The following is a 63,554-nucleotide window of genomic DNA, read 5'->3' on the forward strand; positions in this document are numbered from 1 at the left end:
TTAATATTTCTTATTCAGTACACAGAAATAGAAAAACAGGCAACGTAAAATTCAAGGAAATGTCTTAATTAAGCTGGAATTCAGTAAATAGGGATTTAAACTACTTGAGGTTCTGCAGTACAGGGTTCATACTCTATTTGGATGAAAAAATTCTATGACTTTTCCAAGACTTTTTCATGACTTCATAAAAATTTTCATGACCTTGTTACATGAAGAGAATAGTACAATTTAATACCAAGCCTGCTATTTTTTTTGGAAATGAGCATCAGCAAAACTTTTACGTGAATACCACTATTTCATTGAAGCACTTACTTACGATTGAAAAAACATCAGAGTTCACCAAAAAAACTAAGCCAAGCTATTCTTATTTGGCTTCATCACATACATGTAAGTAAAAAATACAGTGAATGGAATATAATGGTGTTTAATGTCTAACTTTTTTTTTTTTTTTAAACAGGCAGAATGATAATGAATGGGACAAAGGGTTGAATGACTCATTAATAAGTTTCAATAAATTTGCTTCCAAAGTTTCCTTTTAGTACCAACAATGCATTTAATCATCCACGTAACTTAACAGTACTTTGGTTCTTTAAAGTAAAGTCACATTCTGTAGTAAATTAATGTTTCTAAACCAGATATTTATTTTTAAAAAACATTTAGTAGTGAATAAGTCTTCTGATTTAAATGTACTTTTATTTGCACATATTCAAATGCATACTAATTAATAGGTATTAATGTTTCTAAGCCAGATATTTATTTTAAAAAAAAATTCAGTAGTGAGTAAATCTTCTGATTTAAATGTACCTTTATTTGCACATATATGCAAATGCATACTAATTAATAGGTTTAAAAATAATAGAACATAGTGTTTGATTCCTGACATTGAGTTTTGCGGGCCGTGTGTTGGGCACTAGTTTTAGAATATTAGAATTCCCCTATTTCTGTTTGCTATCCCCTGACTAAAGATCTTTATTTTCTAAAACCTTCAACAAAGTAAGATAAACTCTGATAAATTTAATAATAAAGTTTTTACAAGTGATGGAAACGAACTCGGATGCAATCGAATTGCATTTTTGAGTGGGCGTGGCAAAATCAAGAATGCAATTTCGTTCTACAGAATAAAAAATGCAAGAAGCATTGAAAATAATGGTAAATCCAAAATGAGTGATGTGCAAGCAATAAAATTACATTGCAAAAAATGACAAGTGGCTGCAACAGAAGTGGATGCAATGAGATTTCAAAATTCAGATTTGTTTTTGGAATCGTTCAATTTTCGCGTTTTAATAGCTTTAATGTGCAATACTGTTAAATCACTCAAGATTTTTAATGCTCTTTCAGATACAGTTACTTTCTCTTGCCCAGGACATTTTTCCATGACCTCTTAAATAAATTTCCATGACTTTGAATGAAAATTTAAATTTTCCATGACTTTTCCAGGTCTGAAATGTGCTTATTTTTTTTCCATGACTTTCCAGGATTTCCATGACCCGTACGAACCCTGGCAGTAGTTTTGCATAACAAAATGAAATACAATTAAGTAAAATGCAAAAAAAAAAAAATGTAGTAATTAAAAACGTACAATAGATTTCATCACTCGAGAAGTAACTTTGCCTTAAATGTTGGTAATCATGGAACCAAAAAAATCTGCAACTTCACCATTCTTGGGTTTCGTCATCTTTTATACTTTTCTTCAGAAAACGCTGAATTTTAACTAGTTTTCCAGCTTTTTTTACCCCAAGACAATTTTTGTGCTTTGTCCATGTACTTACTTTACAATGTGCTACAAGTATCCCGAATTTCTCCTAAAAAAAAGACAAAAAACCCACATTTCTTTTAAAAACCCAGCTTTAGTTGGGTTTTATTTAAAAAAACCCAAAAAACACTGGGTTCATGGGCTTTAAAAAAAAAAAACTCCGGCATTTGCCAACCCTGAATATTATTCTTTATTTTTAGCAGTAAATTTGTACAGTTAAAAAAGCAAAAAAATTTCATTTTTAAAACGCATGGGGTTAAGATATTTTCCATCAAAGGAATGAATAAATAATAATACAAACAAATACCTAAATATGTGAAAACAAATAAATGAATAAATGATGATACAAACATACAAATAAATTAATTTGTGAGAAAAATAAATGAGTGAAGGGATGCAAATTGATTAATTAATGAATGAATAAATAAGTGATTTAATAATCACATAAATAAATAAACAAAATTAACTATTTTACTTTGCCCTGCATACACTGGACAAATCGTATTGAATATTTAAAATCAAAACAAGCCTAGTAGAAACTGAATAAGTACTGCACTTGACCATCAATAGATCTCAATCAAAACTTAAAATGTTGATTACAAGAACTTTATCACTTTGTAATACAAAAAATATCTCTGACAAACCACAATATACTACAAAATACTATTGCCAGGGTTCGAAAATATCATGACATTTTCGAAAATATCGAAAATATTCGATATTTTGATTTATATAGGATATTTTGATATATATCCGATATTTTCAATCAGCCCAAACTCAAGTCTTCAACATAATAAATGCATCTTCAAAACACTCTTTTTTTTCTTGTATTGTTATTACAATATGTAGACTTAAAATTAAGGTATCTTTAATTAATTATATCTAATATATGCCGCTTTACATTTTTATTAATTTTAATGGAGTTCATTTTGCATTAGCCGTTTCACTCATTTTTCTTCAGTTAGCTACTTTTACACAGTTATATAATTCAGAAATAAAAAATATGCATAGGTCGGTGCACAGTCATAACACATTTTCTTATTTCTAACCAATGTTTAATATTTAATTAGGTACTTTTTAATTTGACACATGACATATAATTTGTTACATTACTAATAATAAAAAATATAAAAGAAAGAAGAAATATTATATCCCTTTGCTGCATTAATGATGAATTTATACATTATAAAAATATAGTGCATAACATTTTGGTTATTTTCAATAATAAATGAACACTATTACTATGATTAATATAATTTTTATATTGAAAATACTGTAGTTGAAAAAAAAATATATTGAAAATATCATGATATTTTGGAAAATATCAAAAATATCCAATATTTTGATATATATCGGATATTTTCAATCCACACAAACTAAAGTCAACTCTTTAATTTTTTTGTATTGTTATTACAATATGTAGACTTGAAAGTAAGGTTTTTTTCCTCATTATTTATATCTAATATTTCATTTTACATTTTTGTTAATATTAATGAATTTAATTTAGCATTAGCTGTTTCACTCATTTTTCATCTGTTAGCTATAGCTATTTTTACAAAGTTGTATAATTCAGAAATAAAAAATGTGCATAGGTCGGTGCACAGTCATAACACATTTTCTTATTTCTAACCAATGTTTAATATTTAATTAGGCACTTATAATATGAATTAAAATTGTTACGTTACAAATAATAAAAATTAATATGAATTAAAAAATGAATATTATATTACTTAGCTGTATTAAAGTTATTATTTTTATTTATTATTGTATGAATGCATCATAAAAATATGGTACATAATTTTTTGGTTATTTGTAATAATAAATGAACAATATATTACTATGATTAATATAATTTTATATTGAAAATACCATAGTTGAAAAAATAAATATTGAAAATATCAGAACATGATATTTTCAAAATAAATATCGGATATATATTGTGATATATATCATGATATGTATCGGCGAACATTGATTATTGCATATCAAATTTTGGAAATGAGTTATACTATTTTTTTTCCCTATCCTTAGAACTATTTAATTTTTAGACCGGAATCAATGATATGTTTAAGATCACAGTTAAACTATTGCCAGATAGGTGGCACAGCAAATGGAAATTATTTTTATTCACCATTTCATTTTGCCTCACATTTCCCTTCGCGGCAACTTGTGTGGCAAAGCATTCTGTATTAACTTTCTGTACAACTTCTTTTCTGTATCAGCAAAATACAGGGTGTTCTGAAAGACCTGCACCAATAAAGAAAATTTACTTTTAAAAAAAATATTTCAAATTTATACATGGCTGTTTTATTTTCTTTAATTATCATCTCATCATATTTTTTAAGCACTTTTATTATACTTTAGGCATTTATCCACGCGTAGTCGAGTCGAAAAAAAAAACTTCATTCGTTCAGGGGTGAGTAAAATGGAAATTGAGGTCAATTTTCGAGTGAAATTTTTTTCTAGAATACAATACTTCCTTTTTTGTAAAAGGAAGTAAAGAACTTGATGGGATAAGAATCAAAATATAAAAGAATTACATTGGCAGTTTTTTCTCTTTTTTCAAATTTATTTTCTTTAGCAATGAAAGATTGTATAGGCACCCTGTATTTTACTGTAGGGATTTTCAAAAGTGCCCTTTTATCAAACATAAAATGTACACAAGATGGGAAACTTGAACGATAAAAATGTACAAATATTTATTAAATAAAAATATAAATATGTACATATTGCCCGATAATTCATACAATTTCAACGTCAGAGACAAAGAAGAGAATTTGAGCATAAAATTTGACACACTTTGGCGAGAAACAAATCCAAAAATACTTATTTGGTTTTGAGAAGCATTTTCTTCAAATCCTCTTGCGAGACATTCTGCAACAAAAGTTTCATTCTCTGCACACATAACTCTGTCACCATTTTTAGGTCGTGCTGCAAAAGATATGATAAAAATGACTCTACTGGATTCATGAATTACATCAACAGGGTGGCGACAGATCAGGGAAATCAGGGAAAAGTCAGGGAACTTTATTAATCAGGGAAAAATCAGGGAATTTCGAAAAAATAATAAAAATTAAGGGATTTTTTTTTTTTTTTTTTGCTTTGCAAAATTAAATACAGTAGAAGACCGTTATAACGCACACTTTGGGACCAGAGCTTTTGCGTTATACAGGTTTTTGCGTTGTACAGATCAATTCACACATTTTGAAACTAAAATTCAGAATATATCTCTATATTAGCACTTCAGAATGAGTTTTATCTGCAATGAGTATTAAAGCACCAATATTACAATGAGTCATTCACAAATAAATATGTTTCACAATCAAAATCCTGCACTTCTGCTAGCTGCATGATTGCATAACAGCTGCAATTTCAAGAGCCATCTGGTACTTCTTTTACTATGAGTACTCATTTTCAATTTAAAAGCTTTGAAATAAGATGGAAAGATGAAAAACTGTTTCAAAATTTAATTTGCCTAACAATTTTTATGTTTGCAAGGTAAAATAGGAGGATTTTTTAAACTTCAAAACCTATTGTTCACTTCTGAAAAGTAGTGCGGTTTATAGAGAATTGAGTTATACAGGTCGGCGTTATAACGGTCTTCTACTGTACCCTTTTTTCCTATGCATTTTCCGCCAATTATTTGTTAAAAAAAGTAAAATTAGTGAGGTGCGATTATACGCTGACACATGTTTGTGCATTTTTTTCCCTAAGGTCAAAGTATTGAATCTTAAGTTATTAACCACAGGATGAACTTCCTAAGCTTCTGTAGCTGTAAAGTTGTTTATTTTACGTAGTTTGAATTTTTCTGCCATGCGTTCCATGCTACGTAAAATAAACCACCCTACAGGCAAAGAGGAAGCCGCCATTAAAGACTTTGCTCCATTGCATTTACTCATTGTCTTGAAGTAGCTAGCGTACTGTAATCACGATTTAAAGAAAAAATCTTTTTTAAAAAAATTGATATTGCTAAGAGCTTAAAAGGTATTTTACTTAGCGTTTTCGATTTAATTACTAAAATTGAATGTTAAATGAAAATCAACTTTGTTTTTGCCATCTTATTATTTGCTGTCACTGTATATTATATGAAGGTTTTTTTTTTTTCGACTTTAAAATTCTTTTATTTTAAAACCAAGTTATATACTAAGAAATTATTCTGCTTGAAAATTCATTTCAAAATTTTTTCCAAATAAACTTTTTTAGTTTTATGATTAGATATGTCTTTCAGAGTGGTTTTAATAATTTCTTATAATTCTTATGTTAACAGGTTACTGGAAGTAAAGTATTAGTTTTAGATTTCCTATAATATTTCTCCATAGATAATTTAATACACTATATTTACATAAAAAAAAGAACCTTCTTTTCAAAATATATTTTTTTAATTACCAGCTTAAAATGTTTTAAACACTGCATTTTATTTAATATGCAATGGTTTTCAGGTAGGGCAAAGGAAGAAAACCATTATCCATGGTAACGTAAATCAGGGAAATTCAGTGAACTTAATCAGGGAAATCAGGGAAAAGTCAGGGAATTTTTTTTCGCTGTTCCTGTCACCACCCTGATTAAGGAGCAAGAAAGAGACACTAAAAGAGCAAATGTCCAGTTGAAATAGAGTTTTACTAGCAAAAATACCTGGCATTGCCTGGGTCAGTAATAATTGTGAGAAACAATCGCTACTTTCTTTCGTTTTCTGTTTTAACTAAAAGAATTCAAAACATAGCGAATTGACGTGATTACAAAGAACGAACGAGTATTCATTTAGAAACGAAAGCACGAATTGAAGCATATAAAAATTTGAAGAATTTCCAAAATATGAGCTAACAAAAACAAAGATCACTAAAAAAACCGTGCGCTTTATTTAAATAGCACACACAGATAAAAAGAAAAAAAAAGCTATCTATTATGTTTCCCTAAGTGTGCAAAAAGTAGAGTTTCTGAATGTTTAAATGACTTTAAACAACTATTTCTTTTGTAAATTAAATACGTTAGAATCAGAAAATTATTTTGTTCAGGAAGCGGACTGATACAATAGAAAGAACAAGATAATTTTCTTTTCTTTTTTATCATATTTCATTTGCAAAGTATCTTTTTAAATGATTAATAAAAAACTATTTTTGACTTATAACAGTTGCAAAATCCCTATAAGTCGGTTGTCACGGCATTCACCATTCTTTATTTAAGAACGAGATTTTCTCGCTAACGACAAATAGTATTTCAGGCTCATTTTTTCACGCTTATCTGAAAGAACACCATCTAAAAGAAAGCCTATTTTTATTGGAAAACATATGTTCTTTCCCATGGTACCAACGAAAGGAAGATGCAAGGTGACAAACTTGAGCTACAGGGCATTAAAAACAGGCTATTTTTCATGTGAACTATTTTGATAGCCATTTTGGATGCCAATATCTCTTGGAAAATCAATATTTACGCTCTGCAACTATAACCCATTAGAAACATGCATATCGACAATAGAATTACAAAGTTCGAGCATTTGAATCATCATTTTTGTTCAGACATTCTAAAATCCAGGAAAAAGTTTCTTTGCCGTGTTTTGTCAAGACTTTGCATACGTGCTACACAAAAGTTAATGAACTTAAACTCACATAAATACTAGAACGTGTTGACAACCAAAAGTACTTTAAGCTCCTAAAATTTCAGGCTTCCTGTGTTATAAAATGTCCCGTAATCTGAGATTGAACGTGGCAATTCGTTACGACGGACATAATTTCACGCTCGTTTTTTTTTAATCCTTATTCGAAAGAACACCGTCGAAGAAAGAACTTATTTTGAAAGGAAAAAGTGTGTTCTTTCTAATGGTATAAACAAAAAGAAGGTGCGAGGTGACAAAATTGAGCTATAGCGCTTTGAAAGTAACTATTTTTCACTTGAAAGGTTTTGATAGCCACTTTGAATCACAATATCTTCTAGAAAATACATATTTAAGCTCTGTAACTGTAACCCATTAAAAACAAGCATTTTTGCAATGGAGTCACACAGTACGAGCTTTTGAATTATTTTTGCTCAGATTTTATGACAACCTAAAATCCAGGAAAAAAATTTCCCATTGCACTTTTTCACAAGTTCACGCGCATGCTACACAAAATCTAACGAGCTCAAATTCGCAAAAGTACTTGAATATACTAATGATCAACCATACTTTAAGTGCCTAAAATTTCAGGCTTCCAGCGTAATAAAATTTCCTGTAAAATTGGTGTAAACTTGGCACAAAAAGCTGATCCGCCATCTTGGATCACATTTTTCGGAGATTCTAGATCCTCAGGATTTGGATCTAGGGAGATGAAAATTTGCATTGATTAGTTTCAAAGGCATCTCTACTCCTCTGTAAAATTTCATCCAAATCGAGATAGTTGAGTGGCGACCCCTATACTCAATTCAGCGAGAGCTGATAGAGGAAGTAAACAAAGAGGGTTACTACTTTCATGACTTACTCGCCCGATTGGCAATGCTGTTCGCATTGAAAGCGCGGACATTTCGCTTATCTGATTGGCGCTGTTTTCAATCATCCCAGTGCCAAACAGACAGCGGTAACGCCAATTGTCACGTTGCTTTGTTTACGTCCGCTATCAGCTCTCGCTAAATGGACTATAGTTCACTTGATATGGAATGACTCAGAAATGAGTTGTGGAACTTTAATCATCCATTTCTCATTCTGAGCTCTACTTTAGATACCACATTTGTGCTTAGCATGGCAGTATATCAGGAGAGAAGAAGGGGGGTACCTGTAGGATGTGCAGCCCCCCAGAGGTGAGCACCAGAAGCTCCCTGAGGCCATCCCCGGTGACATCGACGTGGGCGGCGGCCAAGAGGGGGGCGGGGAAGGACCGCCGACCAATGGGGAGGTACTCCTGCGATTGCTCCGCCCACTTGTACGTCAGCAGCTCCTGGAAAGAGAAAACTGGCTCAGCGATCATCCCATAGAGATCGATCCAAAATATTAGAGACGTACCGAGTAGTACTTTGGCCGAGTACCCGAGTACCGAGTACTCAGCCTTTCATTACTCAGCCGAGTTACCAAGTACCAATTATGTTTTAAGAAGAACCACCGACACACTTGTGATGAATTTTGACTTATTGGAATAGTTGTATAGACCTCCATGTCCATATAATAGTTTTTAAAACTAAATTCCTGCTGAAATTTAACTATGCATTATTTAAAAAATTTTGTTAATATATATATATTTATTTGACAAAAATTTTACAAAAAAATTATTTTTAAAATTAAAAATAAATATAAAAGGTATGATTAATCAAGCTGGAATCAAAACAAATTATACCAATCTATTATAGTTCTTGTCCGCCAAAAATAAATAATTTTTAAAAGTAGATAAAACAAATGTGCAGGAACGTCTTTTTCAGTGCATAAAATGTGAGCTAAAGAATGTAAAGACATTCGACAAATGAATACGATTTTTGTCGGATGTCTTTAAACGAGCTCACATTTTATGCATTGAGAAAGGAATTATTTGTAATGCCAAAACACGTGTCTGCACTGTGCTTTTAACATTGTTTTATTTCCTTTTATTTTTTAAGCAAAGGCATTTTTATATTTCTTATAACTAATTTTTGTTTGTAGCAAAAATCCATTTTTAATATAAAAATTCCATTTTTTCTATACTTACTTTTTCGCACAATCTTTAATAAATAAGTTTTTAACTTTGGGGACATTAAAATAAAGATTTATTCCCATTGAAGCATTACAAACTTTATTCTTAAAATTTAAATTTAACTTGTAAATGATTGCAGAATATTATATGTGATTGCGCTTTTTTTATAAATTTTAATATCGGTCTTGGACAATATTCAATTTTTTGCAACTACTCGGTATTGGCCGAGTATCTGATCAAAATTTGGCCGAGTACCGAGTACTCGGCAAATTAGCCGAGTACCGAGTAGTTACCGAGTACTCGGTACGTCTCTACAAAATATGTTACAAGGTTTGGTTACAGGTTACAAGTGTTGGAACTGATTTAGCCCAGATATATCCTGAGATCCCCAAAGCAGAATACTACTAAATTTGCGATGTACGTTGCAGAACAGATGCCTGAGCTGCAGAACAATTCTGTTCAAATGAGAGAAAAACTCAAATTTTCTACAGAAATTCTACAGATTTGTGTGAATTTTGTGCGGAAAATCTGCAATTTCTGCAGATTTCTCTGCTAATATCTTCCAACTCAAGATAGAATTTTGCACAAATTCTGCTGATTTTATTAAATTAGAAGAAAATCTAAAATTCTCGAAAATTAGGATAATTCCGCGAAAAGATAGTGAAAAGTGTTGTATTCAATAAGTCAGCTGCAGGCAGGGTTGGTAAAAAAAACGGCTTTTTTTCAAAAAACCAAAAAAAAAACCCGTTTTTTTTTTGGTTTAAACCGGGGTTTTTTTTTGGTTTAAATACTATTTGCGAGAAAAACAATTAATTTTCGGAAGGTAATTAAGGTTCCATGTAATTAATAGTTATTTAATAGTCACATTATACCTAATTTCTTGATTAATTAAAGAGATAAGAACAAAATCTTGTAACAAAATTAAATAATTAAAATAGCTTTCTGCGGGGAAATATTGATTGAAATGTTTGACTTGATTAACATATTAGTATGCATGTATATATAGACCCTTTATGATACGAAATACTTCAAGAAGTGGTTGTGATGCGGGTTAAGATAAAATATAATGAAGATCCAAGAAAAAAAACTTTATAAAACCAACATAATATGAATAATTATCGAATAAAAGTAAAAGTTATATTTTTAAGCATAATCTTTTCAAAAGAACAATTTTCATATTTTACCAACGTGGTTTAAACCAAACAACCCTGGCAGCAGGAACTTTAGATTTTCTTTGAACTTAAAGGAATCTGCAGAATTGGTGCAAAATTCTATCTTAAGTTGGGAGATATTTGTAGAAAATGGCATTTTCTGCAAAAATTTCATATTCTAAATCTGAAAACTTTCTGATTTTTCTAGCATTTTTGGTTTTCCTTTTCCTTATTTTTCCCACCAGATCTTCATCCACTGCAATTTCCTCCATAAACATATGTTTTGGAAACATGCCAACATTGAAACACGTCCACCACTGAAAATTGCGTTGTCTTGTGTAAGATTTCAATCCTTTTCCATCCTGAAAATATTTCAATTATTTAGAAAGTTTTGAAGTGTTTTATTATATGCTTCCCTTACTCGACTCATTTTGTTTATTATTTTAATAATTTATTTATTTATTAACATTATTTTAATTGCTCTTTCATGCAATGTGAAATTAACTTAAAAAAACGTGGTTTGAAACCCTAGATTCGGATTTTTATAAAATTTTGTATCTTGGCTTTTTCTATGCATTTCATAAAGCATATGAATCATTTTTGGATAATCTCGATCGGTTTAGGTTCCACAGAAATGCATAGCAACAGTAAAGTTTTAAAAAGTGGAAAAAAAAAAAAAAACCTCCTGTGTGAAACGATTTTGATTTAATGCTCCCGATTTGTGCGAAAGGTCAAGTTGGTTGCTTGTGTATACAATGCTTGAAGTACTTGCAGAACAATTTTGGTTAAATGATTTTATGTTGCAGAACATTGTCAAGTATTCTGCTTTGGGGCCTGAGATTACTTTTGAAAAACTGTTATACACTATATGAACAAAAGTATTAAGACTTTCAATAATTCACATTGTTACGGATTTCTCAGGAAATAAAAGACCAAATTGCTTTGTAACTTTTGTCACATAAAACGTATGATCCAGCTGTCATTTTCCAATAAAAAATACATCACCCTCGTGTTGCGGGGATCAGTAACAAGTTGAGGTAAACAAAACAGTTTTTTGAACATCGTTCATCGTGAATAGTTGAGAAAAAGCTGTGAATCTCAGAACACAGTTCGTTTACTGTGTACAATTATTTTACGTACTTTCGAGATGGTATCACTGAGAAATGAGCATTTCTTTTAAAAGTACGAATTTTATTTGAAAGTTTTTGGCTCATAACACGCAATGTTTTTCATCAACTTCCAGAAAACATGACAGCATACAAGAGAAGCATAATACTAAAATTTGAAGATAAAATGTTGAAACTTTAATAAAGTATGGACATTTAAAGCAAGTAATATCTCATTGCACAATCGCAAAATTTAGCAATTTATACCTTTTACACTTTAAAACCCAACTAGATTCTACAGCTCATAAATGAAATTCTAGTTCAATGTCTTAAAAATTCAGAAAGTTCTCAGAGATCTAATGAGTCGAATTTAAACGATTCTTGGGTAGACGACTCATCGTGAGGGGTCGTTACCAAGTTTGCAACATTTGCTTGCAATCGTTCAGTGTGATTCATGATATAAACAGATTATTTGTTGCACATATTGTAGCAAAAAAGGAAAAATTTCTTTTCCTGAAAGGGGGGCAAATGTATCCTTTAGGCCTACATTAATGGAAAATTTCTCATCTCCATAACAGACCTTATCAATGTCATTATTAATGATGGAGGGAAAATGCATCCATTTTAGACAGTCTACCAAAATTATAAATTACCTGCGTATTCTCAAATTTATTCATTTGGAAAAACAGTCGGACCTCCATATATCGAATAGCAAATTGCCGGAAAAAAATTCGATACATAGAAATTTTGATATATAGAAACAATCTTATTTTATCGTACAAACCTCCTAAATCACTAAAATTAAAGCTAATTTTCGTGTATAAAACCCAATTTCTAATTTATACGAGCAACGGATTAAATGAAAGTTTAAAAATAAAAAATTAACAGAAATTACATTTTTGCGCCATCATACATCTTCATTCTTCTGCAATTAACTTGATTCGCAACATTAGGGGATTTTCGTTTTGAAATCGAGAGAAAAGTAAAAAATCAATCTACTTCACTTGAATGATTTTTACTGAAGCTAAAAAACCAGGAATGATAATCAACAGACAAAAGGCATAACTTGAAATGGATTTTACAGTGTTACTGGTTACAACTTAGATTTGAAATAAAATTGAGAGAAGTTAAGAACTCCAGAACGGAACACCGACCTATCTACACAGCCCTCAACCCCAGATTCCTTATGAGTTTCGTAGCAACCTTTAGCAAAACAAAATTTTCTCCCCTAACCTTCACTTTTCATGAGACAAGCAGTCTAAAGTGGAAAAAAAAATCTACGAATGTCTCGAAAATTTTTTCGATATATAGAGATTTTTTCGATATATAGAAACAATTTTTCTGTGTATTGAACATTGAAATTTGCTGGGATTTCGATATGTGGAAGTTCGATATATGGAGGGTCGACTGTATATTAATACTATAATATTTTTTAACACAAATTTGAACTGAAAGGTTAGCTAAAGTTTAAACAGTACTTTGATTAAGAGAGCTTAAAATTTGATTCACATTAAATTGGAGTCTATTTTCAAACACTAAAGGTTTTCTCTTTTTTTCAAATTTTGGTGAACAAGGTACTTATTTATTTATGAGTAAAATACTTAGAACTTAGCTGGGCCATTGTGTGAGGATGTGTTACTTCTAGTAGGTAACACTTTCATGTAAAAATAGAAAAAAAAAGGTTCTGAAATTGAAAAATATTTTTGTTCAAAAGCGACACATTCTGGAGAATGATTTAAATGTAAAAGGCGCAAATAATGTTTTACCATACAGTAAACTCCCGATTATCGGTGGTCGGATTATCCGCGGGTCTTTTCACAATTTATTTTATTCATTTTTTTAACAGTCATTAAATGTTTTTTAAACTTAAGATTGTGTTGTTTGTTTTTAGCTTTACATGTGTATAGTTTTTACATTCAATGTTAGTAGATGCAATGTAGCAATGGTTTTAGCTATAATTTAAATGTGTATGTGAGTTTTATTCATATTTTTTAGCTATTATATACAGTAGTATTGCTTTTTACCCATTGTCCCGATTAGCCGCGGTTTTCGCTTATCCGCGGTTACAGGGCCGGATTTCGAAGTGTGGAGGCCCCGGGGCAACGAAGGAGTGGATGCCCCTAATCAGGGTTCGAAAAGGTCATCCTATTTTTGAAAATACCCAAAAACTTTGATATATATCAGAATATTTTGATATGTGTGTATACATATATTATTATATATATGTATATCAGATATTTTCCATCAGCACTTTAATAGTAAATACATCCTGAAGTTACTGCTATTCATTTTTTTATATTATTATAGTTTATAGGGGAGAAAAAGTAAAATTTCCTGACTCGGGAAAGTTAGGATGTTTTGTAAAAATTTTATTGTGGGGGCCCCTTTGTTATGGAGGCCCCAGGGCAGTAGCCCCACCTGCCCTCTCCTAAATCCGGCCCTGGGAGTTTACACAAATGAGCGAGGGGAACGTATGTTAGACAAAAATGCTAGATTATGTTTCTCACTTCTTACGATTCAATCTGCATTATATTAATCGAGCATCAGTACTTTCCTAGATCGTATTTTTCACCCATTCCTGATCAGAAATATATCGGATGTTATCTTGCTCTCTTTTTGTCCGCACCCGAGAAGGTCATTGAAGGGGGGAGTGGCACGAGTGTGACGCTTAAGAAGGAGTGGCTTATCTCCTCATTGCTGACTCGAGCCAATTGCATTAGACAAGTGCAGTGGGCCTTGGCGTCTATTCTTATGTGGCTTTAGTGAATGATACGGTAATTAGGTGAAAGATAAAAGAATCTGGCCTTCATCTCTTTGCCACTTGCACTCCGCGATCTAATACATGATGTTTGTGTAGTCGGAAGACTTGGCTCTTTTTCCCTCACAATGGGATTGTGTTAGAAGTTAGTCTATTTAATAATAGAAAAACAATTCTTACCAGTGATATTCATTTTATCCCGGCAACTCGTATTAATAGTGCAATAGTTTTTTTAAAGCTTTTTACTTCGGATTAAGTGGGTCATCGTAGAAATATTTATTTAAAATGATTATGGTTTTATTTTAAGTGTTGATAGCAAATAAAGCTATTTCTCCTTTTAAAAAAGTTTTAAGTCATTCATTATACTCTTCTAATTTACGAAGTTATTAGAAATGGGTTTCATCCCATCATCAACATATTTCAAAGTAGTCATTGTAGCAATACGAATTTAAAATGATTATGGTTTTATTTTAAGTGTTGATAGCAAATAAAGCTATTTCTTCTTTAAAAAAGTTTTAAGTCATTTATTATACTCTGCTAATTTACGAAGTCATTAGTTTCATCCCATCATCAACATACAGTAGAGAACCAATTATCCGGGAAGCTCGGGACCATCGCTATCCCGGATATCTGAATTTCCCGGTTTTCTGGATCGCTAAAAAGCGCTATTAGCCGATTGTTTGCAAAACTTAAATTACTGTAATAAATAGTTGTGCATATTAAAATAGGAAGAAAACAGTTCAGAAATGCTTATAAATATCGAAATATTAAAAACTAAGAGCTAACACCAAAAAACTGAAGTTATTCATAATACCTGAGACCCTCACATTCTGTTTGAAAAAGAAAAAAAAATCCACTACTTTTTTTGTGAAGTTTTGCCTCGCATAAAGGACAACCATTTGAAGTTGGTATTTGCAAACATTTTCCCCCGAGTTTTCCGTGAGCAATATGGTGTTTATTAAGAAATCGCTCATATTCTTTTTGGTATTTCAGAAAAAATGCATAGTTTTCAAAAATTACCAAAATGGTATATTTTTTAAAAAATGGCGGAAAAATCGGGAAAAAGTTGCCGGTTTTCTGGTTTCGCGGTATTTTGGTTCCCGGATAAAAGGTTCTGCACTGTATTTCAAAGTGCGTAAAAAATCTGGAGCGGAACATAAAAGCAGGATGCAAATTTCACTCGAGAGCGGGGATAGTTACCTGTCCGTATGTCCCCACGAGAATCTCGTTTTCCCCGTCCATGTCGATGTCTGCCACCAATCCGCAGGTGGCCGAATCGTATCTCCCGCTCTTTGGGAGCACCCTCTGAGATGAGAGGGAGAGACCCTCCTCCGCCACATTCCTGGAAAACATTCAACAATTAAAAGATTAGGCCTAGGAGCACAAAGTAACTTAGGTAAAATATTAAGACAATCACAGCTTAAATCAGGGGTCGACCCAGGTGTTTATTTTTAGGTCTGCATTTTGTGAAAGAAACAAGCTAATGTGTGCATCACATGACTTCCTTTTACTCCAATTTAATGTCATTTCCCCATTATTGGCATTTTTAATGTGATTCAATTGTTTACTCTCTAAATATCACCAAAGGGCGAAAGAAACCAGATTTTGGAAAAAAATCACCAAATTTTTTGCCAAGTTGGCGACGAAACTTGGCGATCAAAAGACTGGTGATATATCACCAAGTGTCCAACAAATTATAATACCACTTGAGTTTACATCCAAATTACCAATGATTTCCTCCCAAAAAAGGGGCAAAAGACCCTTTTAGAAACACCCCAATGCAACCAAAAGGGGAGGTGCACAACGAGACCCCGCTAGGAGTCTATGTACCAAATTTCAACTTTTTAGGACATACAGTTCTCGAGTTATGCGACAATACACACATACATACAGATGTCACGAGAAGACTCGTTGTAATTAACTCGGGGATCGCCAAAATGGATATTTTGGGTGTCTGTAGGTTCCTAGGCACATATCCAGGTGTGGTCAGGTCGAAAAAAAACTTCAACATTAATTCGGGGATAAGCAAAATGGAAAATAAGGTCGATTTTTGAGTGAAAATTTTTCCACAAATACAATACTTCCTTTTTTGTAAAAGGAAGTAAAAATTCACATTTTTGTGAATTCTTTTGTGATTTTTCAGGGATTTTTTGTAAATTTTTTCTGGGAGAAAATTCTGTCATGTCACGTATAGAATGTTCAGCTATCACAAATCCAATCTATAATTCCTTTGATCCCTAGGACTAACAGGAATGACTTGAAAGCTGAAATCTGGTACGTAGACTCCTAGTGGGGTCTAGTTGTGCACCTCCCCTTTTGGTTGCATTTGGATGTTCCAAAGGGGGTCTTTTACTCCTTTTTTGGGGGAAATCAATGTTATATCACCAAGCTTTTGGTTGCCAAGTTTTTTTTTTTTTTAAATCTTGTTTCAATTTGGCCATTGTTGGTGATATTTAGAGAGTAAACAATTGAATCACATTAAAAATACCAATAATGGGGAAATGACCTTAAATTGGAGTAAAAGGAAGTCATGTGATGCACACAGCAGCTCGTTTTTCTTTGTAGTTGTTGGTGAAACTCAATATCAAAAGTTGTCAGAAGATCAGTTGGGACAGGCAGACCCGATTTGCGTTCGAATTGATTCCCGCAAACAATAAGCAAAGGGGCATAGAAATATCATTTATAGGTCATTATTTTTTATTTATCAAGAGAATTAGATTCCCTAAATATTTAAATCCATTTTTTTAAGTTTAAAATAGATTTAAAGAAATATTTTGAAAAGATTTTAGTAACTTCAGTTACTAATTAATGAAGAGATTAGATGAGAAAAGAATAAATGAGTGAATAATAGAGTGAATGAATAAGAAAATAAGTGAATGAATGAATAAATATGTAAATTATTAAATGAAATAATGTAAATGAGTTAAATAATAAATAAATATATAAAATATCAAATAAATGAATGTAAATGAGTTAAATAATAAATCTGTATATATAAAATAGCTTGTCCTGACTGACAATCAACGCATAGCCAAAACTACTGGGGCTAGAAAACTGAAATTTGGAGCATAGGTTTATTTTATAATGTAAGTACGCACAAAGAAAGTATTTTTGGAAATTTCAATTTTAAGGGGGTGAAACGGGATGGAAACATTGTGCATTTATATGCAAAATTCTCAAGAACGAGTTGGAGTTCAGGGTCAAACCAGGAAATACAAAATTCAAAATTTTATGAGAGTCATGAATATCCCAGTCTCAACCACGTAAGACGCTAATTAACGGAGACATTAATTAAAAACTCAATTTTACGTTCACTTGAACGTATGTCTAAGTCAAGAAATGGTCCGATTTTTTCGGTTTTTGTACTTTTAAAAGCACACAAAAAATGATAATTTCAAAAATATCTGCAAGGACTTAAGCCGCGTACATCGAAAAAGGACTACGAAAAAGTTATAAGTGTTTGAAGTAAAATTTAATTTATTCAAAAAGAAATTTATTCCTCCATTTTTTCCATGAGATAAAGTTTAGTTTGAAGAAAAGCTGAACAATATTATTTGCTGCCATTTCTTGCTTGAGTATCTAGAAGTAGAATTTCTTGCAATCGGTTTTTAATGCTTTGTCTGTAGCAAGACATTTAAAATATGCAGGATCCCATTTGATTAGGTTTTCGCAAGTTGATGTTTTCATGTATGATTTTAATTGTTGTGTAATCTTATAAAAAATCCGACTCTTACTGGTTTTGTTAACATTATTTTTAAGGGTGAACGCTATGTTTGTTCTAATGGTGATATTGAGGAATATTTTTTTAAAAGTGTTTTTTATGCTTTTAAACCCATTCCAATTAATATTTTCAAAACTATGGTCGGTATCCTCGTTGAATTTGGCCCCCTTTGTCACTCCTAAAAGATCTTCTTCCAGTGAGTTCTGAACTGTGTGAGTTTAATAACTTTACTTCTGGAAAGAGCTCTGGAACTAATTGCATAAAATGTCCCCAGTGGCCTGAGCTCGATGATTAGCACGCCAAAATGCAGTTGATTACGCGTAACCAACAATCTTTAGGAGTTTGGATTTTGAAAGAGGGGATAATTTTATTTTTGCATTGCCGCATCCACGTTAAACCGAAACTCCACCGCGTAAAATAAAATAAAGGTGCCAAATCTTAAACCGCGCATAATCGAAACCGCGTAAAATAAACCTGCATAAAACGAGGGTCTGCTGTATACATAAAATGAAAATACAGTTGGCTCTCCATTTAACGACTTTCAAGAAACCACAAAAAATCGTCCGTAAGTAGAAAACGTCCTTAAATAGAATGCTTTTAAAACTACAGTAGACCATCTGGGACAGTGAAAAGCCGTCGTTAAATAGAGAAAGTCGTTAAACAGAGAGCCTACTGTATTTACTTGGAACTGAAATAAAAACTTATTTTTGGCCAAACAAAAACCGGTTGATATGTATCTTATTAAAAAATAATTTTTGTATGAAGCCATAGAAAGATATTTTCACTGCTCACCTGTAAACAACGCACACCTCCAGAGTGTTTGTGACCAATAGATGCACAGGACAAGCAGAGATGCTGCCACCTGGAAATGACAAGGGAATGCATTATTAATAAGAGCCCATTTTTTAAAATCACACACAAAAAACAAGCCTTGTATTTCATATGTTCATGATAAGTTATAGATATAATACATAAAAAGAGACCTGTGGATGCCCAGGGCTGGGCAATGTCTGAATTTCTACATTGCCAATTTTATATTGAGATGTTGTCATGAATCACAATGTATGATTCAAGCAATTAAAATATTTTTTAAATATTGCAACATAATTACTTTATGATATAAAAAGGATGAATGTAATAGATAAAATAATAAATTTTTTTCAATAATATTTGTGTTCACTGGAAATAGAATTATTTACAATTGCAAAAATTCTTTTCTTTCACTTTTACAGACTGGGGTTGTTTCCAAAAGTTCAAAAGTATTTTTTTTCTGAAAGAGCACGCTTAAAAACATAGGATCTGACCATTTTTTGATAAATTTGTTTACGTTTAATATTAAAAAAAAAATTACTTAAATCGAAGTGCTTTCATTGTTTACGACTTCTGCTGATGACATCACAAATGATGAAATGCCATTCAGTTATTCCATTCACAGTGCAAACTATTTAATTCGCATCTTTACTCACGTGTATTGGCAACGATAGGGTTGATAGCAAGCGTAGAGCGCAATTTTAATTCGCTACTTGATCATCACAACGTGGAAACGCAGTAGAAAGACGCAGCAAAGTACATCACTTGTGACGTCATCAAGACCACGCCTTTTTTGAAAAATTGGACGTTTTAAAAAATTAATTTAAAAAAATCTGTTGGAAAATAAAAGTATTTTCTGGGACTGTGTTTTTTTTTCTGCTCATTCTATTCATTTCAATGACTAAAAGTAGTACTTTTGACGGAAGGAAACCACTCCATTACTAGTTTAAATTTTAAGAAATACGTCCAAGATGATTACAAAATATGACACACAAATAAGATGCTCAAATAGATACTCACAAATAAGATTCTAGTACTAGTAAAAAATAAGCCTGAAAAGCACAAATATAGCAATAAATATTGCAGGCGTGTGTTTTGGGATTACATCAAGTCATTGCAAAACTATGAATGGTAAGCTTATGAAGTCATGCATTCCATCCAATTCATTGTTTTGCATTGAGAAAGGATTTAATCCAAAATGACATCTCTGTACTTAATTTTTTTGCTACTTTGTGCTTAAAACATTGATTTTTTTTTTGCCCTTTCCCACCTGTGCATCACATGACTTCCTTTTATTCCAATTGAATGTCATTTCCCCATTACTGGCAGTTTTAATGGGATCCAATTGTTTACTCTCTAAATATCACCAACAGTGGACAAATTGAAACCAGATTTTAAAAAAAATCGCCAAATTTGTCGCCAAGTTGGTGAACAAAAGACTGGCGATATATCACCAAGTGTCCGCCAAATTACCGTATTTTCCAGCGTATAATCCGCGGATTCTTTATGTGGTGCGGATTATACGCAGCCGCGTATTATCAGTGATTCCCCCCCCCTTAACACCAAAGCATTGAACCTCAATATTTTTACAGTAGTAGGATTCACCGATTGAGATCGTACGCCGAGTGAATGTTGTTTATTTTACGAAGCATGCATGTTCTTCGCTGCCTGCCTGTATGTTGGTTATTTTACGTTGCTTGAATGTTCTTCTTGGTGATTCAGGTCATGTAAAATAAGCAAGATTACAGTGAAATAGGTAGCCATTTGCACAAGAATTAAACTGTTTGCTCCTTTGTCTTGACTCTTTGTTTTTCAAGTAATTAGCGTACTATAAATCAAGATTTCAAGAACAAATCATTATATTTTAGATTATGAATTCAAAGTAATTACTTTTTCACGTTTTTAGTTTAGTTGCTCAAATGGTATGTTAAATTCAAACTTTCTTTTAAAATCGTATTATTTGCGGATTATACGAAGCTTTTTTTCTTCAGGTCAATTTTAGGACCTGCGGATTATAGGCCACCCGCGGATAATACGCAGGAAAATGCGGTATAACACCACTTGAGTTTACATCAAAATTAACAATGATTTCCCTCCAAAAAGTTACAAAAGACCCCTTCAGAAACACCCGAATGCAACCAAAAAGGGAGGTGCACAACTTGACCCAACTAGGAGTCTACGTACCAAATTTCAACTTTCTAGAACATACCGTTCTTGAGTTATGCGACATACATACGCACATACGTACATACAGACGTAACGTGCAAACTCGTGGTAATTAACTCAGGAATCGTCAAAATGGATATTTCGCGTGTCTATACATTCTTAGGCACTTATCCACGGGTGGTCGAGTCGAAAAAAAAACTCAACACTCATTCGGGGGTGAGCAAAATGGAAATGAAGGCCGATTTTTGAGTAAAAATTTTTTTGCGAATGCAATACCTCCTTTTTTGTAAAAGGGGAAGTAAAAAGGGGAATTAGTAGAGTCTCAATACAAATTTAAAATGTTAATAACAAGAACTTCATCATTTTACAAGAACAAAAATAATTTTGGACCTACAACAAAATATTACAATATGAGATCGATTTTTGAAAATGGTTTGCATTATCATGTGCTTTGATCTTCACAGGCAGAGTAAAATAAAAATATAAAGTATCTGCACACACAACTCAAAACTATCTGCAGGTATTTAAAACAATGTATAGTGAATAGGTAAAATTTTCAGTAAGACAATGCTTATTTTGCTTTCCAACATGTATCCATTGAAGAAAGAGATTCATTAATTTAACAACAGAATTTCAAGACAACCATTGTTTAATATTGATATTAATTTAAAAATTTTGAACAAAGTACATATTTTCAGCAAATGTATCGACGTACAGCGTGCCTCTACATCTCACAGGTAACTTTTTCCTGGTTGGACATCTGTTACTACTACATAGTTAAAACATTATGAGATTAGTGACAGTAAAAACAGCAAATATTCCACCATTTTACTTTACCCCACATTCTCCTACATTAAACACTACAATAAACTGATCCTTTTTACTTCCTTTTACAAAAAAGGAAGTACTGTATTTGCAAAAAAATTTTCACTCAAAAATCGGCCTTCATTTCCATTTTGCTCACCCCCAAATGAATGTTGAGTTTTTTTTTTTCCACTCAATCACATGTGGATAAGTGCCTGAGAACATATAGACACACGAAATATCCATTTTGACGATTCCAGAGTTTTCTAGTGACAACTGTATGCACGTATGTGCATATGCATGTTGCATAACTCAAGAACAGTACGTCCTAGAAAGTTGAAATTTGGTTCGTAGACTCCTAGTGGGGTCCAGTTGTGCACCTTCCCCTTTGGTTGCATTCGGGTGTTTCTAAAGGGGTCTTTTGCCCCTTTTTGGGGGGAAATCATTGTTAATTTCTATGTAAACTCAAGTGATGTTATAATTTGGCGGACACTGGCAATATTATCAACAGTATTTTGGTCGCCAAGTTTTGTCGCCAACTTGGTGTTTTTTTTTAAATCTGGTTATATTTTGGCCACTGTTGGTGATATTTAGAGAGTAAACTATTGAATCACATTAAAACTGCCAATGATGAGAAAATGACATTAAATTGGAGTAAAAGGAAGTCATGTGATGCACAAATCAGCTCGTTTTTTTTTTAAACCAAAAAATAGACTTAAAAAAGATAATTTTATCAACTTTCTTTCAAGAAATTATTCATAACATAAAAAAAAAGAATTATTGAAACGCATGCTCACATAATGTTTCTAAAAGACAGTGACATAGCAAGAAGGAATCACCCCTCCTTTGAAGAAATAAAATTTATAATCGTAAAGCTGTCCTCTCAATAAAATATATGTCTGCCATTTTATAACTGCACTATACATCTATGCATCCATCTATGTATCATGCGTTAGTGTGTTGTTACAATCTTAACCAAGTTTATGCAACTAGTAACAAAGGTTGGGTTTTAGGTTGTCCAAAACTGGTTTAAAACAGGACAGGTGGTTTTTACCATCCAAAACTGTCTAAAACTGTCCAAAACTATGCAAAGCTAAAGGGGTGGAATCTAATCAATTCATTTTTACTGCAATATTTATAATGCATAAATATAGATAATAAGGAGGTTTAATTACATATATATATATATATATATATATATATATATATATATATATATATATATATATATATATATATATATATATATATATTTATATAATGAGTATTTGATAATATTTTTCTCAAAATTTTTATTTAAAAAATATTTTACTTAAAAAAATTGTCAATAACTTTTCATAAAAATGAAATTGTTGGTAGAGTTATGAAAGGAAATTCACAACACTACTAAGACGACTAATTTCAGTTCCATTTATAACTCAAAGAAATGTTATTAAAAGTGCAATATTTAAGTGCAAAAAAAAAAAAAAAAAGCTTAATTTTTTTTAATGGTGTTTGCAAATAGGTTTTGCATGATGTTTTAACGAAAATTGTTTTTTTATTCATAGATTAAAGAACAAGAATTTGATGATTAAACACTTATGCTACAAAACTTGTGCTATTCTTTTTTTAGTTCATATTTTTAATATAATACATTCTGTACTATAAAAACTTTTAATTTATTGCAATCAAGTCAATTATTGCACTATATTTTGAACACTTTGTTTTGCCTACATGCATAAATCTCGAAAAATTTGGTTTATGGAAAAGAAAAAAAAAACTCCTGCATACAAATTGAAATTTTTAATGAAGAATTTAATTTCTACTCAACTAGATTGAAATCAGCTGCATAAATAAGTTAAATACATATTTGTACTTGAATGTTCACATTGAATAAATATATTAAATCGTCAAAAAAATAGTTTTGAACACTTTCGAACACAAGGGTTTTGAACAGGATGGTAAAAACCTTTAAAACTTGCTTTCATTTGCACACTTGCATAAACATAGGGAAATTTGGTTACTATTATCAAAAAAAATATTATAAACTCATGCATACAAATTGAAAATTTAATCAAGAAATCAATTTCTGTGTAACTAGATTAAAATCAGCTGCATAATAAGTTGAATGTTCTAATTGAATAAATGCTCAATATAAAACATTACTTTGATACATTTTATTCTATTTTTGATGTTTTCTTACAGAATACATTTTTCTAAAAATATAGTTTTGGACATGAGGGTAAAAACCAGGGTTTTTACCGTAGTTTTTAGCATAGTGTCCAAAACCTTGTCAACCCTGCTAGTAATATTTGTTAACACTTGCTAGTTGATTTTAGTTTTTAACATAAATAAAAATGGTTTTATTTTATGTAAGCTATGATTCTTTATCATTTGACACCTAGCTGAATCTATGGAATATTGGCAAGACATCCATAATTTCATTCCCTGCTCTACAAAATCAGAAACAGGGTATCTGCTACACTCAAATCCATGTTTTTCCATGTAAATTCATAAGACTCACAGGATGAAAAGGTTTCAGAAAAAACAGCCATTTTTCTCAAGAAAGGTCTAAATTAGGGCTTTGTGAAAACAAAATTTTAAATAATTTTGTAAATATGTTTAGGAAATCAAATCAAAGTAAAATGTAACAAGCTTAGCTCCTAATATTCATAACTGCCCATTCAAAACGTCCTCAACTATTTTTTTGACAAATTGTGCGTTCTTAAATTTTTATACATGTAAGATAAACACTGGTGAACATTTCTGACAATTTTTACACGTCTGATTTGGTTTCCATCGACTCAGAAAATCATGGATAAAATATTTTGAGTGGACATGCATAGCTGCCAACATGCTAGCTTAAAAAATTTTACAATTTGCGAGGCGGCTATATATCTACCCTGTTTTGACCATCATAGAGCAAAGTATTAAAATTTAAAGCATTATAATATTTTCAAATCCTTACCTTGATTTGATCTGTGCTTTTATAAGCAAAAAATAAATAAATAAATAAATAAATAAAATAATAATTTAAACATAAGTAAATAAATAAAATTGTATTTCTTTGAACTTTGAAAAGTTTGCTGACTTCGAAGCTTTCAAAAATTATTTATCAAAAGCATGTTCAAAACAATAGTTTTTTTGCTTTCAAAAGTGCTGGAAGTAAAAGAGAATTTCAACTGTTCTCAATTTATCATAAAATTAAAACCAAAAGCCTAAAAATCATACAAATCTGCCATAAGACCGTATAATTGTACAAAACTTTCGGAAATCTTACAATGTACGGCTAAATCGTACAAGTTGGCAGCTATGGACATGGCAAAATGCGAGTCTTCAATTACACAACATAAAATACAAGAAGGGTTTAAAATGATAGCAAGCACAAAATTATGAATCTCTAAGCAATAAAATCATGTAGCAAGCGAGTTTTGTCAAAGCAGATGTAATTGAATTTCAAAACACGTTTAAAAAAATAGGAACTTTCGCGTAACGGCGTAAAAGCAACTAAAATACATAACTTTTGCGCTAAATCGGTAAAATTTGGTCTTTAGGTATATTCTAGGTTTCAAAATCGAAAAACATGTTGTCACTTCCCATGATTTTAGGGCATTTTTTGCTGAAAACCATAACTTTCCATGACAAAGTTTAACCATCGTTTATATGCATGGCTTTCCATGATTTTTCAGGCATGTAGATACCCTAAAGTAAGACAAACAACGTTGGAAAAAGCAAAAATTTGCCAATTACAGCAACATTTGCCAAAAGCTAAAGCTTTTGTCGGATGTCTTTTCATCCATAAGCTCATTATTTTTTGCATTGAAAAAGGCGTTCCCTGTAACGCCGAAACATGTGTCTGCTGTAATTGGCAAATTTGGGCTTTTTCTAACGTTGTTTGTCTTACTTTACTGTTCAGCACAAAGGTATTTATTTATCTTATGTAGATACCCGTAAAATCTTCAATGGAGTCAAACATCAAACTATTCATGTAATACAAAAAAGTGACAACGAAAACATTTACCCTCAGGAACATCCAGCAGTGAATCTCTAAAAAGTCTGACATTGGAAATGGGTCCATCGTGTCGAATTCTCCACGAAGCACGGACTTGGGAGGCTGGAAAAAGGAAAACACTTCAGTGGAAAAAAAGTTCGTAAACTGCTCATAATGTCCATCACACATTCCACTCAAAGCATATGAAACAACTCTCTCAACAAGAAATGCATCGAATCGATCACAACACTGAGGGGGGTGGGAGAGTCGGATAATGTAGCCAAGACTTAAAATTTCCGAAAAATTTGTTTGAAAAATTGATTTTTTCAAGCATAAGTTTTAAAGTTATATATAAAGATATACAAAGTTGACAGTGTTTCTTTGTTTCTTTCTTTGTTTGTACCCGATGGCCAGAAGACCCCAAAGCACCTACAGCCTTGAAACTTGGCACAAAAATTCGAACTCACCCCGGGCCCGTGAACCTTGAAGCCGAAATTCTAAATTTCGAATTAGTTTTCATTTAATTAACTAATTAAGCTAAATTTTGGCTAATTAGAGGGTAAAAATCCCCATACCCCCAAACATTATATATCGTTGGAAAAGGTTTTCTTTCCCAAACAAGATGATGTTTGTTCCATTTTTCTCAATTAATTAGAACAGGAGATATAAGCGATTCTAACTGAGCCAATTTTCAAGGCTTCTCTTTCGAGAAATTGCTATAACACTAGGTCCATTTTCCAGACAATTTTTCAATTACTTTCTTTTTAAACATTTTGGAGGAAGTTGCTTTTGTTGCTTATGAATATTTTACTGTTACTACTTTATTTTAAATTCGTTGTGTGTATGTTAATTGATTTTCTTTTTAATTAGAAAGTCGCTTGGCGAATGTGACGATGAATTATGGAGTTTTTTACATTCGAAAGCTACTGCAAATGTAATTTTGATGTAATTTCTGTTTCATTAATTTAACAGATTGTTTTTAAATTTTTAGCACAGGCATCGCTGTGCGGGTACTGCTAGTATTTTCTAAGAAAACATAAAGTGATAAATATTTGATACTATATGCAATCTTCTTTCTCCACTTATTAGCAGGTTCAAAAAGATAGTCTTTCTGTGTCATAACTGCTAGTAGCAGCAGTTGTGAAACAGAAGCAACAGGTTTCGTTGCTCAAACACCAAAAATTATCTAAATTGACAAAATCATCATTCAATCATTAATTTGAACAGGATAATATACTTAAACTGTTAAATCATTAATTTAAATAGGATAATATTTGTAAATTGTTAAATCAATTTTTTGTCAACAATGATTTTTTTTCTTTTTGTTTCATTTGAAAAATTTTGAAACAGAAAGAATTTTACTTTTAAGTTTGTGATATTCATTTAACATTTACTAATAAAAACATTAACCTTTCTGTTTCATAGCTGCCAGTAGCTGCAGCATTGAAAAAAAAAATCCTCTGTATTTATTGATGAACGTTTCAAGAACTCCAACTTTCAGAAACAGTAAACAAATGTTTTTAGGCTCTCCTGAAAAGTACTGCAACTGTGACATACGTTAGTCTGGAGCATGTCAAAATTTGATGACCAGTCTCTTTGATAAAAAAGCAATTTACCCTCATCATACTGTTACGGGTTATTTTCTAGTTTACGATATTGGTGTTTGTAAATAAAGAAAATCAAACAAAACCATCTGCAATGACTGCAGTCGCAGGTAGTCACAGCTAAAATGTTGTTGTTTATTTACAGGAAGGATTAAACTATTGATAAATGTAAATTTTAGCTCACCGGAAGCCGCCGATAAAAATATATTCAGCAATATTTTTCATTATATTTTTCGAAAATAATGTCTTTTTATTTCAGGTAGTTTTAAATTTTGATGGATTTTTAATTTTTAACTACGAAGTAATATTCATCCTATAAGTGAGAAAAACCAATCAGAAATGACTTTCATTAAATTTTAGTTCTCCTTATTGAACGAATGAATTAAAACTGAAGTATAAGGCATACATCCGAAAAAAGTAAAAACATAATTATTCAACAATCTTGGCTTATTTTTGTAAAAACAAATTTTATTTTCAAAAAAACTCTTATGGAGTAAGTTACTACAACTCAAAGGCTAAGTAAGTACGGCATGAAATATTTTTTATCTTAAAACTTAAAAATGGCTATTTTTTCGCCCTTGAACCACTGTGCCCCACCCTATGGGAACACCCCCGGCACAGACAGAAATAGCAGGTACCCTCTTTCAAAACTTAAAAAAATATCAAAATTGATTATATCAACATTCAACCATTAATGTTAGCTAGGATATGATTTGTCAATTGTTTAATCAATTTCTCAACAGTAATTTAGTTTTTGCTTCTTTTTTTTTATTATAAATTTTTAAACAGAACATTGCCTTTTTCAAAATTTGTTACATCCATTCAAACATATGTGATGTACGTGCGCCTTAAATGTCTAAATATTAAACTTAAACATTTTTATTAACTGATATAATATTATTGATATAATTCAGTCGTGCATAAAACTAGTTTTTGTGAGAAAAGTATAAAACACTATTTGATGTACAGCAAAATTAAATTATCTTATAGCTTCCAGCCTAATTAGTTGGTTGTTTTCATATGAAATATTGACCGTGGAAAAAGCATTAGAGTGGGGAGGGGGGAAGGGGGCATAACTAAAAATAATGGAAATAAAGAGGAATTCATTATAACTGAAATAATAGCATGGTAATTGGATTTTTTAACTTTTTATTCAAAAAAAAAAAACTTTTCTTAACCACTCATTACTTGAAACTTATAAAGATTTAAAAAAAAAATTCAAAAATTAAGAACTATTGCAGCAAAAAGCAAACGTTGATCAATAATTTCATACTCTCTAAATTAAATTCACATCAAATTTAAAATACAGGTTAAACAAAACAATAAATAATTTTTGCTTTAATGATAAAAATTTTAATACTTACTTAAAAAAAAGGGAAAAGTATCATTATTTATTATTATTTTTTAAAAACTATTTATTATTATTATTATTATTGGTAATTTATACATTTAGGCATTGATTTTGCAACTTCAATTTAAAAAACATAACTTCCCTGCACTTTCCAGGTTTTTAAGGAAAATTTCAAAGTTCCCTGTATTTTTGCTGTTTTTAGTTGATTTTTGAATTTTCTTTATTTTCCATGTTTTTTTTAGGATTTCCTGTGGCATGGCAACATTGAATGCAAAAGTAATTGCTTTGCTCACCGTAGTGATATTTGCTAGCTGTAAATTTTGCAAAAATAAAAATATCAATGATTTTGCGAGCAGAAAATTTCTTGAATTTTAAATGCAGAGTGACAAAAGTTTAAAAATCCCCCATGAAAAAAATATTTCAAGAGACTTAAATTTAGAGACGTACCGAGTACTTGGTAACTACTCGGTACTCGGCCAACACCGAGTAGTTGCAAAAAAAAAAAAATGAATATTGTTCAAAGTAGATTTTACAATTAATAAAAAAGTGCACAAGCATATATAGAGGCCTCAGTTGCCAAATCGATTAACTCCACTTTTTTAAAAAAATCCTTATTTCTGCTTTAATAGTTCTCAATCAATGCTTGGAATGTGAATTTATATTAAAGCTTTGGTTCAGTACATTTTTGACCATGTGATGGCAGAAAATGTAACACAAGGGCCTATTTACTCCTATATGGATAACACCATCTTCTTCATCACTTTTCAACTTTTTGTTAAAATTAAGATTTGAGAATAATGAAATTTGTTATGCTTTAGTAGAGTGAATCTTTTATTTCAAAGCCCCAATGAAACTTATTAAAAATGGGGCAAAAAAGGTACGCACAGAAAATACGAAATGTTTATATTATTAAATGGATTTTTGCCACAAACAAAAGTATTTATAAGGAGCAAAAAAATACCTTTTCTTGAAAAATAAAACATTAAAAGCACAAATGTGCAAGAACACGGCAGTCACATGTTTTGGTATTACAAGGAATGCTTTTTTACATTCACAAAATGTGAGCTTATGGATTTAAAGACACACAACAAAGGTCAGATTTTTTTACATCCATTAGCTCACATTTTATGCACTGTAAAAAGGCATTCCTTGTAATACAGAAACAAGTGTCAGCAGTGCCCCTGCACATTTGTGCTTTTAACATTGTTTCATTTGCTTTTGAAAATTATTTAAGTTTGCTGGACTAGAAGTATAGATATGATTTTTTTTAATTCCAACTTGATTAATCCTACCTTTTATGTTTCTGCTTATTTTTACTTTAAAAAATAACTTATTTGTAAAATTATTGACTTAGATAAACAAAATTTTTTAAATAATGCATAATTAAATTTCAGCTGGAATTTTGTTTTAAAAACTATTATTTTGGCATGGAGGTCTATACTAGTATTCCAATGAGTACAAAATTCATCAGGTTAGTGTCGGTGGTTCTTTTTAAAACATAATTTGAACTCGGTAACTCAGTACTTGGCCGAGTACTCGGTATTTGGCCAAAGTGCGACTTGGTACGTCTCTACTTAAATTTTTGCGACTACTACGGCCTGTGAAAATATGTGCTTTCATACACTGAGAAAAGTGAAGACTCACTGGGGTGGAGGTCTACCCTGGAGACAGCCACTGTGCCATCTCGACATCCGAATGCTGTCAGTCTCTCCTTTTCAGAAGTCAGGAAGTCCATCCATGTCACCCTGAGGACAGAAACCAAGGTCAGAATACAAATTTTAAAAAAATCATTGGATTTAAGTCAGTTGATTTTTTAGAAAAAAATCATTGATTTAAATCTTTTTTAGTTTGTACTTAATTTTTTTTAAATGAAAAATTGTTGGATAAGAATCAAATAGGTAAATACCACGAAAGATACGAACAAGCAATTTATGCATGCCATTGTGAAAGAGTTTTATTAAGTCCCTCTGTCTTAAAGCAAAATAAAATGTCAATGAGCATGAATGAAAATAATCAAGGTTTGGAACTTACTAAAGAAATATCCAAGCCTTGTTAGTATTGTAGCCGATTTCCAAACAAGATTCCATTTCAAAAATCAGTATTGATCGACAAAAATGTAACAGATACAATTACCGATTATGACTGGTGGGGTTCATTTTTATGCAATGGGACGTAGAGAGAGCATTACAAAACCAGAAATTGAGTTTATACACTAAATAACAACAGTCGTAGCTTCATCTGCTGGAATACAAAGACAGTTTTCATCTTTTGGATTTGTTCATTCTAGCCTTCGTAACAATTTAAGGGGTGGACAGAGCATCAAAACTAATGTTTTTACACAAACATTTAAATACTCAGAATTTGTTTTCTTAAAAAATGTTAAATGAATTATGATTTTTTACCTTTTAATAAAAAGTTCACTTCAAACTAGGGTTGGGTTTTGGACTGTCTGAAACTGGTTTAGGACAGGACAAGTGGTTTTTACCGTCCAAAAATGTCTAAAACTGTCCAAAAGTGTCAGAAACTCCATAAGTATGATAAAGCTAAAGAGGTGTAATCCAATCAATTCGTATGTACTGCAATATTCGTCATGCATAAATATAAATATTAATGAGGTTTAACTAATGAGTATTTGATAATATTTTTCTCCAAAACGTTCATTTAAAAAATTTTACTTAAAATAATTTGCCAATAACTCTATCATATAAAAACTTTCTTATATAGCAGTTGGTAGAGCTATGAAAGGAAATTCACAACACTACCAAGATAACTAATTTCAGTTCCATTTATAACTCAATGGAATGTTATTAAATGTGCAATATTTATAAAAAAAAAAAAAGCTTAATTTTTTTAAATGGTTTTTACAAACAAGTTTTACATGATGTTTTAACGGAAACAATTTATTAAATCATAGATTAAAGAACGAGAAATTGATGATTAAACACTTATATTTTAAAACTCGTGCTATTCTTTTTTTAGTTCATATTTTTAATATAATACATTTTGTAACTGCAAAAAATTGTATTTTATTGCATTTAAATCAATTATTGCACTATATTTTGAACACTTTCTTTTAAACACATTCATAACTGTCGAAAAATTTGGTTTATAGAGAGGAAAAAAAAGAGAAGAAACTCAGGCATACAAATTGAAATATTTAATGAAGAATTTAATTTCTATGTAACTAGATTAAAATCTGCTGCATAAAAAAGTTACATCTATATTTGTACTTGAATGTTCATATTGAATAAATATTAATATCGAATAAATATTATTAAATAGTAAAAAAAAAAAACAAAAAAAAAACATAACTTTGACACATTTTTTTTTCTGTTATTGATATTTTCTCACAAAATATTGTTTTTCAAAAAAAAAAAAAAAAAAAAAAAGGTTTTGGACACTTTTGGACAGTTTGGATAGTAAAAACCTTGCCAACCCTGCTTTTATTTGCACACATGCACAAACACAGGTAAATTTGGTTACTACAGTGAAATTTAGATAAGTTGTAGGGAATGCAAAAAAAGTTTGAGTTATCGAAAATTCGTCTAATGGAATACGAAAACAAAACTATAGAATAATATCAAATACCATCACTGATACTCACTAAATTTATAATATGAGCAACAAAGTGATAGAATAATGTATCAAAGATATATCGTCGCCTCAAAACAATAGTAGGATATCTTATTCCTGGGATTAGATGTCTTACTGTTGTACTGAGGCAACAATATATACTTGACATAATTAATGTATAATACGATGATATAAATTCAAGAGTTTGAATAGATTGGAAAACAAATTTATAACTTTATGTTGGACTTAACAATTTTTACTTACCAGGGAAAAAACATATTTAAAAAAAATTCTATCATCAATTATGCTTTAAGCAGAAATTTGTTCTATCATTAAATAGTCCTTTTTAAAGCTCAGAAGGGAGCACCACCAATCAAAATGTTTTTTTTTTTTATTTTTTAAAACTGTTGAAAACGTAGAGGCACATCAAAACGTCAATGAAATTTCCCTCTTCTTTGCTACGCTACAATAGAATAAATTCAACTTTTTCTTGGTGGCTAAAAATTTTAAATATACTCTTAGTCTATTTTAAAGGTCAATCTCAAACGTTCAGGAACCATAAAACAGCACAACAATCATTAGCTTTCCTAACAACGAAAGACTTGAGACGAAGTCTTGGAAAGATCAGCAACTTCGTAAATAATCCATAACCTTCCCTCCCCGTTTTCACTAAAAGAGGAATTTTTCCATAATCCCAAATATGCTCCCTGTCCTTTTTTAAGTCCCATTTTTGGCTGTGCGCCCTTAATCAACCTCTTGGTTTCCCTATGAGCATGTTTTTCTTTTCTATGGAAAGAAAAGAAATAAACAATTTAAAACAGAGAGGAAAAAAAAAACTTGCCAAATTATGTACTAATAATAATCGGCTTCACAGATTTATTGGATCCACTTTGTCTAGAGGCCTTTTGATGCAGTGCAGTGGCGCCGATTTCTTTCTTTTTGTTGATATTTTTTGGGGAGAAGAAAAAAAAGAAAAGATTTCGAGTTATAGAGTTACGTTAACAAGGAAACTTGGATGACAGTCATGAAATAAAATTCCATTTATCGAATGTTTCAACTCGACGAAATTTGGCTTATGGAAAGTAAATAACATTAGTTCTCCATTCAGGTTAAACGGGGATAAATAATCATTTTGGTTTATCGAAGTTTTCGGCTCATCGAAGTTCGACTTACCGAAGTTTCACTGTATTATCCAAAAATAAATAAAATAACCTCATGAGTACAAATTGAAATTTTAATCAATAATTCAACTTCTATGTAACTAGATTAAAATCAGCTGCATAAATAAGTTGTAAGTTCACCATTGAATAAATGTTCAATGTGAAACATTACTTTGATACATTTTATTCCCTTATTTTGATGCTTTCTCACAAAATAACAATTTCTCTAAGAATATACTTTTGGACAGGAGGGTTAAAAACCAAGGTTCTTACATGGTTCTTATTGTAGTGTACAAAACCTTGCCAACCCTGCTTTAAATATTTAATTTGCTCCTTAAATTTTTCTTTTATTTAGTTTGCATTATCCAGTAACAAAAAAAAAAAAAAAAAAAAAAAAAAAAAAAAAAAATAGAATGCCTTTAGGTTAAAATACAGTAATAAATATTTAAATTTAAATAGAATATTTTATGTAGATTATATCTATTTGAGTTGAATATTCCATATATTCACATTTATTTCTTATAACAAACTGTTCCATGCTTTTTCCAAAAAATATGTAAAATATAATAAAAAAAAATCAAATAAAAAATCTGATTTATTTGATTTAAAAAAAAATCATGATTTGTTTTCCAACTCTGCGTACAATCTGCTGCATTTAGAAATCTTATGAGTTTCCATGACTCCTGCTGGTAACTTTCCATGACTCACGGGCTGCAGTTTAAAAAAAAAACATTTTTCACAAGAATATCTAAATTAGAGTTTTGTGAAACTAAAATGGCAACCATCAGAATTATGCTTTGTACTTATGTTTCAAAACATTTAAATTAAAAGTGAAATGAAACATGGTGAGCTACTGCTATAACTTAAAAACAATTGTTGCAACAATGACTGTTACAATGAAACACATAAAATAGTAATTGGTTTAAAATTTAATTCTTTGCTGCCAAGGACATACTACTATTAATCTAAAATTTTCTATATTTTTTTAAGAAGGGTTAAAAATAACGCTATGCACAAAATTATTAATGTTCAAGCAGTAGAATCATACAGTAAAGAAATGCTAGTGAGTTTTATAGAAGCAGATGCAATAGGATTTGAAATGCATAAAACGATGGGACTGACCTGCAAAATCGTAAGAAACGGCAAAGATGTGTAAATTTTATGTCTGTAAAATTCGGTAAGTATGTATGTTCTAGAAATCCCAAAATCCTTGACCAATGGTCCATGATTTTTGAGCATTATTTGCTGAATATCGCAACTTTCCATGACTCTTTTTGATACTGGTCAAAATTCATGATTTCCCCTTACTTTCCAGGTACACAGATACTATGCAAAAAACAATCGTTCAAAACTTTCCCAGTTACTATAAAAAAATAGTTTTTGTAAAACAATTAAAAAATACCTTTTTTATGCGGTGGATAGGGACTACAAAAGAAATGTCTCATGTAAAAAATAACTCAAAACCTAATACTCACACAGAATCCAGATCTTTAAACTCGGGAAAACGCAGGTCCACGGGCTCTTTGCTGTATGTTTGCTGAGACTTGTCCTGAAAAAGAAAAACTCTCCATCACACACGTTATATGAACATATTAAGGGACAGAGTTTAATGATTTTTTTCAAGTTGTTGATTTATTTACACAATATTACACATCAAAATGATCATCATTTTTAAAGAAACTGTCACACATAAGAAAAAGACACTGGAATACCCAAAGAAGCTGTTCTAAACAGGATTTTTCATGCATTTTAATTCATTCTCATGGCTTATTTTAAGAATGGCAGATCTCGCTTGCTTTAGCTTTCTGCTAATTATTCATCTTTTTACTTTTTAGCATCACAATATAACTGTACAGTCCCTAACTTACACAGGGTGGCGACAGGAACTGTGAAAAAAAGGTTCCCTGACTTTTCCCTGATTAAGTTCACCAAATTTCCCTGATTTACGTTACCAATGATAATGGTTTTCTTTCTTTGCTCTATTTGAAATCCATTGTATGTTTGTATAAAATGCAGTATTTTAAACGTTTTAAGTTGTGTAAAGTTGTTGAACTAAAGATATATTTTTTTAAAATGCTATTTTATTTTAACAAAATAGTAAAAAAAAACATATCAAGTCAATTTTTTTTTGGAAAAAGAAAAAATAAAATAAAAAACAGGATGTTAAATTTTTCTACATGGAAAGATTATAGAAAATTTATAAAACATACTCTTTACTTCCAGAAACCACTTAGCATAAGAATTTTAAGAAACTATTAAAATCACTCTTAAAAACATATGTGTAATTATGATAGAACTAAAAAGTAATTAAAATAATGTTGAACTAAATTTTCAAACAGTATAATAATTGTTGCAAGAATAACAAGTAATAGTGAAAGAATAGAAGTAATGTAGTTATTCTTATATAACTAATTGACATATTTATGCAAATCAGATGAAACCATTTGACATCCATTCATAGGGAGCTTTTCTCTAATCAAGAACATAGGTTTTAATGAATGAATACAGCATTTTAACAATAAAAAATAAAGATATTTACTTAAATACACAAGTTAACTTTATTTCAAATAATTAGAGTATGTAACGAAAAAAATCTTAATTGCTTTTGTAACAAACAACTTTGAAATGCAAGAAAAAAGAGAGAAAAAAAAGCAATTAGTTAATTTCAAAATATATAAAAGAAGAATACAACTTGGCTATAAAATAAAAGAATCATTTAAGTCTGAAGAAAAGAAAACTTTTATGATCTGCGGTGACAGCAAATAATATAACGGCAATCAAAAAAACAAAGTTTTTTTGATTGAAAGTTCAATTTAAGCAATAAAATGATCGGAGTCAATAAAACACTTTTGATTAAAGTAGAAAATATTTTTTAAAGAAAAAAAAATTCTTTGCTAGGCAAGAAAGAATGAAAAAAATGACGCAATTGGAAAATTCTAAAGTAGAGCACTTTTCATCCACAGATCAGTCTGAAAACAGCTCATCAGAAACTGAGGATGAAAAGAAGGAATCTGAGAATAATGCAGCTTATGTTCAGGAAAATCAATTTCTCCTAGAAGCTTCAAGTTGATATTAATTTAATTAAGAGTAGGAAGTTGCAAGATTTTGTTACAACCAGGCCAGTGATTTTTTTTTTCAGTTGTTGGATCTCCGAGCTGGATTTCTTGAATGTGATCCAAACGTATGGGATAATATCCATTTGCAAGAAAGATTTTTTTTTTTGAGCAATCGCGAATTGCTTACTTAACCATACAGGGTTGCCACTCAAGTTTGGAAAAAAAAATTCCCTGTGTTTTCCCTGTATGAAAATAAAACATTTATAACGAGCGAGCACTGATTATTTGGAAAAGAACATTAATATCTTGATCATTTCACCACAGGGTAAAAAAACGAAACACACATTTCTAAATAAATAAGGGAAAATAAATAAGAATTCATAACTGAAATAATAGCATGGTGGTTTAATATATTCAAAAAAACTTCTCTTAGCCATGGACCTAAAAGTGTATAAGTGACCCAGAACAATGATTATTGACGACTCATTTCATACACTCTAAATTATCATGAAATTCAAGATTCTATTTTTATGATAAATATTTTAATATTTACTTTTAAAAAAAAGCTTTCAAGTAAAATTACCATTTTTTATTTTACTGTATTAATATTCTCATTGTAATTATTACTATTTATTTAATTTGTGGTAGTTTACCATTTTTTATTTTACTTTATTAATATTCTCATTGTAATTATTACTATTTATTTAATTTGTGGTAGTTTACCATTTTTTATTTTACTTTATTAATATTCTCATTGTAATTATTACTATTTATTTAATTTGTGGTAGTTTATATATTTGGGAATTGAATTTTGTATTTTTAATTTAAGAAGGAAAAAAAATTCCCTGTATTTTCCAGGTTTTTGAGGAAATTTTCGAAATTCCCTGGATTTTCCCTGTTTTTTTGTTGATTTTTGAATTTCCTGTGTTTTTCCTGCTTCTTCAGGTTTCCCTGTGGCATGGCAACCCTGCCATAGTTGCTGCTCCTTTGCTTTTCCAGAACACCATGGCGAGGAGAATAAGTCAAGTTTCGGTTTTTTAATATTATTTAGAGAGAGACTCATTTTTCTTGTCATAATTTTTGCATTCATTCTTTTTTTTTTAACCTCCGACACACAAAGGAAGAGGGTAATAAGTTTCACGTATCTGTGTGTCTGTCTGTGGCACTCTAGCGCCTAAACGGATGGACAGTCTTTGAAAAACAAAATTGTTCCAAAGGAGAGTTGATCGAGAGTGTTCTTAGCCAGGTTGCGTCTTCGAATGACATTCATTAACGAAGACATCAATTAAAAACCTCCAAAAGGTTTTTTGCGATTTTTGCAGTGAAAACATATTTAAAAATTTTAAAACTTAGTACCAATTTCTGCGTCTGATAGAATGCGTTTGGAAATTTCATGTTGTATAAGAATTCAAATTACAGTAGAAGACCGTTATAACGCCGACCTATATAACGCAATTCTCTATAAACCGCACAGCTTTTCAGAAGTAAACATTAGGTTTTTAAGCTTAAAAAATCCCTCTGTTTTGCTTAGCAAAAATAAAAATGGTTAGGCAAATTAAATTTTGAAAGCTTTTCATCTTTCCATCTATTTTCAAAGCTTTTAAATTGAAAATCAGAACTCATAGTAAACAGAAAATACCAGATGGCTCTTGAAAATGAAGCTGTTATGCAAGCCATGAAGCTAGCAGAAGTGCAGGATTTTGATTGTGAAACATATTTATTTGTGAATGACTCATTGTAATATGGGTGCTTTAATACTCATTGCAGATAAAACTCATTCTGAAATGCTAATATATAGCTATATTCTGAATTTTAGTTTCAAAATTTGTGAAATGATCTATATAACGCAAAAACCTATATAACGCAAAAGCTCTGGTCCCAAGGTGTGCGTTATAATGGTCTTCTACTGTATTAAGTTGTTTTAAAAGCAGATTTGAAATACGGCTAAGTCTTTATTCACACGATTGATCACCGAATTCATTGTTGGCCGACAAGGAAATTACAAGCAATGATTTTAAATTTCATTTGTTGCCAGTTTCTATTAGTTAAGAAATAACATACTTGTAATTGTTTTCCCTCTTGATTCTACATTTGCGACTCAGTTGGGGTTTTTAAAAAATTTTATTTTATGAAAATGGTAATTGTGAATTTCAGCTCGTTAGATTTTGTGCACAGGTATGAGAGTGGTCAGAGAGCAAAAAGGGGGAAATATAAAAAATTTTGTGAAAGGGATGATGTTCAAAACCACATCAAGATAGAACCCGGAAGCCATGATATTTAAAAATTCAACAAAAAATGGCAAATTCATCAGTTTTAAAGGTAATAGGTATTTAATTAAGTATAAGTAATAATTTTGTACAATTTGCTGCGTTGCACCATTTCTTGTAAGTGTTTATTCCTAAATAAATCTAAATTTTGAAAAAGAGGCAACAATTTCTAATCCCTGAGCCCTTGAACAAAAGGTTGAGGGAGCCAGAGGTCAATCTTGGCTGCATCACACAATAGTGTCAACTTTTCAAATTTTTTCAGAGAAAAATACATTTCTTTCATTAAAAACATTTGAGTTTATAGTATTAAACGTGAGAACATAGATTTTAAAATTAGTTCTGTTTGAAAAATAAAATTTACAGCAGAGAGACAAATCTAAAATTTCCTTATATGGTAAAACATACTTTTCATAGTAAAAATTGAAAATTAATTTATATATTTGTATATATAAATGATTGGTTATCTTTTTCCTTGCATTGGAATCCAAAATTTGTTTTTAAAAACTTCCTAATACAATTTTGGAATCAAAAGAACAACTTGCAACTGCCTCATTTATTCATGAAATCCCAAAACTTTTAACAAGCTGTAAAGCCTAAATCATTTGAGATTCATCATAAATATTTTTTACTCTTTCTTAAATACGTAAAAAAAAAGTTACCATGCCAAGTTTCAATAAAATTCGAGACAGTGGGTGCTAAGCCACATTTTTTGATTGATTTTTGCATTTTTTCTAAAATAAATTAAAGAAATAAAAATACTATTGAAATGATAAATAAAATAAGCAGGTATAAGCTAGCATATAGTAAAAAACCACCCAACATTAAAAATAATTAAAATATTTGCGGAATGCAAAAAGATTGAAATCTCATAGCACGTGTTTGACGTTTGGCATGATTCCAAAACCTACGTTTTTGGCAGATATCCCGTACCATGAAGATTCGAGGGGGGGGAGGGAATAGAAAGAATACGAAATCTGTGATCAAAAATTTTAAAAAATCGTATTCTTCACATTTTTAAGAAAAATAAGGCGTAAAAGAGGCGAACAAAGGAGGAAAAGTTTTGAAAAAGCCAACAGAAAAAGTCGGAAAAATCTCATCCCTGAGTGTAGCATGCGCGTAAACTTATAAAAAGCGTGGTGGGGATTTTACGTTGTCATAAAATCTGAACTAAAATAATTCAAAAGCTCGTGCTTCATGATTCCATTGCAAAAATACTTGTTAAGGGGACACTGGACCTTGAAAACAAACTTTTTTAATTATTAATGGATTTGTATGAAAGTTTAACCATCTACTTTAAACACTGGTACAAGCTTAATTATAAAATTTCATTAACATATTTTAATTAGAAGACCAAGTATTTAAAAAAATGTAAATAACCTTAGAACCCTTTGAAAAGTCCCTTGTGTAATTATTTTGATTTCACAACACTGAAACTTATTTAAAGTCATTCTCTATACTATAATAAATAAAACAAAACTCACAAAATTGTCCTCATATTCAAATAAATTGAAAAAATAAAAATTAAAAAAATTTCTTCCTTTTGAACGTCCAGTGTCCCCTTAAGGCTTAACTCAAGCAGATTCAACATTGAAAAACGTGAGGGTTTTGCTTAAAATTGTGTTTCTTTTCAAGAAAAACACCTACATAACTGAATGTAAAAAGCAAAACATATGAAACTTCGAGCTTACTCATTCCCATCATTTAAGATTGATAAGAAATAAAAGTACCGTAACAGTGTACGCTGTAGATATAATCTTTATGATAAGTGCAAGGATCCATATTGGCCATAAAACCGGATCTTCATTATCGCATCCCTAATGATCATTTCTTTTTTATGGATGCGCCTTATAATAACTAATCTAGAAAATCACCCTCCACTTCCATTCCAGTCCATTTGCAGAAATGAGAAACACAATGAGTAGGGTTCTGGTGCAAATTCCAGATTGCAAAACACACAATTTGAATTCCAGAAATTCAAATAAATGCCAGGGGCTATGGATGCTAGATGTTTTTATTTTTATTTATTTATTATTTATTTATTTATTTATTTATTTTTGCAGAGCGAATACCCGTTATATAATAAAATGTAAAAAAGAACATTTTAAGATTCTGTTTGGAACCAAATATTTGCGTAGTGGGACAAATGTTTGAGAAATTGAACCACCAACCTCTCTGTAAAGGTGAACTTGACAATCACTTCCACTCAACAGCCAAACTATTTCCTTGGTGCCGTCGATGAACAACCTGAAAGATTTACAAAATTAATACTGAACAGAAGCAAAATTTCCAGAGTCTGAGGTGGTGGGGTAAAAAAAATTCTCCAGTTTTTTCTTGGAAAAAAAAATGGAAAAATTGATTTTTTTTCAAATTAAAATGTAATTAATAGCCATATTTCCTTCCTGTACGTTTTTCTTTATGACACAAATCTATTTAAAAAATTTGGCCAGCAGCTTTCTTGTTCAGAACACCAAAAAAATATCTAAATTAGTCGAATCACCACTCAACTATTCATTTTAAGCAACATGAGAATTTTTTAAATAATTAAATGTGTTGACTGAAATTTGCTTTTGCTTTTTTCTTTTAGTAAACACACACACATATTAAATGAAAATATACTTAAACTTGTACTTTAAAATTTCCACTAATTGATATTATAGATATATTAATTGTGCTCTGTAGATACATTTAAAGTGTTAATGAGTAAAGTAGCCAAGAATACTTTAGAGTACAATAACTTTAAACTGTCATTATCAAAAGTTAGTTCAAGAGGGATTTTGAACACAAACACTTTTGAAACAAATATAACATTAAAATTTAAATATTGTAATAAAAAGTTTGAATTTTTCAAATTTTGCCGAGTAAAAATAAACCCAATTTGAAAAAAAAAAGAGAATACCTTCAGTCAAAAATTTTATACTTGGACAAATTGCAAAAAATAAAAGTTTTCTTAAAAAAAAAAAAAAAATGTGCTTTTTAGTGGTTAGCTTCAAAAGGAATTGTAAAGATTCACGAGAAATCTTTTTGTTTTTGTACTTTTTGAGTGACTCTGGGTCGAGCATTTCAGGGGTCTGCCAACAATGCTGGGGCATAAAATGAGGTGAAGAAAGGAGTACTCACTCTGCATGAGTCAGATGAAAGGGCACGAAGTCGAGATAGATGCTCAGACATTCCTCTGAAAAACATTTCAAAGGTGAGAGTCAATCACGGGCACATCTGTTACACAAAACAAAACAGGGTAAATGACCAGAAATGCACTTGGTTGAGTTTTTTTTTTTTTTTTTTTTAATTTTTACATTGGATTGTTGCTGAACTGTGGTGTTGCAGTACTAGTTCATGGGGGAGAAATATTCTCAGGGTGTCAGAACTCAGAAAGTGTACTGTTATAGAATGTCAGCTATCAGGGGTGCCAACTTGGAAAAATTGTTGGGGGGGGGGGGATGTCACCGCAGCGTTTCTGCTACGGTCGCATTTTTCGCATAATGCGAAAACACTAACTGGATTGCGAAAATAAAGCAATGCATTTTCGCTTTTTTGCTCAAATAAAAAATAAATTAGTTTAAAAAAAAAAGAAGAAATGTATGATCCCCAAAGCAGAATACTACTAAATTTGCGACGTACATCGCAGAACAGATGCCTGAGCTGCAGAACAATTCTGCTCAAATGTGAGAGAAAAACTCAGACAAATTTTCTGCAGAAATTCTACAGATTTCGGTGAAATTTCTGCAGTAAATAACTGCAGTTTTTCTGCAAATATCTTCCAACTCAAGATAAAATTTTGCACAAATTCTGTAGATTTCTTTAAATTAGAAGAAAATCTAAAAGTCTAGGAAATTACAACAATTCGGCGGAAAACTCGCAAAAAATGTTGAAATTCTATAAGTCATCTGCAAGAACTTGAGATTTACTTTGAGCTTAGAGAAATCTGCAGAATTTGTGCAAAGTTCTATCTTGAGCTGGAAAATATTTGTAGAAAATCTGCAGCTTCTGCAGAAATTTCATATTTTAAATCTGAAAAGATTCTGATTTTTCTAGCGTTTTTGGTTCTCTCTTTCTTTTCTCAATCGACCTTCATCCGCTGCAATTGCCTCCATAAACGTATGTTTTGGATACATGCCAACGTCCATCGACGAAAATTGCGTGTCTTGTTTGAGAATTCAATCCTTTTGCATCCTGAAAATATTTCAGTTATTTAGAATGTTTTGAAGTGTTTTATTATTTGCTACCCTAATTCGACTCGTTTTACTTATTATTTCAGTAATTTATTTATTTATTAACATTATTTTAATTTATCTTTTAAGCCATGTAAAATTAACCAAAAGAACGTGGTTTGACACCTCTGGGCTCAGATTTTTAGAAAATTTTGTATCTTTGCTCTTTTTATGCATTTTAGAAAGCATGTAAAATATTTTTCTAGAATTTCAATCAGTTTAGGTTCTACAGAAATGCATAGCAGCGGTGAAGTTATAAAAACTGAAAAAAAAAAACTGTATGAAAGGATTTTGATTTAGGGCTCCCGATTTGTGGAAAAGATCACGTTGATTTGCTTGTGTATGCAATGCTTGAAGTACTTGCAGAACAATTGTGGTCAAATGATTTTACATTGCAGAACATAGTCAAGTATTATGCTTTTTGGGTGTATGATCCTAGAGAGGAAGCATGTATGGCGATAATCAACTTAATCTTTTTTAAATCTTAGCTAAGATGTTTAAACTACAATTAAGTTCAATAACTATCAGTCTTATCCAGCATTATGTCCCCCCAATAACTGCTTTACTAGGAGGATGGGACTGCAACGTTCTAAACACCAATCGTGTTTTCTTTTTTTTTTATTTTATGTTTTAAAAAAATAGCTGTTGTACTTATTTCTTCAAAGATGTCACAGATGAAATATGAATTGTATTTTCAACTGGAGATGAAACACACTGAGGCACATATAAATATATGAGAATGTGTAACTTTTTAGCATTTTGCTAACATTTTCCCCTCAATTTTAGCTTTTATGCTAAAGAACTTTTGAACCCAACTAAAACCCTGTGTCACCGTGGTCTAGGAAGTATGTTAAAGCACGAAGCCCCCCCTCCCCCCAAAAAAATTCAGATTTTTGTGCCTTGAAAATGCCATCTTACATATTTTCTGGTATGTATAATTTATACAAACAAACAATATGTGACATGGCGTTTTCAAAGCAAAACAATCTAAAAATTGGTACACAAATTTTTTGCTTCAATTAGATCATGCCTTAAGTGAGAGACAATTTTACAGTTCCATTTTGTGGGGAGCCCTGAAGTGCCATAGCTAGGCTACGGCACTAAACAAGGTACTGCCCTTGACTTGCATGGAAAGGAACTCCCAGTGGCACCAATTTATAACAACTATTGGGGGGAGGGTGCCATAACGGGGGCCTTGCCAGGAGAAATTTTCTAAAATTTGAGATAAAAAATAGTGAGTTTTAAAGGTTAAGCATTTTAGAGTCACATGATCAACATTAGAGCCTCAAAAACTCGACTCTCGGTAAATCGACACTCTGAGAAACTCGACAAATTTTTTGGCTTTGAAAAAAAAAACACGCATGGTTATTTCGTAAAAAGCTAATTTAATTTACAGTAATAATTATGCTTTTAGTCTATTACACACAGGGTTGGCCAGATTGGACCAAATTGAGTTGGATCCAATGGTTTTTTTTTGAAAAAACCCATTTAAAAAACCCTATTGTTTAACCCACTTTTGGGTTTTTAAAATTTTCTGAGAAGTTTTTTAAAACAATAATTAATTTAAATACTTTCACAATTTAAACTTCTTTTTTATTTGTTCTTCACCACAGACAATGGACATAAAAAAGGAATTTTGAACTTTAATGGTATTTCTTAACTCTTATCGGCATTAAAAAAAATACTTCAAAGATTTTAAATAAATATATTTAACTTTTTTCTTTAACTGGTCAATAAATAACTCAATTTATCTGGACTAAGTCCTGTCACGTCTGATTTTCTCGATATTTGTAGATTGTACAGAGGAAACTACGCTAGCTATAAGGCTTTCATGTGAATTATTTTCTGCAAACCAACATGTCACAAATCTCAAATAAACAACGTATATTTTTTAAAAATTAACAGGTTTTACAAACGGTCGAACAGAAAACAGAATAGTATGCACAATACTTTCATTATCTTACAAAAAGTTTAATATTTCTTACTCTATACACAGAAATAGAAAAACAGGCAACATAAAATTCAATGTCTTGATTAAGTTGGAATTCAGTAAAAAGGGAGTTAAACTACTTTGACGTTCTACAGTAGTTTTGCATAACAAAATGAAATACAATAAAGTAAAATGCTAATAAAAAAATGTAGTAATTAAAAACGAACAATAGATTTTATCACTCGAGAAGTAACTTTGCCCTAACTGTTGGTAATCATGGAAACTAAAAAATCTTAAACTTTACCATTCTTGGGTTTCGTCGTCTTTCTTACTTTTCTTCAGAAAACACTGAATTTTCCAGTATTTTTACCCCAAGACATTTTTTGTGCTTTGTCCATATACTTATACTACACTATGCTACAAGCACCCCATTTTCCCTAAAAAAAAGACAAAAAAAAAAAACACATTTCTTTTTAAAAAACCCAGCTTTAGTTGGGTTTTTTTGGGTTTTATTTAAAAAACCCAAAAAATCCTGGGTCCATGGGCTTTTTCTAAAAAACCCGGGTTTTTGCCAACCCTGATTACAAAGCAGTGAATATATAGCTCTGAAAAGATTGAAATGATAATTAAATAAATCTAAACCATCATTAAAATTATAAACCATAAAAGAGTGCTGTCGCACTTTGATTACTATAAGTGAAATAATCAATTCGAGCTTGCTTTGAATAAGGCTCAGAGTTCGTTAAATAAAAATAATGTCTCAAAATTAATGCTTTAATAGAGTTTAAAAAGTTAATACAGAGAGAGAGATTACTTTATTAACTCTAATAATTGAAGAAAACTATCACCTCTTCCGCCACTCGTTTTCAATTACCCTGCTTACTACCACAATAGTTATTTGTTTTAATTCAGTACTGAATGTATTTTACAATGTAACTATCTTCAAACAAGGAAAGTAAAAAATACCAACATAATTTTATGATTTTAGAAACCATAATATGACAAATAATGTTCTTAAATTATTTGTCATATTATGGTCCCATTTGTCATATTATGGCCCCCCCCCCCCCCCCCCGAGCCCCCCAAAACAAACTATTGAGGGGGCTCGGGCCCCCTCAAGCCCTATGGAGTCGGCGCCACTGTCAGCCAAGAGTTATATATTTATTTCAAAAAAATTGGAATACACTGGCCAAGAAAATTATGATGTTCAGTTTACTGGTTAGTTTTTGCTGTCTAAATAAATTAAGTTATATATTTAAGTTCAAAAAATTTTTCTTCCTAATTGTTCAATTTTAATGATGTACGACTATTGATGATACCGTTTTTACGCCATCACGCACCAGTTGTGAAAACGAACTTAGTGTGAGTTTTGTGGCCAGAAAGAACATTAAATTTAGATTTTAGATTAATAGTTAGTGCGATTTCTTTTAATTTTGAGTTTTGTCACTTTCCTTGCCAGGGTACAATACCAAAGGCATTATTTTAAAGATTTTGTTCATTACTTTTGGCGAAAAATAAACAGTCTAAATGTGAGCTGTCTGCTTTCCAAATAAATTGGTTTATTCTATTTCTCATTAAGCATTTTAAAGCCCAGTTGTTTTCACATTAAAACCAAAAAAGAAAATTTATTTTAGCATGGTAAATTGCAGTAGAATGAATAATATTTTCTTCTGGTGATATTTTTTTTCTTTTTTGATGCTTTCTTAATACTTCCTAAAACTACAAAAGCACAGCATCATTTTTTTCTCTCTCACCGCTTTACCACTATCAGCGTGAAAATAAACAATGAAAAGAAACAAACAATTCACGTACTGGATGCTTTTTTAAAATTACCCTTAAAAGATTTTGAATTTTTGAATCACTGTTGTAAAGCGCAAATGCTTTTAACGGGTCAGCTAGTCTTCACTAAAATGGAAAAAAGAAATAATGTAAAGACACACAACAGAAGTGAAACTTCCATCTTTTCTTTTTTACATATTCTGAACTGTCACTTTTTCTCTCCTACCAGGTTCTTTTTTTTTTTTCCTGCGCCTGACTCAGGCATATTCACAATAGTATTTAATAAAGAAAACAAATTATATGTTGTACTCTAATCATATATTCAAATAGGTAAATCATTTCTGCATAGCGATACAATCTCGAAAGGCCAAGGCCACTCTGACGTCATACTTATCCTTCCCACAATTCCCTTCTTCCCCCTTCAATAGTTTGTTGTTCTTTGTTCTCTAGATGTAGTGTGTGTGTATCTGTTTTGTGCCGTATGGAATATATTTTATAATATGTGTACATTTTTAGTTTCAGTCATTCCTAATTAAATCTTTACGTGTTGTTCGTCTACTCGTCTATTGACTGTTCTTCATGCGTTCAGAAAACTCAACTATCACACCGCTGCCTATCGAGATAAGAAAAGGTAAGCCAACCTTTCCTTACAACATTATAAACCCCCAACAAGAAATCTAAACAATACTCAAAATCAATTTAATTTTTGCCTAAAACAATGAAAAAAAAATAGTAATTATGAAATTAAGTTTCCATATAAAAGTTAAAAAACTAATGCTGAACTTAAGTAATGTATATTACCCTAGCTAGTTTTACTTTAAACAAAAATAAAAAATGAAATGAAAGCACTCACGTGCTATGTCGTCCAAATCGCCTTCGCTGCTAGGCTCCCAGGAGGAATAAATGTTGAAGTACTGGCTCTGCTTCCCATCGATGTCGGACTGAAAATTCAAACGTACACTGTTACACACGTTTCAGTAAAAACAATTATTCATTTGCAAACCTTCTTTAAGCAAGGGATTTTGGAAGGATGTACGTGAAGTATCTCTTTACGGTAGAGACATACCGAGTACTCGGTAACTACTCGGTACTCGGCCAAATTTTGATCAGATACTCGGCCAATACCGAGTAGTTGCAAAAAATTGAATTTTGTCCAAGACAGATATTAAAATTTATGAAAAAGCTCAAGCATGTATAATGTTCATAATGTTCTGCAATCATTTACAATTCAAATTTACAAGTCAAATTTAAATTTTGAGAATACTGATGCTTGTAATGCTTCAATGGAATAAATCTTTATTTAAATGTCCCCAAAGTTAATAAAACTTATTTATTAAAAATTGTGCAAAAAAGGTAAGTATAGGAATATAAAAATATGGAATTTTTATATTAAAAATGGATTTTTGCTACATACAAAAATTAGTTATAAGAAATATAAAAATACCTTTGCTTAAAAAATAAAAGGAAATAAAACAGCGTTAAAAGCTCAGTGCAGACATGTGTTTTGGCATTACAAGGAATTCCTTTTTCAATGCACAAAATGCGAGCTTGTGGATTTAAAGGCATCCGACAAAAGTCGGATTTTTTTGTCGAACGTCCTTACATTCTTTAGCTCACATAATTGGTACTTGGTAACTCGGCCGAGTACTCGGTAACTCAGTACTTGGCCAAAGTGCTACTCAGTACGTCCCTAAAACTGGTTTTTACTACAAAAATTGCCAAAGAAAAAAGACAGCTGACACTTGCTTCTGTGCAAAAATTTCGACATATCAAGGGTTTCGAAAAATACATTTCAAGATAACTATGGAAAATACAAAGGGGTTTTTATAGAAAATGCAGGGGAAAAATATTTTTTCGAGACATCAAGGGCTTCGAGATAAGAAGGTTCGAGATATCAAGGTTCGACTGTATTTCATATTTTTAATATAATACATTCTGTAACTGGAAAAAATTGTAATTTATTGCATTTAAGTCAATTTTGGAATTTTTATTTTGAACACTTTATTTTGCACACATGCAAAAATGTTGAAAAATTTGGTTTATGGGGGGGGAAAAAACCTCCTGCATACAAAGAATTTTTAATGAAGAATTTAATTTTTACGTAACTAGATTAAAATGAGCTGCATAAATAAGTTACATATATATTTATATTTGTATGTTCACATTGAATAAATATATAAAATAGTCAAAAAAATAATTTTGACATACAGTCGAGCCCGCTTAATGAAATGGGCAATTTGCCAGGAAAAATTATTCTAATAAGCGGGATATTCCAATATCCGGGAAAAAAATAACACATATCGACGGTGTAGTGCATTGGAATTTTATTACATTAAGCGGGATATTCTATTATCCAATATTCCATTAAGCGAGTTCGACTGTATTTTGTTCTGTTTTTGATATTTTCTTCCAAAATAGTTTCTCAAAAATAGTTTTGGACAGTTTCGGGGTCAAGAGTTTTGAAGAGGACTGTAAAAACCTTGCCAACACTGCTTTCATTTGCACACATGCATAAACATAGGGAAATTCGATTACTATTACCAAAAATAAATAAATAAACAAACTCATGCATACACAAGTTGAAGTTTTAATAAAGAATTCAACTTCTATGTAACTAGATTAAAATCAGCGGCATAAATGAGTTGAATGTTCTCATTGAATAAATTTTCAATATAAAACATTACTTTGATACATTTTATTCTGTCTTTTTCACTGAATACAATTTTTCTAAAAATATAGTTTTAAACACTTTCGGACAGTTTTGGACACAAGGGTTTTGGACAGGACGGTAAAAACCAGTGTTTTTACTGTGGTTTTTACCCTAGTGTCCAAAACCTTGCCAACCCTGCTTTTGAGGGTACTGGGCATGAACTTTATTTGGTGCCCCAAATATAGTGGTTATTCCTTTTTAAGCTTCCCCTGACTATAGTAGGGCTCTGATAATTTGAGCTATGACCCAGAAAATGCTTACTTTTTGCTAAGTTCACTCAGTGTAAAGAAGATGTTTCATTGGTGTGAATTTAAGTTGGAACACTCATACAAAACTACTATAAAAGTTACCCAATTCAACTAAAAGTGCCAATTACCCTTCCTTATTCCCAAGAAGAGGTAAACATTGTCAAAGTCACATTTAAACTTATCAGAGCTACACTCAGTAGCGGATTTTAAGGGGGGGGGGGGCAGGGGGCCGTGCCCCCCCCAAAAGGATGAATAATTTCATTAATTTATTTATTACTTTTTAATTGACCTTTCTTTTGCATTTTTTTTACATAGTTAATTAAAAGGAACACAAAACACAGACAGCATATTTTGAATAAAAGCATTTTTGTTTGCTAAAGAAGTATTACTGGAGTCAGAGGCCCAGAGTTGCAGAATACATTCAACTCACTGGTTTTGAATTCAAGGGACCGTATTATCGCGATTGGTCCACTAACTCTTCTTTGATGGAATCAATAATTGACATTTTTTAAAAAAATGCGTAGGCGCACCTAAAAGAGTCATTTTGATTCAGGAACCTATTTGCAAAATACTAGATTTCTTTTTCAGCTTATAAAAAACGCAAAATGAAAGAAATCATATGATAGTTTCTAGGAAAAACCATGATTTTTAATGGATACGGCATGTAGTATCAATATATTATCTCAACTATATCATGGTTTTAAGAACAAATCAGCAACTGTTTTGAAATTCACATAGAAATAGTTTCTGAATTCTTCAGTAAAACTTATATGCTATGAAGTTATGATTTTCTTTATAAATTAATTTAAAAAAAACTCAAGTGAGGTATGGGATTATTTAATAACCTTGCAATCGTGTTATAATCATTATGACAATGTTCCTAAGAAAAGCCGTTCATAGTCTAGCATTTCAGTGACATTATATTGGGTTTAGTATTTAAATGGCTTGAAACCTTAAAGGTGTTTTCCGTCCACACTCAAAGTATATTAGTGCATAATATTCATGTACTTAGAAGTAGATTCATTGACCTGAAGGAATTAGTAAAAAAAAAATTAAAAACCCGCACATTTAAAAACAAAGTCATTAAAACTTTGTTATGAAACATTGAAGGTGGGGGGGGGGGGGGGAGGAGTATTCAATTTCCCATGCCCCCTCTAAAAGATTTTTCTGTATCTGCCCCTGGCTACAATATACTATACGTTAATAAAATACCTTGATACTCAAGTATTAACTGCAACCATAATAATATAATTGGTTGTCAAAGTTTTGCCTGGTAACAATAGGACATAAACACCAAAGATATCTATTGTTAAGAATTCAAAACGCAATAAAATATGTTAAGTCTGTTAAGAATAATCACACTACCTCCATGATTTATAAGGTTTGTCAATCCAGTATGGCAACACTTAAGTTGCAGTGTGGTAGTTTGGCATCACTTCAGTTGTTGTGGTGTGTTATCGAGACGTGTGGATATGCCATGTGCTGTTCTTTCTTTTTCTCCTTAATAAAACTCTAATCTAATAAGCATCGGCCTCTGATCTTATTTAATCTTTACAAAGTCTTTGAGATTTGTGAAATCAGTTATAATTTTAAAACAATTTTCGGCAAGACTATTTGCTTGTTCTATGGTGCAACTTGAAATAGCTCCATTTGAAAAAAATTTAGCTAAAGATTTGGTGCCCCCCCAAATGATGGTGCCCATGCCTCAAACTGGCCCTCTCAGTGACTCATTCACACAAAGGAGAACAAACACATTCACACAAAATAAACGAAACTGAATCACCTTTCCAAACGTGATCCCCACCACAAAGTCACGGGCGTGACGGGCTTGGTCGAACGCATCCACCGATATTATTTCTGCCTGTCCTGAAACATTGGGAAAGGAAACATGTTATTCAATAAATTTTTAGTTCATTTACACCCTTGTGCGAATTTACGGAACCAAGTCAATATTTTTTTTTTACAAAATCACCTTTATTTACATCATCTATATATATATATGAATGTTTGTCTGTATGTCATCCATGAACTCAAAAACTACCCGGCAGATTTGGCTGAAACTTTCACCGTTTGTTACTTTTGGGACCGGGAATGTTTATAGACCAGTTCGAAAAAAATCCGATCGATCGTTCCTTTTTGATTCCAATTTAAGTCACAATCCATTGGATAAATAAATAAAATGATCGGCTGCAGAAATGAATTCGCGTGAAAGATCTCATTGATAAGAAGTTAGCATTTTTCTTGAGTTTGAACAAATAAATTCTTTCTTTCTTGTTTTATGGCTTTTCATGCATCGGGGGGATTTAAAACTTTTTCTATTTCATACTTTTAGCGATGGATTGATCTCGCAAACTGCGTGAGTACAAAATTTGAGTAGAGTCACTTGATACCTGGACCGATTATTATGAAAATGGCTATATGTATGTATTTTTCCACGGAGAAGGTGCATCATATGCTCATGGAAGCCACTCGCCACCAGGTGGCACTGCAGAGTAGCCACTTCTGCCCCGTTCAACCGATTATCATGAAAATCAGTATAATGATGTATTTTTTTGTTGGCGTAGCAACGCGCGTCGGGTACAGTTAGTTTAATTATAAAATTAAAATCACCACTTAGTATGCCCCCTCCCCCTTTTTGTCCAGCACCATTTTCACTCTACTGGGCATAGAGTCCACTAGTGTTTTGCACTTTTCTTTGAATTCTTGATCTCTAAACAATCTTTTTAGCAAAGCACAAATCATTTTTTCATTTGTTGTGCTGTCAGATTTTTACTCAATGCCACTCTTTCGAGGAGAAATATCCATTTCTAACAAAAAGATACAGAGTGACCGGATTGAGAAAAAAAGCAAAAATATGTAGAAATTTATAACACTTAAATAAAACAATTTTTATGACAAAAAAACGTGAGGTTATAGCGCCTAATCCTGTTAGGCTAAACGGCTGTTAAAAACAAAGATTGAACAACCTAAAAAATTTGAAAATTAAAAATTCTCAACTTGATTCCATTAATTCGCACAAGGATATACAGTCGAGCCTCCATATATCAAACTTCCACATATCGAAATTTTCTATATATGGAAATCCCAGTAAATTTCTATGTTCATCATATAGAAAATTGTTTCTATATATCGAAAAAATCTCTATATATCGAAAAAAAATCGAGACATTCGTAGATTTTTTTTCCACTTTAGACTGTTTGTCTCATGAAAAATGAAGGTTAAGGGAGAAAATTATGTTCACTAAAGGTTCCTACGAAACTCATAAGGAATCTGGGGTTGAGGGGTGTGTAGATAGGTCGTTGTTCCGTTCTGGAGTTCTTAAATTTCTTCGAGTTCATTTCAAATCTTAGTTGTAACCAGTAACACTGTAAAATAAGTTTAAAGTCATCCCTTTTGTCTGTTGATTATCATTCCTAGTCTTTTTAGCTTCAGTAAAAATCGTTCAAGTTAAGTACATTGATTTTTTACTTTTCTCTCGATTACACTGTCAAAACGAAACCCCCTAATGTTGCGAATCATGTTGAACTGCCAAAGAATGAAGATGCATGAAGGCACAAAAATATGTAATTTCTGTTAATTTTTCAGTTATTAACTTTCGTTTAATCCGATGCTCATATAAATTGGAAATTAGGTTTCATGCACAAAAATTAGCTTTAATTTTAATGTTTTAGGAGATTTTTATGATATCGTTTCTATATATCGAATTTTTTTTCGGCAATTTGCTACTTCGATATATGGAGGTCCGACTGTAGTCGTTAATTTTTATTCACCTTACTTCATTTTAATTAATTTTATTTTTTAGCAAACCAATTTAAATGGAGAAAACCTGAAAGCGGCAGAGTGTGTTCTGGATAGTCATGCTTGCGAGACATTATTTACGTACACATAATTCATAAAGAGGAACTATAGCACAATGATGACATTAATACTTTTTAATAAAAAAACTCTATGTAACATTTCGTCAAAATGTGTAAACCTCGACCATTCGCATAAAGGCTAAAGAAATATGGAAAGTGTAATACTTAACATTTTGCTTTTTGTAATTGAAAAAATCAGATTTGATTTAAATCAGTTGTTTTTAAACAGAGTATTACATTTAATCAATTGAGGTTGATAAAAGCAAGGAGACACCTTAAAAATATCTAAAAATGTGAGAGTTTCAATGAATTGAACATAAATGTGACACAGCCTATGTGATCAAAAAAGTAATGTTTCACTAGATGGGCATTCAATTTGAATGTATCGTAACTTTAGAATTCGGCATACATATGCATATACTGAATTTCTCTTCCATTCCTTAACTTTTCCGGGGACAAGTGACACAAACTTCTTTTTTTTTTATCATATGGTAATTACTACCATATGATAAAAAAAGCTACCATTGACACTACCGTTACTACCACCGACTGTACTAAGTATAGTCTGACTTCCATCGAAGTAGCTAATTGAGGGGGAGAAACTCAACAGTTTTAATTTTATCATATTACTTCTAAAACATTAAAACTAAAGCCAATATTTTTGTGCAAAATTCTCTTTCTAACAAGAGACATTTTAAAAAGAATAATCCAAGAAGTGGTTATTATTATTGTTTTTTTTTTTTTGGAAAAATATTGATCATGGTTGTATTCCTTTAAAAAAAAAAAATATGAGGTATTTCTTGCAGATTTAAGAAAATTTCAGCTAAAAAGCTTCCTGGTGAGTTCCAAGCATAACAGAATGATGTCCCATCAGATATACATTTTGGATATTTGGTCATTCTCAAGATGGAAATATATAAGACTATTTTTAGATGCTTATTGCAATGCAAACAATTGAAATGTGCCTCTTTTTTTCTGGATAGTTCTTAATTATTTTCTTGAAAAATTTTATTTTCAGAACATTATTTTATCCTTACTGCTATGCCTATGTGCTAAAATCAGACCATTTCGTCTAAATAGTAGTTTTTTTAAGGATAATTGATTATTTCTTATTATTTTTATGCAACAAATTCAAAAATCTATCATCTTAAATTTTTCCCGCAGTTGCCATGTTTGGTCATTCACAAGATGGAAGTTGTGATATCGTGATGAAAGATTATTTTAGCTATGATATCCTGGTGAAGGACGTAGGTCTTCCACCTCTATGGCTGAACAAAAAACACACAAAAATCACAGACAAAACTACCTTTTACTAAGACCACATCACACTTTATACATTTTTTTTACACTACAAAATATGGATTTTTTCTGTGAGCTCGCGAGTAGCGCAGCTTACTACCCTACCGTCACTCACAGTTCTCCCTCTGCTGTGCCCAAAAAAGACAAGAAAACTCTTCCTTCCACCAAAGACAAAGATCTCATGAATCTCTGTCTTGGCGCCTCAACAACTTGAGACGAACCTCAGATCATCATTAATTGACAAACCACTGACAGTTAATCTGCCATAAACTAAATCAGTTTCTGTTTTCCATACTGAAGAGTCAAGGTCAAGAGGGGGAAAATAGGATACATTACAAAGTAGATGAAACTATTACTTAACTAAGTTTCCAAAAGCATAATTGGATGTTTATCTCAATGCGAGCTATTGAAAATAATATCAAATATGCTATAAATTATATTTCTCTTTTTTTTTTCTTTTTTTGTAAATAAATTACAGTATAACCTTGATTTAATGATTGTCAAGGAACTGGGAAAAGTTATTGTGAAATCAAGAACATACTTAAATCGAGGAGCGTAGACATTCAATACAGACCAACCTAGACCAGTGAAATGTATCATCAAATTGAGGAAAGCGTTAAATCTGGTATTGTTAGATCAAAGTTATACTGTATTTATTATCTTCAAAAGTTAAATTTCATCTGCACAACTTCACTTGATCCTCACTGCTTTAGACTAAAACTATTTCACCTAAAATGCTTCTAGACAACTTCTCATTTATTTATTCATTATTTTGAAAAAAATTAAATGACATACTTTAACTCGAATTTTCCATATGTAAAAAAAAAATTAAATAATTCTCCTTTAGAATGTGCCAAGTTCAATTTATATATATATTTATTTTTTTAAATAATAAAAAGTACACCCCCTTTGGTACTTTAAAACTTGGTGACGGTGGTGGCCACTAAGTTTTTGCAGTCTATAGAAATTTTTTGCGTCTTGACCTTTTGCCAAAGATCTGAGCAGGTACTTTTCTAGTACTCGGAATGGGCAGGGTATCTGCTACTTTTTGCATTTTGAAATCCATGACTTTCCCTGACTTCTGCTCAGAGGCGTAGCTAGACCCGACTTTCAGGGGGGGTTACTTATTATATATATATATATATACAGTGGCGGATACAAAGGGAGGGTCATAGGGGTCATGACCCCCCCCCCCCTCCAACCGTCAACAATATTATCCATCCACATTGTGATCAAACAGTTTTTGAATAAAATGCAAACGATTTCAGTAGTCTTTTCAATTCATTAAGTATTTTTAAAAGTAAATATTTGAAATATTGATTCCTTTCATTGCGTATGAAATTAATTAGTAGCTTTATGCTTTACTAACTGCTTTATTGGCTGATTTGGTGCTTTTTTTTTTTGCCTCCCAAGCAATTTCGGAAATTTTCGTACCCAAAACCACAGGTTCACTAATGGGGGGGGGGAGTAGTCATTCTTCCACATGTGACCCCCCCCTAAAATGATACTCTGTATCCGTCCCTGTATATATATATGTATATATATATATATATATGTATATATATCCCCCCCTTGATAAAGTGTTGGTCCTGGGTTCACCTTTTTCATTTTCTATTTTGATGTTCTTGCTTTTTTCATTTGTATTTTGTCTGTTTGTGTGAATATATATATATATATGTGTGTGTGTGTGTATATAAACTTTTTTAGTATTAACAAAATAAGAGGGAGGTGAATCTTACATACTTTGGAATGGAGTGCCTCAAGTCCGAAACTTGTGTCAAACAAAACAAAAGCAAAGAAATTTTTAAAGAGATTTTTTAGAAGAAGAGTAAAGGGGTGAAATTCATAGGTTTGATATTTAAGATGAACATTTCAAGTTCATGGTTAATGATCATTCAAGTTAAAAGTCATTTCACTCTGTTATCTGGATTAGTACTGTTCTTTGGTTGCTCTCTTCCTTAAAATTGTGATTCCTTAGAAAACCGAAATGATACGAGTAAAAAGAAAGTATAAGATTTTTTCAACTAACTAAACTAATACAGAGGAGTGTTAATCAACAACCCACATTGTGTTTAGTATCGATTTCAAATTTTCACTATCATATTCCAAATTTCTATAACGTTTCTTAAAGCCCCCGTATCTGAAAACCTCTTTATCCCGATTTTTTTCTTTCCTGTGAAATTCGAAATATACAGATTCGACTGTAAGCAATATTCCCACTGCGCCACTCATAAAATGAAACATATTTAACAATTTGCGGAATGAATGACGAAGAAAGGCTACATATACGTTGATTTAACAAATCAATCTCATTTATAAAGCGAAGTGTCAAATTTCAGTCAATTATCAAAAATTGTCGCAGCAGAGGGAGGCATCTTTATGCTTGAGGGTCACTCATGTAGCAGATTATCAATGTCATTGGGAGGGGGGGACGAAGTGAATTTTTGACCTTTGTTACTCAGAAAAATGTCGTTTTGATTTTTTTCTTTTTCTTTTTTTTTTCTTTCTCTTCTCTTTTCTCTTTCTCTTTTTTTTTGAGACAAACATTTCAGGGGGGGGGTTGTCCCCAAACCCCCCCCCCTTAGCTACGCCCCTGCTTCTGCTCGTAGCTTTCCATGACTCACGTTCTTCAAATTGCAAAAATTATTGAGGGGGCTAGACGTCACCGGTGATCCATCCCCCCACTCCCCCCCCCGCAAAAGTTCAGATTTTTTGAACCTTGAAAATGCTAATTTATATATTTTCTGGTGTATATGATTTATACAAACAAACAATATGTGTCATGGCGTTTTCAAAGTCAATCTAAGAATTTGTATACAAATTTTTTGGTTCAATTAGATCATGTCACTTATCTTCAGTGTGGGACATTTTTGCAGTTCTATTTTGGGGGAAGTTGTTCAATCGCATCTGCCCTGTTGATCAGACAGACTATCCGCAGGTTCGCACTCTGGGACAAATTCTAAGAGCTCGCAGCACCGTAACACTATCATTATTCACACCACTCGTTTTCAGTTAACCTGCTTCTAACCGTAAAAATTATTTGTTGTAACTCATTACTGAATGTATTTTACAAGGTAACTATCTTCAAACAAGGAAAATAAAAAATACTGAGACAAATTTGTGAGTTTAGAAAGCATTAAATAACTAATAATTTTCTTAAATTATTGGGGGAGCTCTGCCCCCTCAAAAAATTTTTTGAGGGGGCTCGGGCCCCCTCAGGCCCCATGGAGTCGGCGCCACTGCTTTCCATGACTCACGCAAGTTACTTCATTTGACAATGACATCAAAATTGCGCATAAATATAAATAGAGACTATAAAGCAGTATAACTTTGTTCTAGGAAAATATCCTTTTTATCTCAGCTATGTAAATAAATCTAAATAAAAGCAGCAAAAAATATTCAACTAAATATGTATATGAAAAACAAACGATGCAACAATTTATTGAGACAAAAAATAAGTACGAGAATTTAAAAACATTTAAAATCTAAAATAACCCATTATCTCCCTAAAGCGCAGTGTGAAATTGTAAAAATACAAATTTAGTAAATACATTCATACAATCTGATTGGTCAACACAATGTAATACATCAGGAAATGTTATTGACAAATCAGCTTTTCTGTGCACCGAAAAACAAAGTAGATGAATGGCGATAAAATCATCTTTGTTTTTCCGAGATCGGAAGAACAGCGATCGGTCCTGAGCGCGAAATCCATGACCAACAGTCAGTTTCCATGACCATTTTGATAACTTACGATGTTTAAACGAAAAGCCGAAAGGCTAAGTTTCGTGAGTCGGTCAACAATATTACTTGCTTATACAAGCAGAGATAATACCACACAGTGGAAGATGCAGAATGAATGTCAATGTGAAGAAATGAACATTGGAAACGTGTTTAAAATCTTACCAAAAATGTATTGGTTCATAGAAACTGAAATAAATAAACTAACAAAATAAGTTTATAAGAATAAACCCTGGCCATTAGTGGAGGCGGAGTTCACAACTCCCAACACCTACCACACCTAACACATAAGAGGCTGACGAACGCAAAAGGGTGAGAGAACGATCGGAATCGTTCACTATTTATACTTGCCTCGTTTGCATAGGATTGGGCATCAAAGGATGCCAACCTAAAACTGAAACTTTACACGTGCCGAAAGAGTCGAGAAGTTAATCTAATTTGAATAAAGTCGATTTTATATTATGTTACATTAGGAATGAGAACGCGGTTAAATATCGTTTACCGATGTCTATCACATTTTACACTGAAATCCACGACTTTCCGTGACCAATTTCGTTCATGTTCGAAATCCATGACTTTCCATATGTGCGGACCAGGGTTGCCAGACGTCCCGGATTTCAAGGGACAGTCCTGTATTTTGAAAAATTGTCCCGCGTCCCGGGGAACTTCCATACGGGATGGCTAAAGTCCCGTATTCTAGCTAATAACAATATTTTACAAAATGAGACATCATTTTAACGGGAAAAAAAAATAAGACAAAGAAATGTGAAATAAAGAGCAATAAGAAAACCACGTGGCAGCAAACGCAAAAATTATTTTCGTTATAATTTGTTTTGTTTTTTTGGCAGCAGACCATGAGGAGCCAAATGATTGCTTCCTCTTTACTCATTGACTAATGTTGGAAATATATCTCTGCGCATGCGTCGTCAATCACAATGAAAACTATTGTTATACTTTGATTGGCGACATTTTGTACAGTTTAATGCTGTGTAACGATTAAAATTTTCAGATTTATCAGGAAGAGACGTTCTATGTCGGAAAGCACCCCTTAAAATTACCCAGTAATTGACCGCAACCTCAAAAATATCACCCCCCCCCCCTTTTTTCACTCCTAGAAGCCTGTCCCGTATTTGTTGGCCTAGCGCCCCTTATATAATAATTAACGAATTCATCTCACCACTTATCCCACCATAATATCAGTCACTTGCCTAATCATCGAGAAATTTTCAACGATGTTTTTCTTTCTTCTAATGCGGACGCCTGATGACGTATCTCGCACGTGCAGTCGCCCATCCATGACGTCACGACCTTTACGTAATCGACAGAGCATCGTAACAGATCGGCACGTGCCCGATGCTCATTGGCCAGGTGCTATGCTGGCGTGTATCAGGTGATTTGGCGTCCGCATGCAAATGAGTTCACTTACAATAAAAGGAAATGTTTCGAGTAGAAAGGAGACTTCTTCGGTGTTTTCTCTCTGGCAGGTTGACTTGAGCGTTCGTTTGCTTTTATGCAACGATGCGGGTTCTTTTTTTAATAGATATATAATAGATTGATATAGCTCAGCTCTAGTTCGCATTGTTTCGAATGTTTTTAATTTTTAACTAACTTTACTTAATGACCAAATAAATTTGGTTTTTATTTTTAAGTTGTCTTCAACTATTTTTTAATCATGCATTTCTAGTCATACAGTTAATTGGGTTATTGCATTTAGAAGTTATTAGTCTTGAGCATTCTCTTGCTCATTAGTATTTACTGTTCTTAAATCTGGCAACCCTGGCGCGGACACCCTGACTGGAGGACTGAAGGAAGGCTGACCTGGAATGTAGGTGAACTGCACTTCCTTGGTGGAGAAGAGCAGGTTGCGTCGATTCCTGGAGTATTCGGTGCAGTAGATCTTGCTCTTGGAGGAGGCCACCAGCACCTTGGGGCTCTCTCTGCCGCTGCTCAGGGAGGACAGCCCGTAGATCGAGCCCTGGGACACCGTGCCCACAAAGTGGGCCTCCCTCATCACGGACATCCCTGCAACACAGATCACTTGTGTTTGTTTTTTCGTGAAAAAATAAATAAATACAAATGTGACAACCAGCAACAGGCTCTGGGCCCAGCTAGACTGGTCCTAGTCCATTTACGATCCCCAGTGAAGATCAATGGCCCTCTTAAAACTATATCTACTCCCTTGCTCATTACCACCTCTTCCGGTAAGCTGTTCCAAGGTTTCACTACCCTGCTATAATAGTGATTTTTCCTGATATCCATGTTAGCCTGAGATTTGAATAGCTTAAAACAATGACCCCCCGTCCTGTTTTCAGTGCTAAACTTTAGCCCCATAACATCTTTCGTTTTAATAAATTTAAACAGCTGAATCATGTCCCCTCGGTCTCTTCTTTGCTCGAGACTGTACATTTTTAGCCTTCTAAGCCTGGAATCACAATCTAAGTGTATACGGCATACTCCCGATAACTTGTGAAATAGGCAGGGTTCGTCAATATATATCCAATATTTATTTTGAAAATATCATCATATTTTGATATCTATTTTTTCAACTACGGTATTTTCAATATAAAAATTATATTAATCATAGTACAGTAGAAGACCGTTACAACGCTGACCTGTATCATGCAATACTCTATAAACCGCACAACTTTTCTGAGGTAAACAATGGGTTTTGAAGTTTAAAAAATCCCTCTGTTTTGCTTTGCAAACATAAAAATTGTTGGGCAAATTAAATTTTGAAAGTTTTTCATCTTTCCATCTTACTTCAAAGCTTTTAAATTGAAAATGAGTACTCATAGTAAACAGAAAATACCAGATGGCTCTTGAAAATGCAGCTGTTATGCAAACCATGAAGCTAGCAGATGTGCAGGATAATGCACTTTCTTTTGATTGTGAGACATATTTATTTGTGTACAACTAATTGCAATATTGGTGCTTTAATATTCATTGCAGATAAAACTCATTCTGAAGTGTTAATATATAGATATATTTTGAGTATTAGTTTCAAAATTTGTGAAATGATCTATATAACACAAAAACCTATATAATGCAAAAGCTCTGGTCCCATGGTGTGCGTTATAATGATCTTCTACTGTAATACTGTTCATTTACTTTTGACCAAAAAGTTAGTACTATATTTTTAAGATGTATTAATACATTATTAATATAACAAAGTAATATAGTATTCCTTTTTTATTTTTTTCATATTCGTAAAATTATAAGTAATGTGACAATTTTAATTCTGATTAAAAGTGCTTCATTTAATATTAAACGTTGGTCAGAAAAAAAGAAAATGTCCTATGACTGTGCACCAACTAATACATATTTTTTATTTCTCAATCATATTATAACGGTATAAAACTAACAGAAGAAAAATGAATAAATCAGATCATGAAAATGAATTCCATTAAAATTGATTAAAATGTCAAATGAAATGTTAGATATAAATAATAAAAGAAACATAATTTTAAGTCTACATGTTGTAATAACAATATAAGAAAATAAAAAATGTTTTGAAGATGCATTTATTATTTTGAAGACTTGAGTTTGGGCAGATTGAAAATATGGGATAGATATCAAAATATCGGATATTTTTGATAATTTCGAACCCTGGAAATAGAGCACACGGTAACACTGGATTATCTCTAACACCGGTATTCTCCACTCCGGTTAAAACTCGGACCAAGGCTTAAACCTCGAAGTTGAAAAACTACTCTATTCTCCATCCCGGTTTGGCGTTAAACTCGGTCACGGAACGCCCACTTCCAGAGCTCGGCTTGTAACCGCTACTTCGACGGTTTAAAACTAGATTTCCTTCCCATCATTCCTTTGTGAGCAAACAAAATGGACGACGGCTGTTTGGATTATTTTGAGTGATTTGCAAATGCTAGAAACTATTGATAAACATTCGCTAACTTGACGTCAGAGAAACAAAGATTAATTACAAAATTTAATCAGAATTAACATTCGTTATAGGTGTTATCAAAAAGTACGGCCGAAAACATTAATGCAATGATCAACAGAATGGTGCGAAAAAAATAATTTTTTTTTTTATTTCCACGCCACTGTAGCGCGGAAAAGTTGCGATTGGTAAGCATTTTTTTTTTTTTGGAAATCTGATTTATTTCTGCCGCACCGTTTCTTCGTATTTTAAACTTTCGCCTCAATTAACAACAAAAACGTTACAAAAGAATACTGCATGAAAAAATAACTATTTGGGGGGGGGGAGGGATTAGATGCCACTTCTGAGAGAATATCTTAGAACACTTTCGTCCCTTACAAACTATCCTTTATCAAATAATTTCTGGAACACGAAAACTTATTATTTTTTTTAATGCAGCATTGCTCCAATTTTAAAATGCAGGTCAAACAATTTTTAAACCGCTAATAGTTTTTTTAAACAAATTCTTCCCTGAATTACAGTCATATAACGTCACAACGGAGCTTTTATGATTGCTAAAGTTTTGTTTTAAATTTGTGAAAAATGTGGCAGAATAGCACTTGCCATTATTTTTATGAGTTTGGGGAAAATGAAAAAATGGTCTGAAGCAAAATAATCAGGAGTGCTCACCTCGACTGTGGGAGGAGGAGGGGGGGCGTCATGGCGCAGAATATGCCATGAAATTTTTCGGGGGGGGGGGGGGGCTGTTCAAGGAATAATTTCTTCTTTTTTTAGAGGGTTCATCCAATTTGGGGGGTCTTTGAAGTGTTCGGGAGGGAGGGGGTGCCCTTGCTCTTAGGGAGGGCGGGGGCACCCCTGGAAAAATCAATTACTTTCTTAAACAGTAGTACCTGTTGCAACTTTTTTACTCTAACAAGGTATCTTGTCCAATTGAGAGACTCTGAACTACATAAATCATTCCAAGACAGAAAATGACAGAATGAAGTTGAATGTTCCACAAAATTTCAAT

General features: G+C 31.7%; 1 protein-coding gene across 1 annotated transcript; it reads right to left on the reverse strand.

Annotated features, from left to right (window-relative positions):
- Positions 1–4,518: 4,518 nt before the first annotated feature.
- LOC129217726 (KICSTOR complex protein kaptin-like) lies at positions 4,519–60,667 on the reverse strand. Its single transcript, XM_054852062.1, has 13 exons — positions 60,466–60,667; positions 51,534–51,616; positions 47,646–47,733; positions 41,993–42,047; positions 41,044–41,119; positions 35,028–35,101; positions 33,044–33,178; positions 30,464–30,564; positions 25,895–25,987; positions 18,907–18,976; positions 15,594–15,735; positions 8,494–8,655; positions 4,519–4,684 (listed from the first exon to the last, which is right to left on the reverse strand). Exons 1-13 carry the CDS (start codon positions 60,665–60,667, stop codon positions 4,580–4,582), a joined length of 1,386 nt encoding a protein of 461 aa, XP_054708037.1. The 3' UTR covers positions 4,519–4,579.
- Between the last annotated feature and the right edge of the window lie 2,887 nt (positions 60,668–63,554).

Source organism: Uloborus diversus, chromosome 2 (genome assembly GCF_026930045.1).
Source record: "Uloborus diversus isolate 005 chromosome 2, Udiv.v.3.1, whole genome shotgun sequence".
Lineage (NCBI taxonomy): Eukaryota > Metazoa > Arthropoda > Arachnida > Araneae > Uloboridae > Uloborus > Uloborus diversus.

Coding starts and splice junctions, on each gene's coding strand:
- LOC129217726 (XM_054852062.1), bottom strand. CDS start 60,667: ATGTCCGTGATGAGGGAGGCCCACTTTGTGGGCACGGTGTCCCAGGGC. Junction 42,048..47,645: donor CGATTTGGACGACATAGCAC/GTGAGTGCTTTC, acceptor AATGTTTTTCAG/AGGAATGTCTGAGCATCTAT. Junction 8,656..15,593: donor TCGTGGGGACATACGGACAG/GTAACTATCCCC, acceptor TTCTCTTTCCAG/GAGCTGCTGACGTACAAGTG.